The following is a 72,089-nucleotide window of genomic DNA, read 5'->3' on the forward strand; positions in this document are numbered from 1 at the left end:
GGGCTGTTACTGCATCAATGCCCTCTACAATAGGGACTGTTACTGCATCAATGCCCCTACAATAGGGACTGTTACTGCATCAACGCCCCCTACAATATGTGCTGTTACTGCATCAACGCCCCTACAATAGGGGCTGTTACTGCATCAATGCCCTCTACAATAGGGACTGTTACTGCATCAACGCCCCTACAATAGGGGCTGTTACTGCATCAACGCCCTCTACAATAGGGACTGTTACTGCATCAACGCCCCTACAATAGGGACTGTTACTGCATCAACGCCCTCTACAATAGGGGCTGTTACTGCATCAACGCCCTCTACAATAGGGACTGTTACTGCATCAACGCCCCCTACAATAGGGGCTGTTACTGCATCAACGCCCCCTACAATAGGGGCTGTTACTGCATCAACGCCCTCTACAATAGGGACTGTTACTGCATCAACGCCCCCTACAATAGGGACTGTTACTGCATCAACGCCCCTACAATAGGGACTGTTACTGCATCAACGCCCCTACAATAGGGGCTGTTACTGCATCAATGCCCCCTACAATAGGGGCTGTTACTGCATCAATGCCCTCTACAATAGGGACTGTTACTGCATCAACGCCCCCTACAATAGGGGCTGTTACTGCATCAACGCCCTCTACAATAGGGACTGTTACTGCATCAATGCCCCCTACAATAGGGACTGTTACTGCATCAATGCCCCTACAATAGGGGCTGTTACTGCATCAATGCCCCCTACAATAAGGGCTGTTACTGCATCAGTGCCCTCTACAATAGGGACTGTTACTGCATCAATGCCCCCTACAATAGGGGCTGTTACTGCATCAATGCCCCCTACAATAGGGGCTGTTACTGCATCAATGCCCTCTACAATAGGGACTGTTACTGCATCAATGCCCTCTACAATAGGGACTGTTACTGCATCAATGCCCTCTACAATAGGGGCTGTTACTGCATCAATGCCCCTACAATAGGGGCTGTTACTGCATCAATGCCCTCTACAATAGGGACTGTTACTGCATCAATGCCCCTACAATAGGGACTGTTACTGCATCAACGCCCCCTACAATATGTGCTGTTACTGCATCAACGCCCCCTACAATAGGGGCTGTTACTGCATCAATGCCCTCTACAATAGGGACTGTTACTGCATCAACGCCCCCTACAATAGGGGCTGTTACTGCATCAACGCCCTCTACAATAGGGACTGTTACTGCATCAACGCCCCTACAATAGGGACTGTTACTGCATCAACGCCCTCTACAATAGGGGCTGTTACTGCATCAACGCCCTCTACAATAGGGACTGTTACTGCATCAACGCCCCTACAATAGGGGCTGTTACTGCATCAACGCCCCCTACAATAGGGGCTGTTACTGCATCAACGCCCTCTACAATAGGGACTGTTACTGCATCAACGCCCCCTACAATAGGGACTGTTACTGCATCAACGCCCCTACAATAGGGACTGTTACTGCATCAACGCCCCTACAATAGGGGCTGTTACTGCATCAATGCCCCCTACAATAGGGGCTGTTACTGCATCAATGCCCTCTACAATAGGGACTGTTACTGCATCAACGCCCCCTACAATAGGGGCTGTTACTGCATCAACGCCCTCTACAATAGGGACTGTTACTGCATCAACGCCCCCTACAATAGGGACTGTTACTGCATCAACGCCCTCTACAATAGGGGCTGTTACTGCATCAACGCCCTCTACAATAGGGACTGTTACTGCATCAACGCCCCTACAATAGGGGCTGTTACTGCATCAACGCCCCCTACAATAGGGGCTGTTACTGCATCAACGCCCTCTACAATAGGGGCTGTTACTGCATCAACGCCCTCTACAATAGGGACTGTTACTGCATCAATGCCCCTACAATAGGGGCTGTTACTGCATCAATGCCCCTACAATAGGGACTGTTACTGCATCAACGCCCCTACAATAGGGGCTGTTACTGCATCAACGCCCCTACAATAGGGGCTGTTACTGCATCAATGCCCCCTACAATAGGGGCTGTTACTGCATCAATGCCCCCTACAATAGGGGCTGTTACTGCATCAATGCCCCCTACAATAGGGGCTGTTACTGCATCAACGCCCCCTACAATAGGGACTGTTACTGCATCAATGCCCCCTACAATAGGGGCTGTTACTGCATCAATGCCCCCTACAATAGGGGCTGTTACTGCATCAACGCCCCCTACAATAGGGACTGTTACTGCATCAATGCCCCTACAATAGGGGCTGTTACTGCATCAATGCCCCTACAATAGGGACTGTTACTGCATCAATGCCCCCTACAATAGGGGCTGTTACTGCATCAATGCCCCCTACAATAGGGACTGTTACTGCATCAATGCCCCCTACAATAGGGGCTGTTACTGCATCAATGCCCCTACAATAGAGACTGTTACTGCATCAACGCCCCTACAATAGGGACTGTTACTGCATCAACGCCCCCTACAATAGGGACTGTTACTGCATCAATGCCCACTACAATAGGGACTGTTACTGCATCAACGCCCCTACAATAGGGACTGTTACTGCATCAATGCCCACTACAATAGGGACTGTTACTGCATCAACGCCCCCTACAATAGGGCGCCCTGGAGATTTTGTAACATTCTTGTGTAATTTCGGCAAAATATAGAAAGTGGCAATTTCAGGGTGTTGAACGGCCCAAAAGTGGTGTTATTTTTTGGTGATTTGACCAGAACTTAAATACCCATCTTGGACAGTAAAGATAGTATTCTGAAATTGGGAAGTGGGGTCACTCTGAGTTTCTTGTAAAAGGTGTTGTCAAGCAGCTGTCTATGACCCTCATTTACATAAACTGTCCTATCCATGAGTACAACTGACCCACCCTTATCAGCAGGGAGGGTAAGGACTGTCCTGTCCATGAGTACAACTGACCCACCCTTATCAGCAGGGAGGGTAAGGACTGTCCTGTCCATGAGTACAACTGACCCACCCTTATCAGCAGGGAGGGTAAGGACTGTCCTGTCCATGAGTACAACTGACCCACCCTTATCAGCAGGGAGGGTAAGGACTGTCCTGTCCATGAGTACAACTGACCCACCCTTATCATTGTGTTTTCAGGGAGGGTAAGGACTGTCCTGTCCATGAGTACAACTGACCCACCCTTATCAGCAGGGAGGGTAAGGACTGTCCTGTCCATGAGTACAACTGACCCACCCTTATCAGCAGGGAGGGTAAGGACCGACTATCGGATTGTTTAATCAAGCAAAGCTTGTTTATCATCCTGAGGTAAATGATGGTAAGAGATGTTCTCCTGTTTGTTCTCCTGTAGATTAACACCAAAGAGATTGTGATTGGCTGGTGGTACTAAATACCTCTTACTTCTAAAAGGGGTCTGAGTATGTGCAGGTGTAACAGATGTATATGTGCTCTCCATGCGTTGTGTTTTCTCAAAATAGATCACTTCGGCCAGTGGTCCCAGTTGAGCATTTATTTCTGCTGTTGGTAAATGGGAAAACAGCACGTTAGTTGTGCAGGGCTGAACGGTATTGATGGCTGTCGACGGCATTAATCTGTAGCATGAAGACAACTGTGTTAACAGTGGGCTAATGTGACCATTACATCGGTGTATGCTAGCTAACACACTTATTTACAGTAATCATATACCAAAGCACATCCCAGAGAGCCCCTCAATCCCTAACAGGTACCATATACCCACACATGTATAAATCAGTAACGTACAGCAAACTTGTACACATTATAAAATAGAAAACAGTATTCAGAGGGTGACCTACTCATTGCATCACATTTTCATACTGGGGAGACCTGACGCTCGCGATCTGCCCCTATCTGCAAGCGGGGCCAATCACAACACACCTATTGTCATCAGAGTTGAACTAACCAATAAGAATGCTTGAACATTAAATACACATTTCTTTCGAGGCAAGTGGAAACATAACCAACCCTGTTACACAGGTGAGAAACCAACATGTTCAGCTGAAATATCAGGATTTGGGGATTTAAATATTCCCTTAAACGGATGTTTCTAAATAAATAAAAACCGTAACTTAGACATGTCAATCTTGTGGGATTCTGTATTTTACATTATAGCCATTACCATATATATATGATTAAATATTATCTGATGTTGGCTGTGTGAAGTATCTTAGACATGTCAATCTTCACATCGAAATCGTTGCACTGAGTTGTAGACACAAAATATAAGCCATTACAGGCTGTTGCTGAGTGATGGTGTGTGTGAGATTTAGTTATTGGCTCCCGGCCTGTAAAATAACACGTGGTTAAACACCACTCCCTAATGCACTGGGTGTTGACCAATCATATCGAGTGGTTCCCATGACGAATTTGACGCCGTGCAACATTCTTCAGCAGAGTCGGGTCGGATATATATATATACAAGGATACAGGGAGAGGACAAGACAGGGGGAGGAGGCTATAAGACAGTGTGTTTGCTGCAAGCCATTACAGGCGGTGTGTGTGAGAGCACTAGTTATTGGCTCCTGGCCTGTAAAATAGCACATGGGTAAACACCACTCCCTAATGCAGTACCGACCGCTGGGTGTTGACCAATCATATCGAGTGGTTCCCATGACGAGTTATGCGAAATTCTTCAGCAGAGAGGGAAGTGCTGATCGACTGCATTATACCAAGGATACAGACAGAAGAGGAGACTATAAGACAGTGTGTTTGCTGCAGCTCAGCGGTCTCAGGTCAATGTATCCTGTCACGCTGATAGATTGACATGATCCTATAGTTCTACATGACTTCTGTCTTTAACCGGACAATATGAGGATTTATTCGGTCTGCATGTTATGTTCACTAATTATATCATCAACAGCAAGTGACACAGGCGGTAAGTACGTTTTCTAGCTGGTGATAATGTGGGTTTTGCAGTTGTAACGTTACTTTGTAAAACACAGGATCTGTAGAGTGGAACCGGGTTGGGTCAAACAACGAATACCAAGTCGTATAGCGGCAGAGTAAGATACCAGGTAGAGAGTGAGACATTTACTTACGTTTTTCTCTCACCACGTTTATTCCGGAAAATGTCTGTCCTCACTCTGGTAGTTATGGACAAACATGAATAAACTACGTGGTGAGTTGATGCCTATTCGTCAACTAGTTGAATTGATCGTGATACTTGTTTGAATGTTAAATGACGAGACAGAGGCATTGATGCGAGTAACCAGTCTTGTTAAGTACATCACAATCTGGGCATCTCAAACACACCAGGAAAAAACATGACTTTAGTTATAAATTAACATTTACCAATAGATGGCATCACTGTGTTTGTTGGTAACCTTGTTATTTACGAAGTTTTAGTAAACAGATTCCTGTTGGAATGTTCCACAAATTATATCCACAATCTGGCCGTGTACCAGGGATGCAAACTAGTCACCTTCAGGCGAAATTCACCGCGTTGAATCCAAAATACGTGATTCGTGTAGATCCAATGATAAAAGTTGAGGGGAGGGCTACACTTTTCAAATGTCCTTTTTTCACCCATCCAAGTGTGTTTTTACAGGCGATTTGAACACTTGTTATGGTCATTTTACACACTTTCATTACACCTGTCCAGCCTATTGGGAAGGAATGGCGTTTTTGTCGTTTTTATTTGGTAGCTAACATCACTTTTTAAAACAATGTTTTAAGCATTTATGTTTTGACAAAAAAAAGCACAAAGGCTTCATAATTCATCGAGGTAATTTTGATTAGGTATCCATCATTTTTCTTTGAAGTATTTTTCATTTTAGTTAACATTTATTTAACCAGGTAGGCTAGTTGAGAACACATTTATTTAACCAGGTAGGCTAGTTGAGAACACCTTTATTTAACCAGGTAGGCTAGTTGAGAACACCTTTATTTAACCAGGTAGGCTAGTTGAGAACACCTTTATTTAACCAGGTAGGCTAGTTGAGAACACCTTTATTTAACCAGGTAGGCCAGTTGAGAACACCTTTATTTAACCAGGTAGGCCAGTTGAGAACACCTTTATTTAACCAGGTAGGCTAGTTGAGAACACCTTTATTTAACCAGGTAGGCTAGTTGAGAACACCTTTATTTAACCAGGTAGGCTAGTTGAGAACACCTTTATTTAACCAGGTAGGCTAGTTGAGAACACCTTTATTTAACCAGGTCGGCTAGTTGAGAACACCTTTATTTAACCAGGTAGGCTAGTTGAGAACACCTTTATTTAACCAGGTAGGCTAGTTGAGAACACCTTTATTTAACCAGGTAGGCTAGTATTTATTTAACCAGGTAGGCTAGTTGAGAACACCTTTATTTAACCAGGTAGGCTAGTTGAGAACACCTTTATTTAACCAGGTAGGCCAGTAGAGAACACCTTTATTTAACCAGGTAGGCTAGTTGAGAACACCTTTATTTAACCTGGTAGGCTAGTTGAGAACACCTTTATTTAACCAGGTAGGCTAGTTGAGAACACCTTTATTTAACCAGGTAGGCTAGTTGAGAACACCTTTATTTAACCAGGTAGGCTAGTTGAGAACACCTTTATTTAACCAGGTAGGCTAGTTGAGAACACCTTTATTTAACCAGGTAGGCTAGTTGAGAACACCTTTATTTAACCAGGTAGGCTAGTTGAGAACACCTTTATTTAACCAGGTAGGCTAGTTGAGAACACCTTTATTTAACCAGGTAGGCTAGTTGAGAACACCTTTATTTAACCAGGTAGGCTAGTAGAGAACACCTTTATTTAACCAGGTAGGCTAGTTGAGAACACCTTTATTTAACCAGGTAGGCCAGTAGAGAACACCTTTATTTAACCAGGTAGGCTAGTTGAGAACACCTTTATTTAACCAGGTAGGCTAGTAGAGAACACCTTTATTTAACCAGGTAGGCTAGTTGAGAACACCTTTATTTAACCAGGTAGGCTAGTTGAGAACACCTTTATTTAACCAGGTAGGCTAGTTGAGAACACCTTTATTTAACCAGGTAGGCTAGTTGAGAACACCTTTATTTAACCAGGTAGGCTAGTTGAGAACACCTTTATTTAACCAGGTAGGCTAGTTGAGAACACCTTTATTTAACCAGGTAGGCTAGTTGAGAACACCTTTATTTAACCAGGTAGGCTAGTTGAGAACACCTTTATTTAACCAGGTAGGCTAGTTGAGAACACCTTTATTTAACCAGGTAGGCTAGTAGAGAACACCTTTATTTAACCAGGTAGGCTAGTTGAGAACACCTTTATTTAACCAGGTTTTGATTTAAACCAGGTAGGCTAGTTGAGAACACCTTTATTTAACCAGGTAGGCTAGTTGAGAACACATTTATTTAACCAGGTAGGCTAGTTGAGAACACATTTATTTAACCAGGTAGGCTAGTTGAGAACACATTTATTTAACCAGGTAGGCTAGTTGAGAACACATTTATTTAACCAGGTAGGCTAGTTGAGAACACATTTATTTAACCAGGTAGGCTAGTTGAGAACACGTTCTCATTTACAACTGCGACCTGGCCAAGATAAAGCACAGCAGTTCGACACATTCAACAACAGAGTTACACATGGAATAAAGTAACAAACATACAGTAAGGAACAAGTCTATATACAGTGAGAGCAAATGAGGATAAGGGAGGTAAGGCAGTAAATAGGCCATGGTGGCGAGTAATTACAATATGGCAATTAAACACTGGAATGGTAGGTGTGCAGAAGATGAATGGGCAAGTACAGATACTGGGGTGCAAAGGAGCAAGCTAAGTATCATACATATACATATATATATATATATATATACTGCTCAAAAAAATAAAGGGAACACTTAAAAATGAATAAAGGGTACACTTACACAACACAATGTAACTCCAAGTCAACCAAGTCAATCACACTTCTGTGAAATCAAACTGTCCACTTAGGAAGCAACACTGATTGACAAATTTCACATGCTGTTGTGCAAATGGAACAAACCACAGGTGGAATTTATAGGCAATTAGCAAGACACCCCCAATAAAGGTGTGGTTCTGCAGGTGGTGACCACAGACCACTTCTCAGTTCCTATGCTTCCTGGCTGACGTTTTGGTCACTTTGAATGCTGGCGGTGCTTTCACTCTAGTGGTGGCATGAGACGGAGTCTACAACCCACACAAGTGGCTCAGGTAGTGCAGCTCATCCAGGATGGTACATCAATGCGAGCTGTGGCAAGAAGGTTTGCTGTGTCTGTCAGCGTAGTGTCCAGAGCATGGAGGCGCTACCAGGAGACAGGCCAGTACATCAGGAGATGTGGAGGAGGCCATAGGAGGGCAACAACCCAGCAGCAGGACCGCTACCTCCGCCTTTGTGCAAGGAGGAGCAGGAGGAGCACTGCCAGAGCCCTGCAAAATGACAAATGTGCATGTGTCTGCTCAAATGGTCAGAAACAGACTCCATGAGGGTGGTATGAGGGCCCGACGTGCAGAGGTGGGGGTTGGGCTTACAGCCCAACACCGTGCAGGACGTTTGAAATTTGCCAGAGAACACCAAGATTGGCAAATCGCCACTGGCGCCCTGTGCTCTTCACAGATGAAAGCAGGTTCACACTGAGCACATGTGACAGAGTCTGGAGATGCCGTGGAGAACGTTCTGCTGCCTGCAACATCCTCCAGCATGACCGGTTTGGCGGTGGGTCAGTCATGGTGTGGGGTGGCATTTCTTTGCGGGGCCGCACAGCCCTCCATGTGCTCGCCAGAGGTAGCCTGACTGCCATTAGGTACCGAGATGAGATCACATGGAGTGAAAACAGTCAGTCAGAATAACGTACTTAATATTTACCCAGAAATGATTTGATTTTCAGATTGGACCTTTTAAAAGTGTCTCCTGAGGTCGCCTAGCATCATGTGAAAGCTCTCACTAAAGAGAGATCAGCTGTCTGTGGAAATGCAGCCTTTTTCATATCTGATTGATTCAAACACGGCAGGGGCGGCAGGGTAGCCTAGTGGTTAGAGCGTTGGACTAGTAACCGGAAGGTTGCGAGTTCAAACCCCTGAGCTGACAAGGTACAAATCTGTCGTTCTGCCCCTGAACAGGCAGTTAACCCACTGTTCCCAGGCCGTCATTGAAAATAAGAATTTGTTCTTAACTGACTTGCCTAGTTAAATAAATAAAGGTAAAATAAAAATAAATAAAAACAGCTCCGATCAACTCATCAAGATTGTTCTAACTGATCCCTACTATTTAGTGAGACGCTTTATTGAATTGTGTATGTGAGTAAAGTTCACATTTGTAGGACTGATGTTAGTCAATGTTCATAGAGAGACCATTTCATGTTTCAAATGACCTTAGCTGTTGTGGGAGTCACTATCCACCTGCTCAACATTCAGTAGGCATATGTCTTGCTTTGTCTCAAAGTATATGAATCTGTAATCTGTTTTTCTCACGGACAGTTCAACCCATTGTGGCCTTAGTTGGTGATGACGTCATCCTGCCTTGCACCCTGAGACACACCGTCAGTGCTGTGTATCAGTCAATAGAGTGGCAGAGACCGGACCTAAAACCAAAAGAGGTCCATCTTTACAGAGATGAGAAGGACGATCTTGTGCTCCAGAATCCAGTCTTCAGGGGAAGGACGTCACTGTTTAAAGAAGAACTAGAGAACGGCAACACTAGTTTAAAGTTGACCAGAGTGAAACTCTCTGATGCTGGTAACTACACCTGTTACATTCCACTGCTGAACCACCAGAAAACCATCATTCAACTCCTTGTTGGTGAGTCAACACACCTGCTGACCACCCAAACCCCCTTAAGAGACAGATCGCATGAAATCAAGGGTGAGTTCAATGTGAAGTCCATTGCATGATGAGTATTAGTTCCATACTGTAGATTGGTTAGACTACATACTTACCTTTACCCAAGTCCATGTACAATGCTGTGATCAATTGTTAGGTCCTCTTTTAATTTAAAGGTCCAAGAATATCAACAAACCCTTGTGTTATATTTAAGCAATAAGGCCCGGGGGTGTGGTATATGGCCGATATATCACGGCTATGGCCTGTCCTTATGCACGATACAGCCATTATCCGGGGTATATTGGCCATATACTACTAACCCTGAGTTGCCTTATTGCTATTGTAAACTGGTTACCAAGGTAACAGAACAGTTCAAAAGTACTGTTTTGTCATACCTGTGGTATACGGTCTGATATCACAAACATTATAAACTAGGTGGTTTGAGCCCTGAATGCTGATTGGCTGAAAGCTGTGGTATACAGTCTAATGTCACAAACATTATAAACTAGGTGGTTTGAGCCCTGAATGCTGATTGGCTGAAAGCCGTGGTATATCTGTATAGGTGCTGTGTCCAGACCAGTTATCATCATTGAGGGAATGGAAGGCGATGAGGTGGTCCTGCGGTGTGAGGCTGAAGGCTGCTACCCAGAGCCTGTCATGGAGTGGTGTGACGCTCAGGGACGTGTCCTCCCTGCTGCTGGACCTACAGAGACGTCCAGAGACCGTGAAGGCTGCTACACTGTGACAAGCCATGTCATCGTCCCGAAGTCTGACAACAACACCTTCACCTGTCGCGTTCAACAGTTGGAGATCAAACACATGAAGGAGAGACGGGTTCATGTTCCAGGTGAGAGTTTTGGATATTTGAATGAAGGCACTATCTGTAAAGTAAATCCTGTTTGAAAGTCATTTCATGTGTAATAAGCATTAGGTATTGTAATAATTCTACTTCCTGTGTTTCAGATCAAATGTTTCCTAAGACCTGCTGGCTGACAGTTCTTTGAGCAGTTCTTGTCACAGTTCTTGTTGAAGCTGTAGCTGGAGGTCTCTACCTGTTGATGAAAAAATGGATATTGACCTTCAGAAAGGTAAGTCACACTTCCTGGTGTGGTAGTGTTATGGGGTGGAGTTACTTCCTGGTGTGGTAGTGTTATGGGGTGGAGTTACTTCCTGGTGTGGTAGTGTTATGGGGTGGAGTTACTTCCTGGTGTGGTAGTGTTATGGGGTGGAGTTACTTCCTGGTGTGGTAGTGTTACTTCCTGGTGTGGTAGTGTTATGGGGTGGAGTTACTTCCTGGTGTGGTAGTGTTATGTGGGTGGAGCTACTACTTTAACGCCTGAAGGTACCATGTTCATCTGTACAAACAATAGTACACACACAATATAAACACCATTGGACCATGCAGCCGTCATACCGCTCACGAAGGAGACGCGTTCTGTCTCCTAGAGATGAACGTACTTTGGTGCGAAAAGTGCAAATTTGGCTGCAACCACCACTGTAAAAGTACAACCACCAAATCATGAGTACAACCACCACTGTAGCTGTAATGAATGAGTACAACCGCCACTGTAGCTGTACCCACCAATGTAGCTGTAATGAGTACAACCACCACTGTAGCTGTAATGAATGAGTACAACCGCCACTCTAGCTGTAATGAATGAGTACAACCGCCACTGTAGCTGTAATGAGTACAACCGCCACTGTAGCTGTAATGACTGTAGCTGTAATGTACAACCGCCACTGTAGCTGTAATGAGTACAACCGCCACTGTAGCTGTAATGAGTACAACCGCCACTGTAGCTGTAATGAGTACAACCGCCACTGTAGCTGTAATGAGTACAACCGCCACTGTAGCTGTAATGAGTACAACCGCCACTGTAGCTGTAATGAATGAGTACAACCGCCACTGTAGCTGTAATGAATGAGTACAACCGCCACTGTAGCTGTAATGAATGAGTACAACCGCCACTGTAGCTGTAATGAATGAGTACAACCGCCACTGTAGCTGTAATGAGTACAACCGCCACTGTAGCTGTAATGAGTACAACCGCCACTGTAGCTGTAATGAGTACAACTGCCACTGTAGCTGTAATGAGTACAACTGCCACTGTAGCTGTAATGAGTACAACCGCCACTGTAGCTGTAATGAGTACAACCGCCACTGTAGCTGTAATGAGTACAACCGCCACTGTAGCTGTAATGAATGAATGAGTACAACCGCCACTGTAGCTGTAATGAATGAATGAGTACAACCGCCACTGTAGCTGTAATGAATGAATGAGTACAACCACCACTGTAGCTGTAATGAATGAATGAGTACAACCACCACTGTAGCTGTAATGAATGAATGAGTACAACCACCACTGTAGCTGTAATGAATGAATGAGTACAACCACCACTGTAGCTGTAAGGAATGAATGAATGAGTACAACCACCACTGTAGCTGTAAGGAATGAATGAATGAGTACAACCACCACTGTAGCTGTAAGGAATGAATGAGTACAACCACCACTGTAGCTGTAATGAATGAATGAATGAATGAATGAGTACAACCACCACTGTAGCTGTAATGAATTAATGAGTACAACCACCACTGTAGCTGTAATGAATGAATGAATGAATGAGTACAACCACCACTGTAGCAGTAATGAATGAATGAATGAGTACAACCACCACTGTAGCAGTAATGAATGACTGAATGAGTACAACCACCACTGTAGCTGTAATGAATGAATGAATGAGTACAACCACCACTGTAGCTGTAATGAATGAATGAATGAGTACAACCACCACTGTAGCTGTAATGAATGAATGAATGAGTACAACCACCACTGTAGCTGTAATGAATGAATGAATTAATGAGTACAACCGCCACTAGCTGTAATGAGTACAACCGCCACTGTAGCTGTAATGAGTACAACCGCCACTGTAGCTGTAATGAGTACAACCACCACTGTAGCTGTAATGAGTACAACCACCACTGTAGCTGTAATGAGTACAACCACCACTGTAGCTGTAATGAGTACAACCACCACTGTAGCTGTAATGAGTACAACCACCACTGTAGCTGTAATGAGTACAACCACCACTGTAGCTGTAATGAGTACAACCACCACTGTAGCTGTAATGAGTACAACCACCACTGTAGCTGTAATGAGTACAACCACCACTGTAGCTGTAATGAATGAGTACAACCACTACTGTAGCTGTAATGAGTACAACCACCACTGTAGCTGTAATGAGTACAACCACCACTGTAGCTGTAATGAATGAGTACAACCACCACTGTAGCTGTAATGAATGAATGAATGAGTACAACCTCCACTGTAGCTGGAATGAATGAATGAATGAGTACAACCACCACTGTAGCTGTAATGAATGAATGAATGAGTACAACCACCACTGTAGCTGTAATGAATGAATGAATGAATGAGTACAACCACCACTGTAGCAGTAATGAATGAATGAGTACAACCACCACTGTAGCAGTAATGAATGAATGAGTACAACCACCACTGTAGCTGTAATGAATGAATGAATGAGTACAACCACCACTGTAGCTGTAATGAATGAATGAATGAGTACAACCACCACTGTAGCTGTAATGAATGAATGAATGAGTACAACCACCACTGTAGCTGTAATGAATGAATGAATGAGTACAACCACCACTGTAGCTGTAATGAATGAATGAATGAGTACAACCACCACTGTAGCTGTAATGAATGAATGAATGAGTACAACCACCACTGTAGCTGTAATGAATGAATGAATGAGTACAACCACCACTGTAGCTGTAATGAATGAATGAATGAATGAGTACAACCACCACTGTAGCAGTAATGAATGAATGAGTACAACCACCACTGTAGCTGTAATGAATGAATGAATGAGTACAACCACCACTGTAGCTGTAATGAATGAATGAATGAGTACAACCACCACTGTAGCTGTAATGAATGAATGAATGAGTACAACCACCACTGTAGCTGTAATGAATTAATGAATGAGTTCAACCTCCACTGTAGCTGTAATGAATGAGTACAACCACCACTGTAGCTGTAATGAATGAATGAATGAGTACAACCACCACTGTAGCTGTAATGAATGAATGAGTACAACCACCACTGTAGCTGTAATGAATGAGTACAACCACCACTGTAGCTGTAATGAATGAATACAACCACCACTGTAGCTGTAATGAATGAATGAGTACAACCACCACTGTAGCTGTAATGAATGAATACAACCACCACTGTAGCTGGAATGAATGAGTACAACCACCACTGTAGCTGTAATGAATGAATGAGTACAACCACCACTGTAGCTGTAATGAATGAATGAGTACAACCACCACTGAGCTGTAATGAATGAATGAGTACAACCACCACTGTAGCTGTAATGAATGAATGAGTACAACCACCACTGTAGCTGTAATGAATGAATGAGTACAACCACCACTGTAGCTGTAATGAATGAATGAGTACAACCACCACTGTAGCTGTAATGAATGAATGAGTACAACCACCACTGTAGCTGTAATGAATGAATGAGTACAACCACCACTGTAGCTGTAATGAATGAATGAGTACAACCACCACTGTAGCTGTAATGAATGAATGAGTACAACCACCACTGTAGCTGTAATGAATGAATGAGTACAACCACCACTGTAGCTGTAATGAATGAATGAGTACAACCACCACTGTAGCTGTAATGAATGAATGAGTACAACCACCACTGTAGCTGTAATGAATGAATGAGTACAACCACCACTGTAGCTGTAATGAATGAATGAGTACAACCACCACTGTAGCTGTAATGAATGAATGAGTACAACCACCACTGTAGCTGTAATGAATGAATGAGTACAACCACCACTGTAGCTGTAATGAATGAATGAGTACAACCACCACTGTAGCTGTAAGGAATGAATGAATGAGTACAACCACCACTGTAGCTGTAAGGAATGAATGAATGAGTACAACCACCACTGTAGCTGTAAGGAATGAATGAATGAGTACAACCACCACTGTAGCTGTAAGGAATGAATGAATGAGTACAACCACCACTGTAGCTGTAAGGAATGAATGAATGAGTACAACCACCACTGTAGCTGTAAGGAATGAATGAATGAGTACAACCACCACTGTAGCTGTAAGGAATGAATGAATGAGTACAACCACCACTGTAGCTGTAAGGAATGAATGAAGTACAACCACCACTGTAGCTGTAAGGAATGAATGAATGAGTACAACCACCACTGTAGCTGTAAGGAATGAATGAATGAGTACAACCACCACTGTAGCTGTAAGGAATGAATGAATGAGTACAACCACCACTGTAGCTGTAATGAATGAATGAATGAGTACAACCACCACTGTAGCTGTAATGAATGAATGAATGAGTACAACCACCACTGTAGCTGTAATGAATGAATGAATGAGTACAACCACCACTGTAGCTGTAATGAATGAATGAATGAGTACAACCACCACTGTAGCTGTAATGAATGAATGAATGAGTACAACCACCACTGTAGCTGGAATGAATGAATGAATGAGTACAACCACCACTGTAGCTGTAATGAATGAATGAATGAGTACAACCACCACTGTAGCTGTAATGAATGAATGAATGAGTACAACCACCACTGTAGCTGTAATGAATGAATGAGTACAACCACCACTGTAGCTGTAATGAATGAATGAATGAGTACAACCACCACTGTAGCTGTAATGAATGAATGAGTACAACCACCACTGTAGCTGTAATGAATGAATGAATGAGTACAACCACCACTGTAGCTGTAATGAATGAGTACAACCACCACTGTAGCTGTAATGAATGAATGAGTACAACCACCACTGTAGCTGTAATGAATGAGTACAACCACCACTGTAGCTGTAATGAATGAGTACAACCACCACTGTAGCTGTAATGAATGAATACAACCACCACTGTAGCTGTAATGAATGAATACAACCACCACTGTAGCTGTAATGAATGAGGACAGGTGACTGTTAGTTGACTGATCATGTGAGGTTCTATTAGACAGTTCTGTTCTAATCCGGTCTCCCATCCCGTTTAAACAGGAACCGTGGACGTCATTAATGAAGAACAAGGAGACAACGAAGAATGAGGAAGATGAGGCCTGTGAATCCCAGTCTGTCATTGGTTTAGATGATGTGAAATGATCTATGATTATAGTATTATGTGCCATTTAACAGACATGTTTGGATGGTCCCAGGAATCAAACCCACTATCCTGGAGTTACAAGGACCTTAACTATGACTACATAGGAATATGCATATATTTTTGAGTAAATTTAGGAGACTCTCTTATCCAGAGCAACTTACAGGAACAATTAGGGTTAAGTGCCTTGCTCAAGGGTACATTGGCAGACTTTTCATCTTGTCATCTCAGGGATTTGAACCAGCGACATTGGTTACTGGCCCCACGCTCTTAACCACTAGTCTCCATATATGGCACTGTGTCAGAAGCATTAGTTATTTATATGAGACATCTTTGGTGTAGTTTATGTAGTCTGTAATAGGTGCTGATTTATTTGACAGGGACAGTGCATATAGTGAAAGGACCAGCTATTGCATACAGAAGCAATCATTGCCTGGCTGAGTTGGTGAGAGACTTCTGTATTGTCGGGGTCGCGGCAGAGGTCACACGTAGGGAGTTGCAGAAGGGACAGTCTTATCAGGCTCTTCTCAGGTACTAAGATTTGTCTCTGGGGTCATAATGACCTTTAACTGTGCCAGTAATCTGGAGGCTGAGTTGGTGAGAGACTTCTGTGATGCCGGGGTCGCGGCAGAGGTCACACGTAGGGAGTTGCAGGAGGGACAGTTGGTGAGGGTGTTTCTCAATCTTGCTCCTGGAGACCTAAAGGTTCGTTTTGTTTTGGGAATCAATGGAATGGTATCATACACACATGGAAACCACATGTTTGACTCCGTTCCAGTGATTCCGTTCCAGCCATTACAATGAGCCTGTCCTCCTATATCTCCTCCCACCAGCGCCCACTGACTGGGTTAGAGAGTAATGATTGTTAACCTCTCGGAGGGGACCATCACAGGAGACGTGAGGGCGACGGGTCTGTAGCGTTTTGAGTTCCCATGAAAAGATGGTGGAAACACTCTCTAGAGTTTTCCTCGTCACTGCAACGGATTTCCGAAGATGTCGTTTTGAAAATCAACAGGTGGGGGGACTCTGATAGAGGTGCTGGTTTAGATTCAGTGTCTTCGGAAGGTATTCACACCCCTTCCCCTTTTCCACATTCTGTTACTTTACACTCATTCTAAAAATGGATGAAATAAAATCGTCATCAATCTAGACACAATACCCAATAATGACATCACAATACCCCATAATGACATCACAATACCCCATAATGACATCACAATACCCCATAATGACATCACAATACCCCATAATGACATCACATTACCGCATAATGACATCACATTACCCCATAATGACATCACAATACCCCATAATGACATCACAATACCCCATAATGACATCACATTACCCCATAATGACATCACAATACCCCATAATGACATCACAATACCCCATAATGACAAAAACAGGTATTTAGAATCTTTAGCAAATGTATTTAAAATAAAACCTGAAATAACTTATTTACAGAGCCAGGTAAAGGGTACCAAAGAATGCAAAAAAACCACACGATTTAATCCATTTTAGAATAAGGTTGTAAATTTAAAAAAATGTGGGAAAAGTCAAGGGGTCTAAATATTTTCTGAATGCAGCTGGGGGATTCGATCCAGCAACCTTTCGTTTACTGGCCCAAAGCTTTTCTCTAGGCTACCTGCCGCCCCAAGGCTCTATGTAGTAAGGTGTTCGCAATGGGCTTATATGATAAACTTAGCACACAATATATACAGCTAGCAAAAGGTAATAACTTAGCACGCTAGGCTAGCAGGCTGAATATATAGCAATAATAAAACCAGCACCATTAGTGGTAGCGAGTTAGCATGCTGTGTGGCTAACAATGCTAATATGTAAACAGACAGCCATCTTGGTAGAGGTTCGTATGAGGAAGTGACCGGGTGTGACGACTTCACCGATCGGCCATACTGGTTGTGTAAGAATGATCGCCTGGTAGCCATCTTAGACACAACCACCAATGGAAGGCCTGAATACTGTTCTGTACCCAGAACTATGCCAAGAGGATAGATAAACAGGATAAGCAGTATGGATAGTACCCATACATTAATTACTGGCATATAAACACTGGATGTATTAGCGCCTAGTTTTGTGGGGTTTCTGTACTATTTATGTTTATATTACTATTTATATTTGACAACTTTTACTTTTACTCCACTACATTCCTAATGAAAATGTACTTTTTACTCCATATTCCGTGACACCCAAGTCACATTCTCGTTACATTCTTATTTTTTACTTTTGATACTTAAAAGTATTTAAAACCAAATACTTTTAGACTTTTACTCAAGTAAGTATTTTATTGAGTAATTTTCTATTAAAATGCATCTTTAATTTTACTCAAGTATGACACTGTTTTAGATATTTCATTTGGGGTCTAGAGATTTAGGTAAATCAGCCTTTGGTTTCTTTACGTTTTGGAATATTCAACAATGCACTAAGATTTGAGGAATTGGTGCCTCTAGGGCATTTTATTGTTTTTTAAATTGTAACTTTTATTTAACTAGTCAAGCCCGCTAAGAACAAATTCTATTGGACTCCCAAGCACAGCCGGATGTGATACAGCCTGGATTCGAACCAGGTACTGTAGTGACACCTCTTGTTCTGAGATGCAGTGCCTGAGACAACTGAGCCACTCTGAAGCCTGTCTGTTTTATATGATCGTATTTTGCTTTTCGTGTATTGTATTGTAGTGTATAATTATATTTATTTGAAGGTGTCATGTGTTTATTGTATTGTGGTGCTGTACAGGGCTCACCTGGAAAAGAGACCTTCGTCTCAGCATGACTCAAAATAAAGGTGAAATAAAATGTGATTGAAAGGTTCCTTTTGGTTCAATGATTTGTATGAATTATTATTTTTTAATTCTCTGATGGTATTTCCTCCGTGCAAGAACAGTTTAGAGAGGAGAGAAGAGCGCCACATTCTGGTCCACAGATTTTCTTTGTGTGTGTAAATGTCTCAATGCACATCATATAGTGAAAGGACCAGCTATTTCAGTCCATGTTCCTCAGGGCAGGAACTACATAGAGAGGACGGCGCATCATTCTGGTCCAGTCCATGTTCCTCAGGGCAGGAACTATATAGAGAGGACGGCGCATCATTCTGGTCCAGTCCATGTTCCTCAGGGCAGGAACTATATAGAGAGGACGGCGCATCATTTTGGTCCAGTCCATGTTCCTCAGGGCAGGAACTATATAGAGAGGATGGCGCATCATTCTGGTCCAGTCCATGTTCCTCAGGGCAGGAACTATATAGAGAGGACGGCGCATCATTCTGGCCCAGTCCATGTTCCTCAGGGCAGGAACTATATAGAGAGGACGGCGCATCATTCTGGTCCAGTCCATGTCCCTCAGGGCAGGAACTATATAGAGAGGACGGCGTATCATTCTGGTCCAGTCCATGTTCCTCAGGGCAGGAACTATATAGAGAGGACGGCGTTCTAGTCCAGTCCATGTTCCTCAGGGCAGGAACTATATAGGGAGGACGGCGTTCTGGTCCAGTCCATGTTCCTCAGGGCAGGAACTATATAGAGAGGACGGCGCATCATTCTGGTCCAGTCCATGTTCCTCAGGGCAGGAACTATATAGAGAGGATGGCGTTCTAGTCCAGTCCATGTTCCTCAGGGCAGGAACTATTTAGAGAGGACAGCGTTCTGGTCCAGTCCATGTTCCTCAGGGCAGGAACTATATAGAGAGGACGGCGTTCTGGTCCAGTCCATGTTCCTCAGGGCAGGAACTATATAGAGAGGACGGCGCATCATTCTGGTCCAGTCCATGTTCCTCAGGGCAGGAACTATATAGAGAGGACGGCGCATCATTCTGGTCCAGTCCATGTTCCTCAGGGCAGGAACTATATAGAGAGGATGGCGTTCCGGTCCAGTCCATGTTCCTCAGGGCAGGAACTATATAGAGAGGACGGCGCATCATTCTGGTCCAGTCCATGTTCTTCAGGGCAGGAACTATATAGAGAGGACGGCGCATCATTCTGGTCCAGTCCATGTTCCTCAGGGCAGGAACTATATAGAGAGGACGGCGCATCATTCTGGTCCAGTCCATGTTCCTCAGGGCAGGAACTATATAGAGAGGACGGTGCATCATTCTGGTCCAGTCTCATTTGTTCAGTCCATGTTTTTTGTTGCAGGCCATCGAAAAATTTGGTAAAAATGTATTATTTCAACTCACATTTCACCATCTGACATAATGGTAGTCAACGCTTTAGAATTTGTATGGACTATTTTGTCATGTTTTTTCCATTTCTAAGCCATACTGAACGAACAGCCGTTTGGGAGCCGAGTGAACGTCTCTTTTTAGGTGAACCGAGACAAATGATCCGGCTCACAGAAGACTGAATGTGTCACGCCCTGACCTTAGAGCCTTTTAATGTCACTATTTGGTTTGGTCAGGGTGTGATTTGGGGTGGGAAGTCTGTTTTGTTTTTCTATGATTTTGTATTTCTATGTTTTGGCCGTGTATGGTTCTCAATCAGGGACAGCTGTCTATCGTTGTCTCTGATTGGGAACCATACTTAGGTAGCCCTTTTTCCCTCCTTTCTTTGTGGGAAGTTGACTTGTTTATGGCACATAGTCTTTAGCGTCACTGTTTGTTTGGTAGTGTTTATTGTTTTGTTCGTCGTCTTTTCTAATAAAGAGAATATGTTCACCATTTGGTTCTGTTCATTCAACAGCCGTGACAGAATGCCCATCACTACACAACAGAGAGAACGGGAAAATTACCATATTTTATAATATAAATTTAAAAAACATCTCATTTTAGAGTGAATAACTAGTCATTATTTATAATGTGTTAATACCAATCAGGAAGTGAGACCAACCCCAGGCCTCTGGACCTTTTAATAATATAATACCAATCAGGAAGTGAGACCAACCCCAGGCTTCTGGACCTTTTAATAATATAATACCAATCAGGAAGTGAGACCAACCCCAGGCTTCTGGACCTTTTAATAATATAATACCAATCAGGAAGTGAGACCAACCCCAGGCTTCAGGACCTTTGAATAATATAATACCAATCAGGAAGTGAGTCCAACCCCAGGCTTCTGGACCTTTTAATAATATAATACCAATCAGGAAGTGAGACCAACCCCAGGCTTATGTACCTTTTCTAGCCACTATGCTGCATCAGTTGCTCTACAGATTATCATGGTTATTGTTCATAGAACATCTGATAGTCGACTATAGATTGGCTGTATGGTCCACTATGTTACACTATAGATGGGCTGTATGGTCCACTATGTTACACTATAGATGGGCTGTATGGTCCACTATGTTACACTATAGATGGGCTGTATGGTCCACTATGTTACAATAATACACTATAGATGGGCTGTATGGTCCACTATGTTACACTATAGATGGGCTGTATGGTCCATTATGTTACAATAATACACTATAGATGGGCTGTATGGTCCACTATGTTACACTATAGATGGGCTGTATGGTCCACTATGTTACACTATAGATGGGCTGTATGGTCCACTATGTTACACTATAGATGGGCTGTATGGTCCACTATGTTACACTATAGATGGACTGTATGGTCCACTGTGTTACACTATAGCTGGGCTGTATGGTCCACTATGTTACAATAGTACACTATAGATGGGCTGTATTGTCTACTATGTTACACTATAGATGGGCTGTATGGTCCACTATGTTACAATAATACACTATAGATGGGCTTTATGGTCCACTATGTTACACTATAGATGGGCTGTATGGTCCACTATGTTACACTATAGATGGGCTTTATGGTCCACTATGTTACACTATAGATGGGCTGTATGGTCCACTATGTTACACTATATATGGGCTGTATGGTCCACTATGTTAGAGTAATACACTATAGATGGGCTGTATGGTCCACTGTGTTACACTATAGATGGGCTGTATGGTCCACTATGTTACACTATAGATGGGCTGTATGGTCCACTGTGTTACAATATAGATGGGCTGTATGGTCAACTATGTTACAATAATACACTATAGATGGGTGGCCAAACTGGCATAGATTTTCAAAAGGGTTTTTATTGCATTTAATGGGGTTCCAGGGCTTCATTACCGGGTAGGGAGCACCCCACTACCGGACCAAGTCCCTGGAGGGTGACCCTTGTGAAGTTCTGAAAAATGAGTCCCAACTTCTCTGTCATTGCACTCTGTTTGGCTGTGCGCCTGGTGATTGAATTGGTCACCAGGTCTATATTATTTTGAGATACACACTGAGCTGTAGTCTAAACGAGATACACACTGAGCTGTTGTCTAAACGAGATACACACTGAGCTGTTGTCTAAACGAGATACACACTGAGCTGTTGTCTAAATGAGATACACACTGAGCTGTAGTCTAAACGAGATACACACTGAGCTGTTGTCTAAACGAGATACACACTGAGCTGTAGTCTAAACGAGATACACACTGAGCTGTAGTCTAAACGAGATACACACTGAGCTGTAGTCTAAACGAGATACACACTGAGCTGTAGTCTAAACGAGATACACACTGAGCTGTAGTCTAAACGAGATACACACTGAGCATCAATGCCCCCTACAATAGGGGCTGTTACTGCATCAATGCCCCTACAATAGGGGCTGTTACTGCATCAATGCCCCCTACAATAGGGACTGTTACTGCATCAATGCCCCCTACAATAGGGCGCCCTGGAGATTTTGTAACATTCTTGTGTAATTTCGGCAAAGTATAGAAAGTGGCAATTTAAGGGTGTTGAACAGCCCAAAAGTGGTGTAATTTTTTAGTTATCTGACCAGAACTTAAATACCCATCTTGGACAGTAAATATAGTATTCTGAAATTGGGAAGTGGGGTCACTTCTGAGTTTCTTGTAAAAGGTGTTGTCAAGCAGCTGTCTATGACCCTCATTTACATAAACTGTCCTATCCATGAGTACAACTGACCCACCCTTATCAGCAGGGAGGGTAAGGACCGACTATCGGATTGTTTAATCAAGCAAAGCTTGTTTATCATCCAGAGGTAAATGATGGTAAGAGATGTTCTCCTGTTTGTTCTCCTGTAGATTAACACCAAAGAGATTGTGATTGGCTGGTGGTACTAAATACCTCTTACTTCTAAAAGGGGTCTGAGTATGTGCAGGTGTAACAGATGTATATGTGCTCTCCATGCGTTGTGTTTTCTCAAAATAAATCACTTCGGCCAGTGGTCCCAGTTGAGCATTTATTTCTGCTGTTGGTAAATGGGAAAACAGCACGTTAGTTGTGCAGGACTGAACGGTATTGATGGCTGTCGACGGCATTAATCTGTAGCATGAAGACAACTGTGTTAACAGTGGGCTAATGTGACCATTACATCGGTGTATGCTAGCTAACACACTTATTTACAGTAATCATATACCAAAGCACATCCCAGAGAGCCCCTCAATCCCTAACAGGTACCATATACCCACACATGTATAAATCAGTAACGTACAGCAAACTTGTACACATTATAAAATAGAAAACAGTATTCAGAGGGTGACCTACTCATTGCATCACATTTTCATACTGGGGAGACCTGACGCTCGCGATCTGCCCCTATCTGCAAGCGGGGCCAATCACAACACACCTATTGTCATCAGAGTTGAACTAACCAATAAGAATGCTTGAACATTAAATACACATTTCTTTCGAGGCAAGTGGAAACATAACCAACCCTGTTACACAGGTGAGAAACCAACATGTTCAGCTGAAATATCAGGATTTGGGGATTTAAATATTCCCTTAAACGGATGTTTCTAAATAAATAAAAACCGTAACTTAGACATGTCAATCTTGTGGGATTCTGTATTTTACATTATAGCCATTACCATATATATATGATTAAATATTATCTGATGTTGGCTGTGTGAAGTATCTTAGACATGTCAATCTTCACATCGAAATCGTTGCACTGAGTTGTAGACACAAAATATAAGCCATTACAGGCTGTTGCTGAGTGATGGTGTGTGTGAGATTTAGTTATTGGCTCCCGGCCTGTAAAATAACACGTGGTTAAACACCACTCCCTAATGCACTGGGTGTTGACCAATCATATCGAGTGGTTCCCATGACGAATTTGACGCCGTGCAACATTCTTCAGCAGAGTCGGGTCGGATATATATATATACAAGGATACAGGGAGAGGACAAGACAGGGGAGGAGGCTATAAGACAGTGTGTTTGCTGCAAGCCATTACAGGCGGTGTGTGTGAGAGCACTAGTTATTGGCTCCCGGCCTGTAAAATAGCACATGGGTAAACACCACTCCCTAATGCAGTACCGACCGCTGGGTGTTGACCAATCATATCGAGTGGTTCCCATGACGAGTTATGCGAAATTCTTCAGCAGAGAGGGAAGTGCTGATCGACTGCATTATACCAAGGATACAGACAGGAGAGGAGACTATAAGACAGTGTGTTTGCTGCAGCTCAGCGGTCTCAGGTCAATGTATCCTGTCACGCTGATAGATTGACATGATCCTATAGTTCTACATGACTTCTGTCTTTAACCGGACAATATGAGGATTTATTCGGTCTGCATGTTATGTTCACTAATTATATCATCAACCGCAAGTGACACAGGCGGTAAGTACGTTTTCTAGCTGGTGATAATGTGGGTTTTGCAGTTGTAACGTTACTTTGTAAAACACAGGATCTGTAGAGTGGAACCGGGTTGGGTCAAACAACGAATACCAAGTCGTATAGCGGCAGAGTAAGATACCAGGTAGAGAGTGAGACATTTACTTACGTTTTTCTCTCACCACGTTTATTCCGGAAAATGTCTGTCCTCACTCTGGTAGTTATGGACAAACATGAATAAACTACGTGGTGAGTTGATGCCTATTCGTCAACTAGTTGAATTGATCGTGATACTTGTTTGAATGTTAAATGACGAGACAGAGGCATTGATGCGAGTAACCAGTCTTGTTAAGTACATCACAATCTGGGCATCTCAAACACACCAGGAAAAAACATGACTTTAGTTATAAATTAACATTTACCAATAGATGGCATCACTGTGTTTGTTGGTAACCTTGTTATTTACGAAGTTTTAGTAAACAGATTCCTGTTGGAATGTTCCACAAATTATATCCACAATCTGGCCGTGTACCAGGGATGCAAACTAGTCACCTTCAGGCGAAATTCACCGTTTTGAATCCAAGATGGGTGACCAACGTGATTCCTGTAGATCCGATGAGAAAAGTTGAGGGGGGGGGGGCTGCTTTGGATCACTACTGTCTGTACCCAAGACTGGTGAACAGTACTGTCTGTACCCAAGACTGGTGAACAGTACTGTCTGTACCCAAGACTGGTGAACAGTACTGTCTGTACCCAAGACTGGTGAACAGTACTGTCTGTACCCAAGACTGGTGAACAGTACTGTCTGTACCCAAGACTGGTGAACAGTACTGTCTGTACCCAAGACTGGTGAACAGTACTGTCTGTACCCAAGACTGGTGAACAGTACTGTCTGTACCCAAGACTGGTGAGCAGAACTGTCTGTACCCAAGACTGGTGAACAGTACTGTCTGTACCCAAGACTGGTGAACAGTACTGTCTGTACCCAAGACTGGTGAACAGTACTGTCTGTACCCAAGGCTCAGCCAATCGGTCACATAACAAGAATGCAGCAAGCGACTGAAGAGAGAAGAGACAACCGATTGGCTATTTACAGAATAAGTGTTGGCTCAGGAAAGACAGTTCACCATTTACAGCGTCCCTGAACGATAACGAAGAGGGAGGTGAGAAGCCTGACCACATATGGAAGGCCAAGAGGTTCAAATTGTCTTCCCCAGAACATGTCTTAATTACAAGTGTTATCATTTTCACTTCATTTTTTCAAGTGTCAAATGTCATTTTTTTGTACAGTGATTTTTTTTCCCCCACGTGTCCAGTGTGTTTTTACAGGAGATTTGAACACGTGTTATGGGCATTTTACACACGTTCATTACACCTGTCCAGCCTATTGGGGAAGGAATGGCGTTTTTGTCGTTGTTTTTATTTGGTAGCTAACATCACCTTTTTAAAACAATGTTTTAAGCATTTATGTATTGAAAAAAAAAGCGCACAGCCTTCATAATTCATTGAGGTAATTTTTGTATCCATCATTTTTATTTAACCAGGTAGGCTAGTAGAGAACACCTTTATTTAACCAGGTAGGCTAGTTGAGAACACCTTTATTTAACCAGGTAGGCTAGTTGAGAACACCTTTATTTAACCAGGTAGGCTAGTTGAGAACACCTTTATTTAACCAGGTAGGCTAGTTGAGAACACCTTTATTTAACCAGGTAGGCTAGTTGAGAACACCTTTATTTAACCAGGTAGGCTAGTTGAGAACACCTTTATTTAACCAGGTAGGCTAGTTGAGAACACCTTTATTTAACCAGGTAGGCTAGTAGAGAACACCTTTATTTAACCAGGTAGGCTAGCAGAGAACACCTTTATTTAACCAGGTAGGCTAGCAGAGAACACCTTTATTTAACCAGGTAGGCTAGTAGAGAACACCTTTATTTAACCAGGTAGGCTAGTTGAGAACACCTTTATTTAACCAGGTAGGCTAGTAGAGAACACCTTTATTTAACCAGGTAGGCTAGTGGAGAACACCTTTATTTAACCAGGTAGGCTAGTGGAGAACACCTTTATTTAACCAGGTAGGCTAGTTGAGAACACCTTTATTTAACCAGGTAGGCTAGTTGAGAACACCTTTCTTTAACCAGGTAGGCTAGTAGAGAACACCTTTATTTCACCAGGTAGGCTAGTTGAGAACACCTTTATTTCACCAGGTAGGCTAGTTGAGAACACCTTTATTTCACCAGGTAGGCTAGTTGAGAACACCTTTATTTCACCAGGTAGGCTAGTTGAGAACACCTTTATTTCACCAGGTAGGCTAGTTGAGAACACCTTTATTTCACCAGGTAGGCTAGTTGAGAACACCTTTATTTCACCAGGTAGGCTAGTTGAGAACGCCTTTATTTCACCAGGTAGGCTAGTTGAGAACGCCTTTATTTCACCAGGTAGGCTAGTAGAGAACGCCTTTATTTCACCAGGTAGGCTAGTAGAGAACGCCTTTATTTCACCAGGTAGGCTAGTAGAGAACGCCTTTATTTCACCAGGTAGGCTAGTTGAGAACGCCTTTATTTCACCAGGTAGGCTAGTTGAGAACGCCTTTATTTCACCAGGTAGGCTAGTTGAGAACGCCTTTATTTCACCAGGTAGGCTAGTTGAGAACGCCTTTATTTCACCAGGTAGGCTAGTTGAGAACGCCTTTATTTCACCAGGTAGGCTAGTTGAGAACGCCTTTATTTCACCAGGTAGGCTAGTTGAGAACGCCTTTATTTCACCAGGTAGGCTAGTTGAGAACGCCTTTATTTCACCAGGTAGGCTAGTTGAGAACGCCTTTATTTCACCAGGTAGGCTAGTTGAGAACGCCTTTATTTCACCAGGTAGGCTAGTTGAGAACGCCTTTATTTCACCAGGTAGGCTAGTTGAGAACGCCTTTATTTCACCAGGTAGGCTAGTTGAGAACGCCTTTATTTCACCAGGTAGGCTAGTTGAGAACGCCTTTATTTCACCAGGTAGGCTAGTTGAGAACGCCTTTATTTAACCAGGTAGGCTAGTTGAGAACGCCTTTATTTAACCAGGTAGGCTAGTAGAGAACGCCTTTATTAAACCAGGTAGGCTAGTAGAGAACGCCTTTATTAAACCAGGTAGGCTAGTAGAGAACGCCTTTATTTCACCAGGTAGGCTAGTAGAGAACGCCTTTATTTCACCAGGTAGGCTAGTTGAGAACGCCTTTATTTCACCAGGTAGGCTAGTTGAGAACGCCTTTATTTCACCAGGTAGGCTAGTTGAGAACGCCTTTATTTCACCAGGTAGGCTAGTTGAGAACGCCTTTATTTCACCAGGTAGGCTAGTTGAGAACGCCTTTATTTCACCAGGTAGGCTAGTTGAGAACGCCTTTATTTCACCAGGTAGGCTAGTTGAGAACGCCTTTATTTCACCAGGTAGGCTAGTTGAGAACGCCTTTATTTCACCAGGTAGGCTAGTTGAGAACGCCTTTATTTCACCAGGTAGGCTAGTTGAGAACGCCTTTATTTAACCAGGTAGGCTAGTTGAGAACGCCTTTATTTAACCAGGTAGGCTAGTAGAGAACGCCTTTATTAAACCAGGTAGGCTAGTAGAGAACGCCTTTATTAAACCAGGTAGGCTAGTTGAGAACGCCTTTATTTAACCAGGTAGGCTAGTTGAGAACGCCTTTATTTAACCAGGTAGGCTAGTTGAGAACGCCTTTATTTAACCAGGTAGGCTAGTTGAGAACGCCTTTATTTAACCAGGTAGGCTAGTTGAGAACGCCTTTATTTAACCAGGTAGGCTAGTAGAGAACGCCTTTATTTAACCAGGTAGGCTAGTTGAGAACGCTAGTTGAGAACTTTATTTAACCAGGTAGGCTAGTTGAGAACGCCTTTATTTAACCAGGTAGGCTAGTTGAGAACGCCTTTATTTAACCAGGTAGGCTAGTTGAGAACGCCTTTATTTCACCAGGTAGGCTAGTTGAGAACGCCTTTATTTCACCAGGTAGGCTAGTTGAGAACGCCTTTATTTCACCAGGTAGGCTAGTTGGTAGGCTAGAAACGCCTTTATTTCACCAGGTAGGCTAGTTGAGAACGCCTTTATTTCACCAGGTAGGCTAGTTGAGAACGCCTTTATTTCACCAGGTAGGCTAGTTGAGAACGCCTTTATTTCACCAGGTAGGCTAGGCTAGTAGGCTAGTTGAGAACGCCTTTATTTCACCAGGTAGGCTAGTTGAGAACGCTTTATTTCACCAGGTAGGCTAGTTGAGAACGCCTTTATTTCACCAGGTAGGCTAGTTGAGAACGCCTTTATTTCACCAGGTAGGCTAGTTGAGAACGCCTTTATTTCACCAGGTAGGCTAGTTGAGAACGCCTTTATTTCACCAGGTAGGCTAGTTGAGAACGCCTTTATTTCACCAGGTAGGCTAGTTGAGAACGCCTTTATTTCACCAGGTAGGCTAGTTGAGAACGCCTTTATTTCACCAGGTAGGCTAGTTGAGAACGCCTTTATTTCACCAGGTAGGCTAGTTGAGAACGCCTTTATTTCACCAGGTAGGCTAGTTGAGAACGCCTTTATTTCACCAGGTAGGCTAGTTGAGAACGCCTTTATTTCACCAGGTAGGCTAGTTGAGAACGCCTTTATTTCACCAGGTAGGCTAGTAGAGAACGCCTTTATTTCACCAGGTAGGCTAGTAGAGAACGCCTTTATTTAACCAGGTAGGCCAGTTGAGAACGCCTTTATTTAACCAGGTAGGCCAGTTGAGAACGCCTTTATTTAACCAGGTAGGCCAGTTGAGAACGCCTTTATTTAACCAGGTAGGCCAGCTGAGAACGCCTTTATTTAACCAGGTAGGCTAGTTGAGAACGCCTTTATTTAACCAGGTAGGCTAGTTGAGAACGCCTTTATTTAACCAGGTAGGCTAGTTGAGAACGCCTTTATTTAACCAGGTAGGCTAGTTGAGAACGCCTTTATTTAACCAGGTTGGCCAGTAGAGAACGCCTTTATTTAACCAGGTAGGCTAGTAGAGAACGCCTTTATTTAACCAGGTAGGCTAGTTGAGAACGCCTTTATTTAACCAGGTAGGCTAGTTGAGAACGCCTTTATTTAACCAGGTAGGCTAGTTGAGAACGCCTTTATTTAACCAGGTAGGCTAGTTGAGAACACCTTTATTTAACCAGGTAGGCTAGTTGAGAACACCTTTATTTAACCAGGTAGGCCAGCTGAGAACACCTTTATTTAACCAGGTAGGCTAGTTGAGAACACCTTTATTTAACCAGGTAGGCTAGTTGAGAACACCTTTATTTAACCAGGTAGGCTAGTTGAGAACACCTTTATTTAACCAGGTTGGCCAGTAGAGAACACCTTTATTTAACCAGGTAGGCTAGTAGAGAACACCTTTATTTAACCAGGTAGGCTAGTTGAGAACACCTTTATTTAACCAGGTAGGCTAGTTGAGAACGCCTTTATTTAACCAGGTAGGCTAGTTGAGAACACCTTTATTTAACCAGGTAGGCTAGTTGAGAACACCTTTATTTAACCAGGTAGGCTAGTTGAGAACAAGTTCTCATTTACAACTGCGACCTGGCCAAGATAAAGCACAGCAGTTCGACACATTCAACAACAGAGTTACACATGGAGTAAAGTAACAAACATACAATAAGGAACAAGTCTATATACAGTGAGAGCAAATGAGGATAAGGGAGGTAAGGCAGTAAATAGGCCATGGTGGCGAGTAATTACAATATGGCAATTAAACACTGGAATGGTAGATGTGCAGACGATGAATGGGCAAGTACAGATACTGGGGTGCAAAGGAGCAAGCTAAGTATCATATATATATATATATATATATATATACTGCTCAAAAAAATAAAGGGAGCACTTAAACAACACAATGTAACTCCAAGTCAAGCACACTTCTGTGAAATCAAACTATCCACTTAGGAAGCAACACTGATTGACAATACATTTCACATGCTGTTGTGCAAATGGAATAGACAACAGGTGGAAATTATAGGCAATTAGCAAGACACCCCCAATAAAGGAGTGGTTCTGCAGGTGGGGACCACAGACCACTTCTCAGTTCCTATGCTTCCTGGCTGATGTTTTGGTCACTTTTGAATGCTGGCGGTGCTTTCACTCTAGTGGTAGCATGAGACGGAGTCTACAACCCACACAAGTGGCTCAGGTAGTGCAGCTCATCCAGGATGGCACATCAATGAAAGCTGTGGCAAGAAGGTTTGCTGTGTCTGTCAGCGTAGTGTCCAGAGCATGGAGGCGCTACCAGGAGACAGGCCAGTACATCAGGAGATGTGGAGGAGGCCGTAGGAGGGCAACAACCCAGCAGCAGGACCACTACCTCCGCCTTTGTGCAAGGAGGAGCAGGAGGAGCACTGCCAGAGCCCTGCAAAATGACAAATGTGCATGTGTCTGTTTCTGACCATTTGAGCAGACTCCATGAGGGTGGTATGAGGGCCCGCCTTACAGCCCAACACCGTGCAGGACGTTTGAAATTTGCCAGAGAACACCAAGATTGGCAAATCACCACTGGCGCCCTGTGCTCTTCACAGATGAAAGCAGGTTCACACTGAGCACATGTGACAGAGTCTGGAGATGCCGTGGAGAACGTTCTGCTGCCTGCAACATCCTCCAGCATGACCGGTTTGGCGGTGGGTCAGTCATGGTGTGGGGTGGCATTTCTTTGGGGGGGCCGCACAGCCCTCCATGTGCTCGCCAGAGGTAGCCTGACTGACATTAGGTACCGAGATGAGATCACATGGAGTGAGAACAGTCAGAATAACGTACTTAATATTTACCCAGAAATGATTTGATCTTCAGATTGGACCTTTTAAAAGTGTCTCCTGAGGTCGCCTCTAGCATCATGTGAAAGCTCTCACTAAAGAGAGATCAGCTGTCTGTGGAAACGCAGCCTTTTTCATATCTGTGATTGATTCAAACACCTCCGATCAACTCATCAATAAACCGATTGTTCTAACTGATCCCTGCTATTTAGTGAGAGGCTTTATTGAATTGTGTATGAGAGTAAAGTTCACATTTGTAGGACTGATGTTATTCAATGTTCATAGACCATTTCATGTTTCAAATGACCTTAGCTGTTGTGGGAGTCACTATCCACCTGCTCAACATTCAGTAGGCATATGTCTTGCTTTGTCTCAAAGTATATGAATCTGTAATCTGTTTTTTCTCACGGACAGTTCAACCCATTGTGGCCTTAGTTGGTGATGACGTCATCCTGCCTTGCACCCTGAGACACACCGTCAGTGCTGTGTATCAGTCAATAGAGTGGCAGAGACCGGACCTAAAACCAAAAGAGGTCCATCTTTACAGAGATGAGAAGGACGATCTTGTGCTCCAGAATCCAGTCTTCAGGGGAAGGACGTCACTGTTTAAAGAAGAACTAGAGAACGGCAACACTAGTTTAAAGTTGACCAGAGTGAAACTCTCTGATGCTGGTAACTACACCTGTTACATTCCACTGCTGAACCACCAGAAAACCATCATTCAACTCCTTGTTGGTGAGTCAACACACCTGCTGACCACCCAAACCCCTTAAGAGACAGATCTCATGAAATCAGGGGTGAGTTCAATGTGAAGTCCATTGCATGATGAGTATTAGTTCCATACTGTAGATTGGTTAGACTACATACTTACCTTTACCCAAGTCCATGTACAATGCTGTGATCTATTGTTAGTTCCTCTTTTAATTTAAAGGTCCAAGAATATCAACAGACCCTTGTGTTATATTTAAGCAATAAGGCCCGGGGGGGTGTGGTATATGGCCGATATATCACAGCTATGGGCTGTCCTTATGCACGATACAGCCATTAGCCGTGGTATATTGGCCATATACTACTAACCCGGTGTTGCCTTATTGCTATTGTAAACTGGTTACCAAGGTAACAGAACAGGTTACCAAGGTAACAGAACAGGTTACCAAGGTAACAGAACAGTAAAAATTATTGTTTTGTCATACCTGTGGTATACGGTCTGATATCACAAATTATAAACTAGGTGGTTTGAGCCCTGAATGCTGATTGGCTGAAAGCTGTGGTATACGGTCTGATATCACAAACATTATAAACTAGGTGGTTTGAGCCCTGAATGCTGATTGGCTGAAAGCTGTGGTATACGGTCTGATATCACAAACATTATAAACTAGGTGGTTTGAGCCCTGAATGCTGATTGGCTGAAAGCTGTGGTATACAGTCTAATGTCACAAACATTATAAACTAGGTGGTTTGAGCCCTGAATGCTGATTGGCTGAAAGCTGTGGTATACGGTCTGATATCACAAACATTATAAACTAGGTGGTTTGAGCCCTGAATGCTGATTGGCTGAAAGCTGTGGTATACGGTCTGATATCACAAACATTATAAACTAGGTGGTTTGAGCCCTGAATGCTGATTGGCTGAAAGCTGTGGTATACGGTCTGATATCACAAACATTATAAACTAGGTGGTTTGAGCCCTGAATGCTGATTGGCTGAAAGCTGTGGTATACAGTCTAATGTCACAAACATTATAAACTAGGTGGTTTGAGCCCTGAATGCTGATTGGCTGAAAGCTGTGGTATACGGTCTGATATCACAAACATTATAAACTAGGTGGTTTGAGCCCTGAATGCTGATTGGCTGAAAGCTGTGGTATACAGTCTAATGTCACAAACATTATAAACTAGGTGGTTTGAGCCCTGAATGCTGATTGGCTGAAAGCTGTGGTATACGGTCTGATATCACAAACATTATAAACTAGGTGGTTTGAGCCCTGAATGCTGATTGGCTGAAAGCTGTGGTATACGGTCTGATATCACAAACATTATAAACTAGGTGGTTTGAGCCCTGAATGCTGATTGGCTGAAAGCTGTGGTATACAGTCTAATGTCACAAACATTATAAACTAGGTGGTTTGAGCCCTGAATGCTGATTGGCTGAAAGCCGTGGTATATCTGTGTACCTGTATAGGTGCTGTGTCCAGACCAGTTATCATCATTGAGGGAATGGAAGGCGATGAGGTGGTCCTGCGGTGTGAGGCTGAAGGCTGCTACCCAGAGCCTGTCATGGAGTGGTGTGACGCTCAGGGACGTGTCCTCCCTGCTGCTGGACCTACAGAGACGTCCAGAGACCGTGAAGGCTGCTACACTGTGACAAGCCATGTCATCGTCCCGAAGTCTGACAACAACACCTTCACCTGTCGCGTTCAACAGTTGGAGATCAAACACATGAAGGAGAGACGGGTTCATGTTCCAGGTGAGAGTTTTGGATATTTGAATGAAGGCACTATCTGTAAAGTAAATCCTGTTTGAAAGTCATTTCATGTGTAATAAGCATTAGGTATTGTAATAATTCTACTTCCTGTGTTTCAGATCAAATGTTTCCTAAGACCTGCTGGCTGACAGTTCTTGTCACAGTTCTTGTCACAGTTCTTGTTGAAGCTGTAGCTGTAGGTCTCTACCTGTTGATGAAAAAATGGATATTGACCTTCAGAAAGGTAAGTCACACTTCCTGGTGTGGTAGTGTTATGGGTGGAGTTACTTCCTGGTGTGGTAGTGTTATGGGATGGAGCTCCTAGAGATGAACGTACTTTGGTGCGAAAAGTGCAAATCATGAGTACAACCACCACTGTAGCTGTAATGAATACAACCACCACTGTAGCTGTAATGAATACAACCACCACTGTAGCTGTAATGAATGAATACAACCACCACTGTAGCTGGAATGAATGAATACAACCACCACTGTAGCTGGAATGAATGAGTACAACCGCCACTGTAGCTGTAATGAATGAGTACAACCGCCACTGTAGCTGGAATGAATGAGTACAACCACCACTGTAGCTGGAATGAATGAATGAGTACAACCACCACTGTAGCTGGAATGAATGAATGAGTACAACCACCACTGTAGCTGGAATGAATGAATGAGTACAACCACCACTGTAGCTGGAATGAATGAATGAGTACAACCACCACTGTAGCTGGAATGAATGAATGAGTACAACCACCACTGTAGCTGGAATGAATGAATGAGTACAACCACCACTGTAGCTGGAATGAATGAATGAGTACAACCACCACTGTAGCTGGAATGAATGAATGAGTACAACCACCACTGTAGCTGGAATGAATGAATGAGTACAACCACCACTGTAGCTGTAATGAATGAATGAGTACAACCACCACTGTAGCTGTAATGAATGAATGAGTACAACCACCACTGTAGCTGTAATGAATGAATGAGTACAACCACCACTGTAGCTGTAATGAATGAATGAGTACAACCACCACTGTAGCTGTAATGAATGAATGAGTACAACCACCACTGTAGCTGTAATGAATGAATGAGTACAACCACCACTGTAGCTGTAATGAATGAATGAGTACAACCACCACTGTAGCTGTAATGAATGAATGAGTACAACCACCACTGTAGCTGTAATGAATGAATGAGTACAACCACCACTGTGTAGCTGTAATGAATGAATGAGTACAACCACCACTGTAGCTGTAATGAATGAATGAGTACAACCACCACTGTAGCTGTAATGAATGAATGAATGAGTACAACCACCACTGTAGCTGTAAGGAATGAATGAATGAGTACAACCACCACTGTAGCTGTAAGGAATGAATGAATGAGTACAACCACCACTGTAGCTGTAATGAATGAATGAATGAGTACAACCACCACTGTAGCTGTAATGAATGAATGAATGAGTACAACCACCACTGTAGCTGTAATGAATGAATGAATGAGTACAACCACCACTGTAGCTGTAATGAATGAATGAATGAGTACAACCACCACTAGCTGTAAGGAATGAATGAATGAGTACAACCACCACTGTAGCTGTAAGGAATGAATGAATGAGTACAACCACCACTGTAGCTGTAATGAATGAATGAATGAGTACAACCACCACTGTAGCTGTAATGAATGAATGAATGAGTACAACCACCACTGTAGCTGTAATGAATGAATGAATGAGTACAACCACCACTGTAGCTGTAATGAATGAATGAATGAGTACAACCGCCACTGTAGCTGTAATGAATGAATGAGTACAACCGACTGTAGCTGTAATGAATGAATGAGTACAACCGCCACTGTAGCTGTAATGAATGAATGAGTACAACCGCCACTGTAGCTGTAATGAATGAATGAATGAATACAACCACCACTGTAGCTGTAATGAATGAGTACAACCACCACTGTAGCTGTAATGAATGAGTACAACCACCACTGTAGCTGTAATGAATGAATGAGTACAACCACCACTGTAGCTGGAATGAATGAGTACAACCACCACTGTAGCTGTAATGAATGAATACAACCACCCCTGTAGCTGTAATGAATGAGTACAACCACCCCTGTAGCTGTAATGAATGAGTACAACCACCACTGTAGCTGTAATGAATGAGTACAGGTGACTGTTAGTTGACTGATCATGTGAGGTTCTATTAGACAGTTCTGTTCTAATCCGGTCTCTCATCCCGTTTAAACAGGAGGCGTGGACGTCATTAATGAAGAACAAGGAGACGACGAAGAATGAGGAAGATGAGGCCAGTGTTCTCAGTCTGTCATCGGTTTAAATGTGAAATGATCTATAATAATAGTATGATGTGCCATTTAACAGACATGTTTGGATGGTCCCAGGAATCAAACCCACTATCCTGGAGTTACAAGGACCTTAACTATGACTACATTTCGTTGTATCCAATTGTTAGTATTTACTATCTTGTCTCATCGCTACATCTCCCGTACGGGCTCGGGAGAGACAAAGGTCGAAAGCCATGCATCCTCCGAAACACAACCCAACCAAGCCGCACTGCTTCTTAATACAGCGCGCCTCCAACCCGGAAGCCAGCTGCACCAATGTGTCGGAGGAAACACCGTGCACCTGGCGACCTGGACAGCGCGCACTGCGCCCGGCCCACCACAGAGTCGCCAGTGCGCGATGAGACGATGAGGATATCCCTACCGGCCAAACCCTCCCTAACCTGGACGACGCTGGGCCAATTGTGCGTCGCCCCATGGCGGCCGGCTTTGACAGAGCCTGGGCGGAACCCAGGGTCTCTGGTGGCACAGCTAGCACTGCGATGCCTTAGACTACTGCGCCACCCTGGAGGCCCCCTATATGCCATTTAACAGACATGTTTGGATGGTCCCAGGAATCAAACCCACTATCCTGGAGTTACAAGGACCTTAACTATGACTATATAGGAATATGCATATATTTACATTTTAGTCATTTAGCAGACGCTCTTATCCAGAGCAACTTACAGGAACAATTAGGGTTAAGTGCCTTGCTCAAGGGTACATTGGCAGACTTTTCATCTTGTTGGTTCAGGGATTTGAACTAGTGACATTGGTTACTGGCCCCACGCTCTTAACCATTAGTCTACCTGCCACTCCATATATAGCACTAGTCTACCTGCCACTCCATATATGGCACTAGTCTACCTGCCACTCCATATATGGCACTAGTCTACCTGCCACTCCATATATGGCACTAGTCTACCTGCCACTCCATATATGGCACTATGTCAGAAGCATTAGTTCTTTATATCAGACATCTTTGGTGCAGTTTATGTAGTCTGTAATAGGTGCTGATTTATTTGACAGGGACAATGCATATAGTGAAAGGACCAGCTATTGCATACAGAAGCAATCAATGCCTGGCTGAGTTGGTGAGAGACTTCTGTATTGTCGGGGTCACGACAGAGGTCACACGTAGGGAGTTGCAGAAGGGACAGTCTTATCAGGCTCTTCTCAGGTACTAAGATTTGTCTCTGGGGTCGTAATGACCTTTATCTGTGCCAAAGAGGGGCATTGTAACTTCACTGCCAAAATCACCAGGTGCTCTTCTCTATTACCTTAAAGGTAGACTAGAGAAGAATGGGAGAAACTCCCCAAATACAGGTGTGCCAAGCTTGTAGCGTCATACCCAGGAAGACTCAAGTCTGTAAACGCTGCCAAAGGTGCTTCAACGAAGTACTGAGTAAAGGGTCTGAATACTTTTGGAAATGTGATTTCTATTTTTTTTTTGCAAAAATGTCTAAAACCTGTTTTTGCTTTGTCATTATGGGGAATTGTGTGTAGATTGAAGAAAAAAAAACGATTTAATCCATTTTAGAATAAGGTTATAAATGTCAAAAATGTGGGAAAAGTCAAGGGGTCTAAATACTTTCTGAATGCAGCTGGGGGATTCGATCCAGCAACCTTTCGTTTACTGGCCCAACGCTTTTCTCGAGGCGACCTGCCGCCTCATGGCTCTATGTAGTAAGGTGTTCGCAATGGGCTTATATGATAAACTTAGCACACAATATATACAGCTAGCAAAGGTAATAACTTAGCATGCTAGGCTAGCAGGCTGAATATATAGCAATAATAAAACCAGCACCATTAGTGGTAGTGAGTTAGCATGCTGTGTGGCTAACAATGCTAATATGTAAACAGACAGCCATCTTGGTAGAAGTTCGTATGAGGAAGTGACTGGGTGTGATGACTTCACCGATCGGCCATACTGGTTGTGTAAGAATGATCGCCTGGTAGCCATCTTAGACACAACCACCAATGGAAGGCCTGAATACTGTTCTGTACCCAGAACTATGCCAAGAGGATAGATAAACAGGATAAGCAGTATGGATAGTAACCATACATGAATTACTGGCATATAAACACTGGTTAAGGCATGTATTACAGAAGCACGTCTGTTGTAGATATCTTCTCTGTAACGCTTTATGCACTGCACTGACATGCATGATTGTTGATCATGTTCAGAAGAAGGCAATTAAATAGTCTACTGTACACAGCGCACCACAGCAGCCTCAACTCTGACAGCTGTGTAGCTGCTGGTCAAGTCAGAAAATGGAGAGAAATGTATTCTGACGAAAAGCACAACAATTCATAACGCAATTGAAGGAGAGCAGTTTTTACGGATCTAGAAGGTTGTAACCTCATATAAATATCTTGGAATTTTAATTGATGACAGCCTCTCTTAAATTGCATATTCAACAACTTACAAAAAGATTTAAATTGGGATTTTATTTTAGGAATAAGGCCTGTTTTTCTTTTGAAGCCAGAAGGAGGCTAGTATCAGCTACATTTATGTCTTTACTAGACTATGGGGATATTTTATATATGAATGCTTCCACTCTGTGTTTGAGATCAATTGACACTCTTTACCATGGCACTTTGAGATGTATTTTAAACTGCAAAACCCTTACGCACCCCTGCACTTTGTATACCAGGGTTGGCTGGTCTTCTCTAGTCACTCGTAGGCTCAGTCACTGGTATACTTTTATTTACAAAGCTATTTTGGGATTACTACCTTTTTTATTTGGGCAATTTTATTGTTCAGAAATGAAGTTGGTCGCCAAATGTCCGAACTGAATTTGGTAAAAGGGCTTTTATGTACTCTGCCCCATCGGCTTGGAAGAACTTGTCCTGACTGGTGTTTTTAAATCACTGATGAAGGGTTGAGGCTGATTCCCTGACCTGTCAATGTTTTTAAATCACTGATGAAGGGTTGAGGCTGATTCCCTGACCTGTCAATGTTTCTAAATCACTGATGAAGGGTTGAGGCTGATTCCCTGACCTGTCAATGTTTTTAAATCACTGATGAAGGGTTGAGGCTGATTCCCTGACCTGTCAATGTTTCTAAATCACTGATGAAGGGTTGAGGCTGATTCCCTGACCTGTCAATGTTTCTAAATCACTGATGAAGGGTTGAGGCTGATTCCCTGACCTGTCAATGTTTTTAAATCACTGATGAAGGATGTTGAGGCTGATTCCCTGACCTGTCAATGTTTTTATTTAGCTGTTTTATACTCTTGTGAATTCTATGGTTTTACTAGATTATACTTGTAGTTTTTCATCTTGTCTGTCTGTAATTTTTTTTGTAATGACTTGGTGCTGCCTATCTTGGCCAGGAATTTTAATCTCAATGAGCCCTTCCTGGTTAAATAAATAAAATGTGTAGTGTATTGTGGTGATGTACAGGGCTCACCTGGAAAAGAGACCTGTCAGCATTAACTTCCTGTCAAAATACAAAAATGTGAAATAAATTTTAATTTGTAAACTGTAACTGTTGCTTGTTGAGCTCCAGACATGGATTATCAATAAATTATCAATTCTCTGAAGATGTAATTCCTCAGGGCAGGAACTATATAGAGAGGACGGTGCATCATTCTGGTCCTGTCCATGTTCCTCAGGGCAGGAACTATATAGAGAGGACGGCGCATCATTCTGGTCCAGTCCATGTTCCTCAGGGCAGGAACTATATAGAGAGGACGGCGCATCATTCTGGTCCAGTCCATGTTCCTCAGGGCAGGAACTATATAGAGAGGACGGTGCATCATTCTGGTCCAGTCCATGTTCCTCAGGGCAGGAACTATATAGAGAGGACGGTGCATCATTCTGGTCCAGTCCATGTTCCTCAGGGCAGGAACTATATAGAGAGGACGCGCATCATTCTGGTCCAGTCCATGTTCCTCAGGGCAGGAACTATATAGAGAGGACGGTGCATCATTCTGGTCCAGTCCATGTTCCTCAGGGCAGGAACTATATAGGGAGGACGGTGCATCATTCTGGTCCAGTCCATGTTCCTCAGGGCAGGAACTATATAGAGAGGACGGTGCATCATTCTGGTCCAGTCCATGTTCCTCAGGGCAGGAACTATATAGAGAGGACGGCGCATCATTCTGGTCCATTCCATGTTCCTCAGGGAAGGAACTATATAGGGAGGACGGTGCATCATTCTGGTCCAGTCCATGTTCCTCAGGGCAGGAACTATATAGAGAGGACAGCGCATCATTCTGGTCCAGTCCATGTTCCTCAGGGCAGGAACTATATAGAGAGGACGGTGCATCAAAGGACCAGCTATTTCAGTCCATGTTTGTTGTTGCAGGCCATCTAATAATTTGGTAAAAATGTATTTCAACTCACATTTCACCACTTGACATAATGGTAGTCAACGTTTTAGAGTTTGTATGGACTATTTTGTCATGGTTGTTCCATTTCTAAGCCATACTGTACGAACAGCCGTTTGGGAGCCGAATGAACGTCTCTTTTTAGGTGGACCCGAGACAAATGATCCGGCTCACAGAAGACAATGACCATCACTACACAACAGAGAGAACGGGAAAATGACCAGATTTTATCATATAAATGAAAACATCTCATTTTAGAGTGAATAATAACTAGTCATTATTTATGTATTAATAATACCAATCAGGAAGTGGCCAGTGGGGTAAATGCAGATGGACCAACCCCAGGCTTCAGTACCTTTTAATAATATAATACCAATCAGGAAGTGAGACCAACCCCAGGCTTCTGGACCTTTTAATAATATAATACCAATCAGGAAGTGAGACCAACCCCAGGCTTCTGGACCTTTTAATAATATAATACCAATCAGGAAGTGGCCAGTGGGGTAAATGCAGATGGACCAATCCCAGGCTTCTGTACCTTTTCTAGCCACTATGCTACATCAATTGTTCTACAGATTATCATGGTTATTGTTCATAGAACATCTGATAGTCGACTATAGATGGGCTTTATGATTCACTATCAGATGTCCTATTAACAATAACTATAGATGGGCTGTATGGTCCACTATGTTACAATAATACACTATAGATGGGCTGTATGGTCCACTATGTTACACTATAGATGGGCTGTATGGTCCACTATGTTACACCATAGATGGGCTGTATGGTCCACTATGTTACAATAATACACTATAGATGGGCTGTATGGTCCACTATGTTACACTGTAGATGGGCTGTATGGTCCACTATGTTACACTATAGATGGGATGTATGGTCCACTATGTTACACTATAGATGGGCTGTATGGTCCACTATGTTACACTATAGATGGGCTGTATGGTCCACTATGTTACACTATAGATGGGCTGTATGGTCCACTATGTTACACTATAGATGGGCTGTATGGTCCACTATGTTACAATAATACACTATAGATGGGCTGTATGGTCCACTATGTTACACTATAGATGGGCTGTATGGTCCACTATGTTACACCATAGATGGGCTGTATGGTCCACTATGTTACAATAATACACTATAGATGGGCTGTATGGTCCACTATGTTACACTGTAGATGGGCTGTATGGTCCACTATGTTACACTATAGATGGGATGTATGGTCCACTATGTTACACTATAGATGGGCTGTATGGTCCACTATGTTACACTATAGATGGGCTGTATGGTCCACTATGTTACAATAATACACTATAGATGGGCTGTATGGTCCACTATGTTACACTATAGATGGGCTGTATGGTCCACTATGTTACACTATAGATGGGCTGTATGGTCCACTATGTTACAATAATACACTATAGATGGGCTGTATGGTCCACTATGTTACACTGTAGATGGGCTGTATGGTCCACTATGTTACACTATAGATGGGCTGTATGGTCCACTATGTTACACCATAGATGGGCTGTATGGTCCACTATGTTACAATAATACACTATAGATGGGCTGTATGGTCCACTATGTTACACTGTAGATGGGCTGTATGGTCCACTATGTTACACTATAGATGGGATGTATGGTCCACTATGTTACACTATAGATGGGCTGTATGGTCCACTATGTTACACTATAGATGGGCTGTATGGTCCACTATGTTACACTATAGATGGGCTGTATGGTCCACTATGTTACACTATAGATGGGCTGTATGGTCCACTATGTTACACTATAGATGGGCTGTATGGTCCACTATGTTACACTATAGATGGGCTGTATGGTCCACTATGTTACAATAATACACTATAGATGGGCTGTATGGTCCACTATGTTATACTATAGATGGGCTGTATGGTCCACTATGTTACAATAATACACTATAGATGGGCTGTATGGTCCACTATGTTACACTATAGATGGGCTGTATGGTCCACTGTGTTACACTATAGATGGGCTGTATGGTCCACTATGTTACACTATAGATGGGCTGTATGGTCCACTATATTACACTATAGATGGGCTGTATGGTCCACTATGTTACAATAATACACTATAGATGGGCTGTATGGTCCACTGTGTTACACTATAGATGGGCTGTATGGTCCACTATGTTACACTATAGATGGGCTGTATGGTCCACTATATTACACTATAGATGGGCTGTATGGTCCACTATGTTACAATAATACACTATAGATGGGCTGTATGGTCCACTGTGTTACACTATAGATGGGCTGTATGGTCCACTATGTTACACTATAGATGGGCTGTATGGTCCACTATGTTACACTATAGATGGGCTGTATGGTCCACTATGTTACACTATAGATGGGCTGTATGGTCCACTATGTTACATTATAGATGGGCTGTATGGTCCACTATGTTACACTATAGATGGGCTGTATGGTCCACTATGTTACACTATAGATGGGCTGTATGGTCCACTATGTTACAATAATACACTATAGATCGGTGGCCAAACTGGCATAGATTTTCAAAAGTGTTTTTATTGCATTTATTGGGGTTCCAGGGCTTCATTACCGGGTAGGGAACACCCCACTACCGGACCAAGTCCCTGGAGGGTGACCCTTGTGAAGTTCTGAAAAATGAGTCCCAACTTCTCTGTCATTGCACTCCGTTTGGCTGTGCGCCTGGTGATTGAATTGATCACCAGGTCTATATTATTTTGAGATACACACTGAGCTGTAGTCTAAACGAGATACACACTGAGCTGTCGTCTAAACGAGATACACACTGAGCTGTCGTCTAAACGAGATACACACTGAGCTGTCGTCTAAACACACTGAGCTGTCGAAACGAGATACACACTGAGCTGTCGTCTAAACGAGATACACACTGAGCTGTCGTCTAAACGAGATACACACTGAGCTGTCGTCTAAACGAGATACACACTGAGCTGTCGTCTAAACGAGATACACACTGAGCTGTCGTCACACTGAAAACGAGATACACACTGAGCTGTCAGTCTAAACGAGATACACACTGAAAACGAGATACACACTGAGCTGTCGTCTAAACGAGATACACACTGAGCTGTCGTCTAAACGAGATACACACTGAGCTGTCGTCTAAACGAGATACACACTGAGCTGTCGTCTAAACGAGATGAGCTGTCGTCTACACACACTGAGCTGTCGTCTAAACGAGATACACACTGAGCTGTCGTCTAAACGAGATACACACTGAGCTGTCGTCTAAACGAGATACACACTGAGCTGTCGTCTAAACGAGATACACACTGAGCTGTCGTCTAAACGAGATACACACTGAGCTGTCGTCTAAACGAGATACACACTGAGCTGTCGTCTAAACGAGATACACACTGAGCTGTCGTCTAAACGAGATACACACTGAGCTGTCGTCTAAACGAGATACACACTGAGCTGTCGTCTAAACGAGATACACACTGAGCTGTCGTCTAAACGAGATACACACTGAGCTGTCGTCTAAACGAGATACACACTGAGCTGTCGTCTAAACGAGATACACACTGAGCTGTCGTCTAAACGAGATACACACTGTGTCCAAACTGAGAATAAGAATTTGTTCTTAACTGACTTGCCAAGTTAAATAAAGATGAAAATAAAAATAAGACAATTAGGAAGCTTGTGAAGAACTCTGATTTTCATCAAGTTACTGGCAGGAATCCAATTCATGATATCAAGACCTGGGGCCTGTTGCACAAAACTAGGAAAAGGGATTAAGCCAGGATATCTTGGTGATCCTGGCTCAATTGATCCGTAATCCGGTTGCACTAAAGATGGATAGGGGGCAGGAGGATATGTTATGGTATAAATTACCATGGAGATTTATTCTGTGGAGCTAGCCTGCTCCAGACCAGGCTAAATTCCAGGATCTATTTAATCTCATCCCGAATGTCAGTCAGCAGTCACCACAAATGGAAACCAATAGTTATTTCACTGCTCACTATACATTGTTATCACATAACTAGACCCACTGTTATTATTTAAACGTTTGTGATCATTAATTTCAATGATTTTGGATAAAAAAAGATTTTTAGATGATGTTGCTATCATTAGATAATTTACAGTTTCCCATAGACTATAAGGCTATATATAAAATGATAGAATATTAGGGCCACAGAGGGGAAAAAAACACAAGTCATAATATTGTAACCAGTTGTTTTAAAGGAGGACAGTTGTTAAAATGACAGATGTGGGGCATTTCGTGAAATTGTACTTCAGTATGGTTTCATAAACAAAGACATGCTGATGTGCCAGAATATTAAGTATCACATTGTCATAAGTATCAAAACTGTAAAAACAATATGTAGCTTTTCTGCAGAAAGAACCAGCCTCATAAATTTATGACTTTATCCTTTTTCTTCAGTGTGGCCCTAGTACTCTGTCATATAAACAAATACACATTCCATATGAATATAAAAACACAATGTGTAACATTATGTTCCTTTATTGAATAAGGACAAAACAAAGCAGGTAAACCATCAGCTCCTTTCGAAACTGAAGTCACAGTGACTCTACAAGATGGAAAGCACAGAATCCAAGCATATTATACAAAATGATACATACACATTCAAAGGTCTGTATATAACACACCCTGCATGTCTGCACACTAAAATAAATGCAGGACAAATCCATACACATCAACTGAACAGACAAATGAATGGATGCAGTAGCCTCCCTGCAGCCTTGTATTACACACAGTATACCGCACAAACATCATAAGAGGCCAAATTCGTCAAAAAACGAACCCAAAAAAACCCAAATTCCTCTGCCACCGCAGGACATATTTAACCAAAATTGAAAGCACACATACTAACTAAAATAATTCAACACATATTGGTCCCTCAGCAGCCGACCACTGTCGTCATCAGGGAAGATTGCCGGATTGTCCCAGTCCATGGCTGGTGGCACTCTGGGGGCCCTCTCCTTCCTCAGGCAGGCCACATTGTGGAGGACAGCACAAGCCACAGTAATATCACATGCCCTAACAGGGCTGACCCTTAATTTGTGAAGGCAGTGAAAGCGTGCCTTCAGGAGGCCAAAGGTCATTTCAACTCTGGCCCTGGTCCTGGCATGGGCATGGTTGTAGGCCTGCTGTGCTTCCTGGGGGTCTGTGAAAGGTGTCAGGAGAAAAGGCTGGCAGCCATACCCCTGTCTCCCAGCAACACACCAGAGAATTCACCTGTCAACACAAAATCTCATCATTACTACCTCATAAACACAGTGATATTCTTGACACAGCCATGATGGTTATAAATAGGGGTTGTGTGGCTTACCTTGTGATAGGCACTGATAGATTTCAGAGGCCCGAAAGATTCTGGAGTCATGGACTGAGCCAGGCCATTTTGCCACAACATTGCTGATCACACAGTCAGCATTGCAGACCATCTGAAATCATAAGATGAGGAATATTACACCAATCAATGCACATCACTGGCAATGCAGAGTGTTCGTCAATGGACAATATCAAAAAGTTATGTTCACCTGAACATTAATGCTGTGAAAGGATTTCCTATTCACAAAATCGGCCTCATGGGCACCTGAGGGGCTTTTATCCTTATGTGTGTGCAGTCCACTGCACCAATGACATTGGGGAAACCTGTCACACAAAGTAATGAGTATCCTACTATGTGTTAACAGTTGTCCTGTAATTTGTAGATCCTCTTACCTGCAATCCTATAGAACTCCTCTTTGATGTCACAGAGTCTTCTGTGGCCAGGGAAGGAGATGAAGACATCTGCTAATGCTTTGATAGCCAGACACACACTCCTTATTGTGCGGCAAATTGTGGCCTTGTTCAGCTGTTCTGCATCCCCCACTGAGTACAGGAAGGCTCCACTAGCAAAAAGCGCAAGGCCACACAAACCATTTGCTCCACACTCAGTGCATGGCTCCGTGCAGTGCGGTGCTTAATCCTGGGACCCAGTAGTCTGCATAGATACCTGATGCCATCTGCAGAAAACCTGTATCTTTCATATAGATGGTCATCAGGGAAGGCCAGTGGGTCCAACCGGTCCCTGAAGACCCTTTCTCGCCTGAAGGCTCTCCTCAGCACAAGTGCTTCTTCATCCACCACATCTCGCACGAATGGGCATGCCATTGTCAGAGCAGAAAGGAACACACAATTTTGGGCCTTCATATAGGCTAGTGGCCACACCTGGTGCTGGGGGGTGGGCAAAAGAGGGCGATGCCTTATAACGATGACTTGGTTGTACTGATTGCTGGGAAAATAAAAAAAACCTTAGAAAGATGCCACCGTCCTGTGTGCTCACAATAAGAGCTCATATGTCATGGCTCACTTGACTTTACGAGAATATACCTAATTTTTATTTTGAGCTGTGTCATCTTCTTGGAGCTGGGGGAGGAAAGAAAAATAATGATTAATACATTTGTGTTACAGTTAGCATACAGTGTACATTGAAGGCATATCTCACCTCCCTCTCAAGTTTTTTTATTTCAAGGTCCAGTTTCCTAATTGTCCTCTTTTTTATTTCGAACTCCAGTGCAAGATTTTCCATCTTTTTCTTCTTGTACTGAATGTCTATGTCTGCCAGTTCTATTTGGCGCCGGAGGTGGTTGCCATACAACTTTCTGATAGCTTGTGAGCTCTGTGAACACAATACAATTAGCGCAGCTGGAATTTGGCAGGATGTGGTGTCCTTTTATTAATACGCACTATGTTGCCAGGCTGGTTTTCCCACTGTATAGCATCTGGGTCCTGTAAAAGAAATTAGATTTTTTGATTTTGATGAGGACTCCTCACCATTGTAGAGTAAATAGTACTTTCACAGTCTTAACATGATACCTCATGCCTTCTGGAATCCAGAGAGATGGTCTCCTCCTCATCATCGTCTCCATCATGTGCTGTTGCTGCTGCACTGGGGCCTTCACCCTATCACATTTAATCGGATTCATATTGAAGCTAGTAGACAAGACATGCCAGGCCTACAGTATGCCTTTGATGGAGTACTCACTGGATCAGCATCGTCTGGTGCTTGTGCTGGTGGCTCTAACAGGAACACAGTGCTGCCAGACACTGCAAGGCAATAGGTAAACCAAAGTCAGACAGTCCAAATTGATTCAATATGAATGTGGTTGTATCCCATGTAGAGATGGAAGGACATACCTTGAATGAAGCGGGTGGCATCTTGGGAGGAACCTATGCTCGTCTCTTTCCCCCAGGGATCCCCTCTAAGACGGGCCTGCCTTTATTTAGCTCCAAGGCCATGTCCTCTGCTGGGGTAAGGTCAGCCTTTGGTGACCCACCACCCGTGCCTTGTCTGTGGGTATTCTTTTTCACTGCTAAAACAGTACAGACAATGTGTGAGCAGGCACCTTCTGGGTACAATATATGCTTGTGCTTTGTTAAATATTAGTCAGGGACCATACCATTCTGCAGAATGTTCTTGTATTTGATTTTGACCTGCTGCCATGTCCGTTTTGGCCCGTTCATGTTTAATCTACACACACACACACACACACACACACACACACACACACACACACACACACACACACACACACACACACACACACACACATTTAATGGAGTCACACTGCAAAAAATTACTTGGTATTTTTGTCTTGTTTTCAGTAAAAATATCAAAAAATGTATCATAGCTTTATACAGTGTGATGGAGTTACTTTACACAATTTCACTCATATCTGCAGTGCATTTCAATAAAAAAATTTAACCGTTTCATAATTACAGTACAACTGCATTTTTGGAGATGTGAATTAAATATTTGAATTGTAATTGTGATGTTTCAGCGGAGCGGTGAGTGTGTAATTGTGCACTACTTACGCATTCAGGCGGTCTGCAATACTTTGCCACGCTTTTTCTCTTTGCTTTATCACTGTGGCGGTGTTGCCTTTCTTCTTAATTATATCTTTTACCTCCTCGTATGCCTCCATGAGGATTTGTGCTTCCGACGGGGAAAAGTACGCGGCTCTAGTTGCCATGGTAAATCAGTTAATCTGTGATCTGTGGCGGGGTCTATTTGAGTGAGCCGTGAGCGCGCACCTATCCAGGATTGGTTTCACCTGGCTTAATGAATCCGTGTCTGCTCATCCTGGCTTGGTCTTTGTGCAACCAATTAAGCCTGGACGCACATGTTTTGGATTCATTGAGCTCAGCTGAGTCATTTATCCCGGATGTCTTAATTCTACTTTTGTGCAACAGGCCCTTTAAAGACAAACCTTCAAATGATTAGATAAGGCCAAAACGCTGCTAAACATAGCCTATGTTTTCTGTACTAATGAAATCTCTCTTTTGGGAGTCCTCTGTATTTTATCTAACAATAACCTGGGTTAATCTTAAACCAGTCTCATCAATAATTGAATATATATTGCCTAGTATGGGATCCATTACCTACAGTACTATATTATCCCTAAGAACTGCAACATATTTATTTTCATAATTAAATTTAATGCTTATAAAATCACTATTTTTCTACCTTCATCTTTTTTCTGCCCTGCTGGCTTAAAATATATCCTAAATACTGAACATAAGTCTTCCTGCATGGCTCTCAACATTACCCTGGTGTCTCCTAGATTGGAGTCCCGTCTTGTAGCAGGGCCATTGCCATGGGGTACCAGGGCTGTGCATAGAAGGCCACTTTGCCACAATACACACTTACATCCTCTGGCCCCCTTTCTTTTTCTGGGATGGCCTTTAATTAGAACCCAATGTCGTATTACTACGAGGTCTGCCTGCCTTGACGGCGCTGAAAATAATTCACTCCTGTTGCCATATCTTCACCTTGAGGTTTGTATAAATGCCCTATTTAGTTATAAACTCTATAGTACTTTCTTATTTCTCAGGGATTTTTTTCTCATACAACGCCCATAGTGACACTTACGCACTATGTTAGCTTTACTTTCCCAAGGAAATAATACAATTTCAAAGTAGTTATACACTTTGAATAGAGACTGGTGTTCCTTAATCATTTTATAATTAATTTCCACCTGTTCCAACAATTTCTAGTGAAGTTGATCAGTCTTCACGGAAAATTCTTAGGATTCAGGGTTATTTGCCTAATCCTGTTATTGGAGGGGCCGTCATATTGCACTTCCCAACAGCTATCCCACCGGCATCACATCTAATCTTTGTACTGTTTTCGGGAATCAAGCTGCGCTCTATTAGGTTATTACCACTCATTTTAAGAGCGTTGAGTCTATTTTTCCTTTCCAGTGGGGCCATTCCTGAATTTTCTAGGGTTATTCCTATTACATCCCTCCAGTATTTTTTTAGGACATGCGTTGCACACCCCATTCTAAGGTTAAAGTTTCCTCTACTTTCTCCCTCAAGTGGCATCACTTTCACTATGGTCCAATCTCCTGCTTGGCCTATCATTAGATCGCTGGAGGCGATAGCTCTTTTTTCAAAGTGTTTATCGTCCCAGAGGTCTGTCTGCCTTTCCACCCGATCATCTCTTTAACTGCTTGCTACCGCGAACCTACAATCTGGTAGATTTACCTGTAGCCTAAACTCCCTGTTCTGCTCCAGACTTCCGGTCTGGGCAGCTATTTGTTCTAGCGCTGCCTCTCCTAGGTCGAGTGCTGCTGCCATATATGTTATTATTTTATTATATTTTATATATATATCTATTATTTTAGGTCGTATAGGTCTTGTTCCTTAATCGCTTTCTAACTCTTCTATCGGTGCCCCACGTTGGGCGCCAAGTGTCACGGTGCTGACTTTTGCCCGTGGCCTGCAACAAAAGCCTCTATCCCGTCCCCTGGCTAGGCTGAGTACTTTAGGATTTTAGTCACTTCGGTGTAACAGGGGCCTTGCCGTGCGGCCCCACCAACTCTTTTATGTATTCGTAATGGCCCTTCGCGTGAGTTGGGTTTGTTCCTTCGTCCACGTTGTCACTCCCTTATTTGCTGGTCGGGTGTGGGGCCTTGGATAGATGAGTACTTTATTACTTTATGTTTATAGACTCTTCCTATACTCCCTAACCTTGGGTCCTCTTCTCTTTATATATCAATACCTAATAACTAATCTTCTGTTAGTTATTATGCTCGTCAGCTAGTAGTCACTTGGAAACTAGTATTGTTATATGTATTTGACTTTTCCAAAGATATATTATTGTCCACACAATGAAACATTCTTTAGTGCAATCACTTTAACCTATAACCAGGGTCACTTTCTGTTCCGTGAGAGTGTCAGAGGCGTTTGCTCTCCAGATCGTTAATCTGGCCTAGTTGTCAAAGTTTCAAGCTTTTATTAAGTCACTCTGTTTTTGGTCTTTATACACGTTATTACAATTCAATGGTTCTACAGTTTCCCAATACATCAATAATGCTCAATCAATCCTTAATGCGCTATGCTATGTGCTATGCTATGTGCTATGCTATGTGCTATGCTATGTGCTATGCTATGTGCTATGCTATGTGCTATACTATGTACTATACTATGTGCTATACTATGTGCTATACTATGTGCTATGCTATGTGCTATGCTATGTGCTATGCTATGTGCTATACTATGTGCTATACTATGTACTATACTATGTGCTATACTATGTGCTATACTATGTGCTATGCTATGTGCTATGCTATGTGCTATACTATGTGCTATACTATGTACTATACTATGTGCTATACTATGTGCTATACTATGTGCTATGCTATGTGCTATGCTATGTGCTATGCTATGTGCTATGCTATGCTATGTACTATACTATGTGCTATACTATGTACTATGCTATGTGCTATGCTATGTGCTATGCTATGTGCTATGCTATGTACTATGCTATGTGCTATGCTATGTGCTATGCTATGTACTATACTATGTGCTATGCTATGTACTATACTATGTGCTATACTATGTGCTATGCTATGTGCTATGCTATGTGCTATGCTATGTGCTATGCTATGTACTATACTATGTGCTATACTATGTCCTATGCTATGTGCTATGCTATGTCCTATGCTATGTGCTATGCTATGTCCTATACTATGTGCTTTGCTATGTGCTATGCTATGTGCTATGCTATGTACTATACTATGTGCTATACTATGTGCTATGCTATACTATGCCACGTAATATTTTTAAAAGTTCAACACACTTCTTTATGACTCTTTAAGCAAAGCAAACACCCATATATTTACCTTGAAGCTCTATTCCCTTGGTCCTTCCCGAAACTGGTCTCTATAAGAGTACTAATATTTTAGCAGCCCTCTGCTGTTTATACTACTATAATCTTCTTATTTAGTCCGAATTTCCTATGGTTTTTACTGCCTACTGTTTAGATATTGATTCCTTCTTATCGACCTTTTGGCTACTACGAGGCTTTAACTATTCCTGGGCTTTTTCACTCTTGCCGAACTGTCCATTACTGACGCACCAAAGATGGAACATTGTTGCTTTCAAGAGTTCTGCACACCTCGCATTGTTGAGGGGCGAAGTTCTCTCGTGCACAATCTTGTTCACTTATTCTTTTTATCGAGATGCGTAGTAGAACACAATTCTTTAAGAAATACCAGTCTATAGTATGCTCGCGCCTTGAGATCAAAGTAGTCAATACAAACAGAGTATAGTAAAAGTAATTTACCTGGTCTGATGATTCTCTATGATGTCCAAATCACATGGGTAGAGGATCATGCCTAGGCACTGATCTCTCCTCCTTTTATACCTCTTCTAGACACTCAGTTTGGGGAAAGATGTTCGGGAGTGCAATCTATCTCAACACAGAGTGCCATTGCATACGTATGGTAGCACTTAGTCCAAAGTTAGGTCCTCTAGCACTGATGCCCATAGGTATTCTTCCGTTGGGGCGTCGTCTTGGTAACACGCCTCTTCAGTCTTCCTATAGGTTGGTTCTTGTTTAATTCTCAGTACTTGTATTTCACATGCCTTTGGCTCCCTCTGCTGGTCACCTGCTGTTGTGGCAATTTCTTCTTTTATCCCCCAGTCAACAGATGGCCTTAGAGTCCATGAATGTGGCCCTGGAACTGGACCGGTCATTGAGGGAGGGGTCCGATATTTTTGCCATTAAACCCTTATAACCCTTATAACCATTAAACCATTATAACCCTTATAACCATTAAACCATTATAACCCTTATAATCATTAAACCATTATAACCCTTATAACCATTAAACCATTATAACCCTTATAGCCATTAAACCCTTATAACCCTTATAACTTAGGGAATGTGTACTTAATAGTTGTGGGAATTACCACTGGACAAAACTCATCACTTTTCATCACAGTCACAATCACATCCATCCTCGTCATCACAATCCTTTAACTCCTCTGATGCTCTCGCCATCTTTATGTTCCCCTCTCCGTTCCCCTCTCCACTCCCTTCCCTGACCCTCTTTTTCCCCAGCTCAACCTCTTCTACAGCCTCTAAGTTCCTCCCTCTCTCGTCCTCTAATACATTAACGTTTCTTGGACAATCATCGTGAAACACCTTGACTCCGTCATTGTAGATTTTGTTCAACTCCTTTTCGAGTGCTCCCAAGGTCTCCGGTTTCAATGTTTTCCCCTTGTCCTCCTGTTGGTTCTCACCCCAGTGTGCTTGGGCCACCCACTGTCCCAGGTTGCTGTTGTAACAGCAGTAGGCTGTCCACATGAGATCTGGGATGTTCACTCTGTTGTTCAGTGTGTTGCTGCTGCTGGGCACTGCTCCAGTCACCACATAGGCTTTTATATTGTTGTTGTTGTAATCCTTACAGTTAAGCTCAAGAGCTTTTCTGACTCTGCACTCCATTGTCTTCCAGCTGCCTCGGTTGAAGGAACTTGCCTGGGGAACGGCGTTCGTCAGGGTGAAAGTGGACCTCTTGGTATCATCATTAGGTGCGTACGAACACGGGAACAGGTGACCTCTGTCCAGACCCAGGTTGTTATTTTTGTAGTCTGTATCCACAGCCTGGTTTTTGACAGCTTTATTATCCACCTTCATGTCACTTTGGTACTTTATATTTTCAAGCTGCAGAAACATCAGTCAGACATTACAACTCTGTAACAAGTTCAGACATTACAACTCTGTAACAAGTTCAGACATTACAACTCTGTAACAAGTTCAGACATCACAACTCTGTAACAAGTTCAGACATTACAACTCTGTAACAAGTTCAGACATTACAACTCTGTAACAAGTTCAGACATTACAACTCTGTAACAAGTTTAGACATTACAACTCTGTAACAAGTTTAGACATTACAACTCTGTAACAAGTTCAGACATTACAACTCTGTAACAAGTTTAGACATTACAACTCTGTAACAAGTTTAGACATTACAACTCTGTAACAAGTTCAGACATCACAACTCTGTAACAAGTTCAGACATTACAACTCTGTAACAAGTTTAGACATTACAACTCTTTTAACAAGTTCAGACATTACAATTCTCTACTGGCCAACCTGGTTAAATAAAGGTGTTCTCTACTGGCCAACCTGGTTAAATAAAGGTGTTCTCTACTGGCCTACCTGGTTAAATAAAGGTGTTCTCTACTGGCCAACCTGGTTAAATAAAGGTGTTCTCAACTGGCCAACCTGGTTAAATAAAGGTGTTCTCAACTGGCCTACCTGGTTAAATAAAGGTGTTCTCTACTGGCCTACCTGGTTAAATAAAGGTGTTCTCTACTGGCCTACCTGGTTAAATAAAGGTGTTCTCTACTGGCCTACCTGGTTAAATAAAGGTGTTCTCTACTAGCCTACCTGGTTAAATAAAGGTGTTCTCTACTGGCCAACCTGGTTAAATAAAGGTGTTCTCAACTGGCCTACCTGGTTAAATAAAGGTGTTCTCTACTGGCCTACCTGGTTAAATAAAGGTGTTCTCTACTGGCCAACCTGGTTAAATAAAGGTGTTCTCTACTGGCCAACCTGGTTAAATAAAGGTGTTCTCAACTGGCCTACCTGGTTAAATAAAGGTGTTCTCAACTGGCCTACCTGGTTAAATAAAGGTGTTCTCTACTGGCCAACCTGGTTAAATAAAGGTGTTCTCTACTGGCCTACCTGGTTAAATAAAGGTGTTCTCTACTGGCCAACCTGGTTAAATAAAGGTGTTCTCTACTGGCCTACCTGGTTAAATAAAGGTGTTCTCTACTGGCCAACCTGGTTAAATAAAGGTGTTCTCTACTGGCCAACCTGGTTAAATAAAGGTGTTCTCTACTGGCCTACCTGGTTAAATAAAGGTGTTCTCTACTGGCCAACCTGGTTAAATAAAGGTGTTCTCAACTAGCCTACCTGGTTAAATAAAGGTGTTCTCTACTGGCTAACCTGGTTAAATAAAGGCGGGATTTTTTAAATATATTTTTTTTAAAGTCACAATTTCACAATCCAGACGTAAGCTGAAAGTGGTTGGACCAAAGATGCATTACTGTCTCAAAGATACTGTATGTCTATACCTGTAAACAAATACACATGTTGAATGAATAGAGATTAGAACTACCTGGGGCTCGATCATCCAGGACTGACTTGGTCTACCAACTGCCTTACCACTGAAGGTGTAGGCTGAGAACACAGGGATCCTGTTGATCATGTCGTAGAGAGTTGCAAACCTGTAGGTTTTCTTGTACTTCTGGCAAATCGGCTTGTAGCGGTTCTGGTTCTGGACTGTCCCACCAACCAAAATACCTGGGAGATTTGGAGTTGTCTTCTTCAGGAAGAACGTCTCACAGTCTGTAACATCACTGAAACTCTCTACTACATGAGAGAGAGCAGGAGGAAGGAGAGAGAGGAGGAGGAGGAGAGTAGAGAGATGACTCAATACCCCCATCATCACCTGAAGACTGTACACCACAGAGACAAAGATGAAGTTACAGAGACCAGTTGGTAGACTGGAGACTGCTGAGCTGAGTCAGGACAGACTGATTTAAATAGTTATTACAGAGACCAGTTGGTAGACTGGAGACTGCTGAGCTGAGTCAGGACAGACTGATTTAAATAGGTTTCAGAGACTCCTCCTTCATGTGTCAAGACAGAAAGGGTTGATTTGCATAAACTCCTCTGTTTGTTTCCATGGAAACTGCTGTAACAAATAACATGTGACTCACCTACTGTAGTTTCTAACACGTATGGACCCAGAACTTAATCTCACAAGATTATAGTTCTGGGTTAATGAGATTATAGTTCTGGGTTAATGAGATTATAGTTCTGGGTTAATGGGATTATAGTTCTGGGTTAATGAGATTATAGTTCTGGGTTAATGAGATTATAGTTCTGGGTTAATGAGATTATAGTTCTGTGTTAATGAGATTATAGTTCTGGGATAATGAGATTATAGTTCTGGGTTAATGAGATTATAGTTCTGGGTTAATGAGATTATAGTTCTGTGTTAATGAGATTATAGTTCTGGGTTAATGAGATTATAGTTCTGGGTTAATGAGATTATAGTTCTGGGTTAATGAGATTATAGTTCTGGGTTAATGAGATTATAGTTCTGTGTTAATGAGATTATAGTTCTGGGTTAATGAGATTATAGTTCTGTGTTAATGAGATTATAGTTCTGGGATAATGAGATTATAGTTCTGGGTTAATGAGATTATAGTTCTGGGTTAATGAGATTATAGTTCTGTGTTAATGAGATTATAGTTCTGGGTTAATGGTCCGACCAAGCTGACTCCACACTCCAAGACTGCTTCCATCACGTGGACTGGGAGATGTTTCGTATTGCGTCAGACAACAACATTGACGAATACGCTGATACGGTGTGCGAGTTCATTAGAACGTGCGTTGAAGATGTCGTTCCCATAGCAACGATTAAAACATTCCCTAACCAGAAACCGTGGATTGATGGCAGCATTCGTGTGAAACTGAAGGCACGAACCACTGCTTTTAATCAGGGCAAGGTGTCTGGTAACATGACTGAATACAAACAGTGCAGCTATTCCCTCCGCAAGGCTATCAAACAAGCTAAGCGCCAGTACAGAGACAAAGTAGAATCTCAATTCAACGGCTCAGACACAAGAGGTATGTGGCAGGGTCTACAATCAATCACGGACTACAGGAAGAAACCCAGCCCAGTCACGGACCAGGATGTCTTGCTCCCAGGCAGACTAAATAACTTTTTTGCCCGCTTTGAGGACAATACAGTGCCACTGACACGGCCTGCAACGGAATCATGCGGTCTCTCCTTCACTGCAGCCGAAGTGAGTAAGACATTTAAACGTGTTAACCCTCGCAAGGCTGCAGGCCCAGACGGCATCCCCAGCCGCGCCCTCAGAGCATGCGCAGACCAGCTGGCCGGTGTGTTTACGGACATATTCAACCAATCCCTATACCAGTCTGCTGTTCCCACATGCTTCAAGAGGGCCACCATTGTTCCTGTTCCCAAGAAAGCTAAGGTAACTGAGCTAAACGACTACCGCCCGTAGCACTCACATCCGTCATCATGAAGTGCTTTGAGAGACTAGTCAAGGACCATATCACCTCCACCCTACCTGACACCCTTGACCCACTCCAATTTGCTTACCGCCCAAATAGGTCCACAGACGATGCAATCTCAACCACACTGCACACTGCCCTAACCCATCTGGACAAGAGGAATACCTATGTGAGAATGCTGTTCATCGACTACAGCTCGGCATTCAACACCATAGTACCCTCCAAGCTCGTCATCAAGCTCGAGACCCTGGGTCTCGACCCCGCCCTGTGCAACTGGGTACTGGACTTCCTGACGGGCCGCCCCCAGGTGGTGAGGGTAGGCAACAACATCTCCTCCCCGCTGATCCTCAACACTGGGGCCCCACAAGGGTGCGTTCTGAGCCCCCTCCTGTACTCCCTGTTCACCCACGACTGCGTGGCCATGCACGCCTCCAACTCAATCATCAAGTTTGCGGACGACACAACAGTGGTAGGCTTGATTACCAACAACGACGAGACGGCCTACAGGGAGGAGGTGAGGGCCCTCGGAGTGTGGTGTCAGGAAAATAACCTCACACTCAACGTCAACAAAACTAAGGAGATGATTGTGGACTTCAGGAAACAGCAGAGGGAACACCCCCATCCACATCGATGGAACAGTAGTGGAGAGGGTAGCAAGTTTTAAGTTCCTCGGCATACACATCACAGACAAACTGAATTGGTCCACTCACACAGACAGCATCGTGAGGAAGGCGCAGCAGCGCCTCTTCAACCTCAGGAGGCTGAAGTAATTCGGCTTGTCACCAAAAGCACTCACAAACTTCTACAGATGCACAATCGAGAGCATCCTGGCGGGCTGTATCACCGCCTGGTATGGCAACTGCACCGCCCTCAACCGTAAGGCTCTCCAGAGGGTAGTGAGGTCTGCACAACGCATCACCGGGGCAAACTACCTGCCCTCCAGGACACCTACACCACCCGATGCTACAGGAAGGCCATAAAGATCATCAAGGACATCAACCACCCGAGCCACTGCCTGTTCACCCCGCTGTCATCCAGAAGGCGAGGTCAGTACAGGTGCATCAAAGCTGGGACCGAGAGACTGAAAAACAGCTTCTATCTCAAGGCCATCAGACTGTTAAACAGCCACCACTAACATTGAGTGGCTACTGCCAACACACTGTCAATGACACTGACTCTACTCCAGCCACTTTAATCATGGGAATTGATGGGAAATTATGTAAATATATCACTAGCCACTTTAAACAATGCTACCTTATATAATGTTACTTACCCTACATTGTTCATCTCATATGCATACGTTGATACTGTACTCTATATCATCGACTGCATCCTTATGTAATACATGTATCACTAGCCACTTTAACTATGCCACTTGGTTTACATACTTATCTCATATGTATATACTGTACTCGATATCATCTACTGTATCTTGCCTATGCTGCTCTGTACCATCACTCATTCATATATCCTTATGTACATATTCTTTATCCCCTTACACTGTGTATAAGACAGTAGTTTTTTTTTTGGAATTGTTAGTTAGATTACTTGCTCGTTATTACTGCATTGTCGGAACTAGAAGCACAAGCATTTCGCTACACTCGCATTAACATCTGCTAACCATGTGTATGTGACAAATAAAATTTGATTTGATTTGATTTGATTTGATTTAATGAGATTATAGTTCTGGGTTAATGAGATTATAGTTCTGGGTTAATGAGATTATAGTTCTGTGTTAATGAGATTATAGTTCTGGGTTAATGAGATTATAGTTCTGGGTTAATGAGATTATAGTTCTGTGTTAATGAGATTATAGTTCTGTGTTAATGAGATTATAGTTCTGGGATAATGAGATTATAGTTCTGGGTTAATGAGATTATAGTTCTGGGTTAATGAGATTATAGTTCTGTGTTAATGAGATTATAGTTCTGGGTTAATGAGATTAGACTGCTCTAAATAGTGACTGCATCCACACTTTGGTTCTGGTAGAAAAACATTTTAGGATAAAAACATGACTTTACTCAGCATAGAGTCTGTCAGAAGATACACATCACACTATTACAACAGTGGGACTGTTCTGGAATTACGGTTGCATTCAGTAATATAACTATATATTATATCTATTGTATATCTATTGTTATAACTATCTACTGACGGAACGCAAGAGGTGGCTAACAACAGACCTCCATCCTATGCTAGCTTGCTACCGATGGCCCCGCTAGCTGTCTAAATCGCCGTGACCCCCAACCAACCCCTCCACTCACTGGACCCTTTTGATCACTCGACTAAGCATGCCTCTCCTTAATGTCAATATGCCTTGTCCATTGCTGTTCTGGGTAGTGTTTATTGGCTTATTTCACTGTAGAGCCTCTAGTCCTGCTCACTATACCTTATCCAACCTATTAGTTCCACCACCCACACATGCAATGACATCTCCTGGTTTCAATGATGTTTCTAGAGACAATATCTCTCTCAGAGAGAGAGTAGAACAGGATGAGACAGGGAGGAACAGAGAGAGAGAGTAGAACAGGATGAGACAGGGAGGAACAGAGAGAGAGAGTAGAACAGGATGAGACAGGGAGGAACAGAGAGAGAGTAGAACAGGATGAGACAGGGAGGAACAGAGAGAGAGAGTAGAACAGGATGAGACAGGGAGGAACAGAGAGAGAGAGTAGAACAGGATGAGACAGGGAGGAACAGAGAGAGAGTAGAACAGGATGAGACAGGGAGGAACAGAGAGAGAGAGTAGAACAGGATGAGACAGGGAGGAACAGAGAGAGAGTAGAACAGGATGAGACAGAGAGGAACAGAGAGAGTAGAACAGGATGAGACAGGGAGGAACAGAGAGAGAGTAGAACAGGATGAGACAGAGAGGAACAGAGAGAGTAGAACAGGATGAGACAGGGAGGAACAGAGAGAGAGTAGAACAGGATGAGACAGGGAGGAACAGAGAGAGAGAGAGTAGAACAGGATGAGACAGGGAGGAACAGTGAGAGAGTAGAACAGGATGAGACAGGGAGGAACAGAGAGAGAGTAGAACAGGATGAGACAGGGAGGAACAGAGAGAGAGAGTAGAACAGGATGATGCAGGGAGGAATAGAGAGAGAGTAGAACAGGATGAGACAGGGAGGAACAGAGAGAGAGTAGAACAGGATGAGACAGGGAGGAACAGAGAGAGAGAGTAGAACAGGATGAGACAGGGAGGAACAGAGAGAGAGAGTAGAACAGGATGAGACAGGGAGGAACAGAGAGAGAATAGAACAGGATGAGACAGGGAGGAACAGAGAGAGTAGAACAGGATGAGACAGGGAGGAACAGAGAGAGAGTAGAACAGGATGAGACAGGGAGGAACAGAGAGAGAGAGTAGAAAAGGATGAGACAGGGAGGAACAGAGAGAGAGTAGAACAGGATGAGACAGGGAGGAACAGAGAGAGAGAGAAAAAGGATGAGACAGGGAGGAACAGAGAGAGAGTATAACAGGATGAGACAGGGAGGAACAGAGAGAGAGAGTAGAACAGGATGAGACAGGGAGGAACAGAGAGAGAGAGAGTAGAACAGGATGGGACAGGGAGGAACAGAGAGAGAGTAGAACAGGATGAGACAGGGAGGAACAGAGAGAGAGAGTAGAAAAGGATGAGACAGGGAGGAACAGAGAGAGAGTAGAACAGGATGAGACAGGGAGGAACAGACAGAGTAGAACAGGATGAGACAGGGAGGAACAGAGAGAGAGTAGAACAGGATGAGACAGGAAGGAACAGAGAGAGAGAGTAGAAAAGGATGAGACAGGGAGGAACAGAGAGAGAGAGTAGAACAGGATGAGACAGGAAGGAACAGAGAGAGAGTAGAACAGGATGAGACAGGGAGGAACAGAGAGAGAGTAGAACAGGATGAGACAGGAAGGAACAGAGAGAGAGAGTAGAAAAGGATGAGACAGGGAGGAACAGAGAGAGAGAGAGAACAGGATGAGACAGGAAGGAACAGAGAGAGAGTAGAACAGGATGACACAGGGAGGAACAGAGAGAGTAGAACAGGATGAGACAGGGAGGAACAGAGAGAGAGTAGAACAGGATGAGACAGGGAGGAACAGAGAGAGAGAGAGTAGAACAGGATGAGACAGGGAGGAACAGTGAGAGAGTAGAACAGGATGAGACAGGGAGGAACAGAGAGAGAGAGTAGAACAGGATGAGACAGGGAGGAACAGAGAGAGAGAGTAGAACAGGATGAGACAGGGAGGAACAGAGAGAGAATAGAACAGGATGAGACAGGGAGGAACAGAGAGAGTAGAACAGGATGAGACAGGGAGGAACAGAGAGAGAGTAGAACAGGATGAGACAGGGAGGAACAGAGAGAGAGAGTAGAAAAGGATGAGACAGGGAGGAACAGAGAGAGAGTAGAACAGGATGAGACAGGGAGGAACAGACAGAGTAGAACAGGATGAGACAGGGAGGAACAGAGAGAGAGTAGAACAGGATGAGACAGGAAGGAACAGAGAGAGAGAGTAGAAAAGGATGAGACAGGGAGGAACAGAGAGAGAGAGTAGAACAGGATGAGACAGGAAGGAACAGAGAGAGAGAGTAGAACAGGATGAGACAGGGAGGAACAGAGAGAGAGAGAGTAGAACAGGATGAGACAGGGAGGAACAGAGAGAGAGTAGAACAGGATGAGACAGGGAGGAACAGAGAGAGAGAGTAGAAAAGGATGAGACAGGGAGGAACAGAGAGAGAGAGTAGAACAGGATGAGACAGGGAGGAACAGACAGAGTAGAACAGGATGAGACAGGGAGGAACAGAGAGAGAGTAGAACAGGATGAGACAGGGAGGAACAGAGAGAGAGAGTAGAAAAGGATGAGACAGGGAGGAACAGAGAGAGTAGAACAGGATGAGACAGGGAGGAACAGACAGAGTAGAACAGGATGAGACAGGGAGGAACAGAGAGAGAGTAGAACAGGATGAGACAGGAAGGAACAGAGAGAGAGAGTAGAAAAGGATGAGACAGGGAGGAACAGAGAGAGAGAGTAGAACAGGATGAGACAGGAAGGAACAGAGAGAGAGTAGAACAGGATGAGACAGGGAGGAACAGAGAGAGAGAGTAGAACAGGATGAGACAGGGAGGAACAGAGAGAGAGAGTAGAAAAGGATGAGACAGGGAGGAACAGAGAGAGAGAGTAGAACAGGATGAGACAGGGAGGAACAGAGAGAGTAGAACAGGATGAGACAGGGAGGAACAGAGAGAGAGTAGAACAGGATGAGACAGGGAGGAACAGAGAGAGTAGAACAGGATGAGACAGGGAGGAACAGAGAGAGTAGAACAGGATGAGACAGGGAGGAACAGAGAGAGAGAGAGAGTAGAACAGGATGAGACAGGGAGGAACAGAGAGAGTAGAACAGGATGAGACAGGGAGGAACAGAGAGAGAGTAGAACAGGATGAGACAGGGAGGAACAGAGAGAGAGAGTAGAACAGGATGAGACAGGGAGGAACAGAGAGAGAGAGTAGAACAGGATGAGACAGGGAGGAACAGAGAGAGAGAGTAGAACAGGATGAGACAGGGAGGAACAGAGAGAGTAGAACAGGATGAGACAGGGAGGAACAGAGAGAGAGTAGAACAGGATGAGACAGGGAGGAACAGAGAGAGTATAACAGGATGAGACAGGGAGGAACAGAGAGAGAGTAGAACAGGATGAGACAGGGAGGAACAGAGAGAGAAGAACAGGATGAGACAGGGAGGAACAGAGAGAGAAACAGGATGAGACAGGGAGGAACAGAGAGAGTAGAACAGGATGAGACAGGGAGGAACAGAGAGAGAGTAGAACAGGATGAGACAGGGAGGAACAGAGAGAGAGTAGAACAGGATGAGACAGGGAGGAACAGAGAGAGTAGAACAGGATGAGACAGGGAGGAACAGAGAGAGAGAGAGAGTAGAACAGGATGAGACAGGGAGGAACAGAGAGAGTAGAACAGGATGAGACAGGGAGGAACAGAGAGAGTAGAACAGGATGAGACAGGGAGGAACAGAGAGAGAGAGTAGAACAGGATGAGACAGGGAGGAACAGAGAGAGAGAGAGTAGAACAGGATGAGACAGGGAGGAACAGAGAGAGAGAGTAGAACAGGATGAGACAGGGAGGAACAGAGATAGAGTAGAACAGGATGAGACAGGGAGGAACAGAGAGAGAGAGAGTAGAACAGGATGAGACAGGGAGGAACAGAGAGAGAGAGTAGAACAGGATGAGACAGGGAGGAACAGAGAGAGAGAGAACAGGATGAGACAGGGAGGAACAGAGAGAGAGTAGAACAGGATGAGACAGGGAGGAACAGAGAGAGAGAGAGTAGAACAGGATGAGACAGGGAGGAACAGAGAGAGAGTAGAACAGGATGAGACAGGGAGGAACAGAGAGAGAGAGTAGAACAGGATGAGACAGGGAGGAACAGAGAGAGAGAGAGTGTAGAACAGGATGAGACAGGGAGGAACAGAGAGAGTAGAACAGGATGAGACAGGGAGGAACAGAGAGAGTAGAACAGGATGAGACAGGGAGGAAAAGAGAGAGAGAGAACAGGATGAGACAGAGAGGAACAGAGAGAGAGAGAAGAACAGGATGAGACAGGGAGGAACAGAGAGAGAGAGAAGAACAGGATGAGACAGGGAGGAACAGAGAGAGAGAGTAGAACAGGATGAGACAGGGAGGAACAGAGAGAGAGTAGAACAGGATGAGACAGGGAGGAACAGAGAGAGAGTAGAACAGGATGGGACAGGGAGGAACAGAGAGAGAGAGAAGAACAGGATGAGACAGGGAGGAACAGAGAGAGTAGAACAGGATGAGACAGGGAGGAACAGAGAGAGTAGAACAGGATGAGACAGGGAGGAACAGAGAGAGAGAGTAGAACAGGATGAGACAGGGAGGAACAGAGAGAGAGAGTAGAACAGGATGAGACAGGGAGGAACAGAGAGAGAGAGTAGAACAGGATGAGACAGGGAGGAACAGAGAGAGAGAGAAGAACAGGATGAGACAGGGAGGAACAGAGAGAGAGTAGAACAGGATGAGACAGGGAGGAACAGAGAGAGTAGAACAGGATGAGACAGGGAGGAACAGAGAGAGAGAGTAGAACAGGATGAGACAGGGAGGAACAGAGAGAGAGAGAAGAACAGGATGAGACAGGGAGGAACAGAGAGAGTAGAACAGGATGAGACAGGGAGGAACAGAGAGAGTAGAACAGGATGAGACAGGGAGGAACAGAGAGAGTAGAACAGGATGAGACAGGGAGGAACAGAGAGAGAGAGAGAGTAGAACAGGATGAGACAGGGAGGAACAGAGAGAGAGTAGAACAGGATGAGACAGGGAGGAACAGAGAGAGAGTAGAACAGGATGAGACAGGGAGGAACAGAGAGAGAGTAGAACAGGATGAGACAGGGAGGAACAGAGAGAGAATAGAACAGGATGAGACAGGGAGGAACAGACAGAGAGTAGAACAGGATGAGACAGGGAGGAACAGAGAGAGAGAGTAGAACAGGATGAGACAGGGAGGAACAGAGAGAGAGTAGAACAGGATGAGACAGGGAGGAACAGAGAGAGTAGAACAGGATGAGACAGGGAGGAACAGAGAGAGAGTATAACAGGATGAGACAGGGAGGAACAGAGAGAGAGAGAGAGAGTAGAACAGGATGAGACAGGGAGGAACAGAGAGAGAGAGTAGAACAGGATGAGACAGGGAGGAACAGAGAGAGAGTAGAACAGGATGAGACAGGGAGGAACAGAGAGAGAGAGTAGAACAGGATGAGACAGGGAGGAACAGAGAGAGAGTAGAACAGGATGAGACAGGGAGGAACAGAGAGAGAGTAGAACAGGATGAGACAGGGAGGAACAGACAGAGTAGAACAGGATGAGACAGGGAGGAACAGAGAGAGTAGAACAGGATTAGACAGGGAGGAACAGAGAGAGAGAGTAGAACAGGATGAGACAGGGAGGAACAGACAGAGTAGAACAGGATGAGACAGGGAGGAACAGAGAGAGTAGAACAGGATGAGACAGGGAGGAACAGAGAGAGAGAGTAGAACAGGATGAGACAGGGAGGAACAGAGAGAGTAGAACAGGATGAGACAGGGAGGAACAGAGAGAGTAGAACAGGATGAGACAGGGAGGAACAGAGAGAGTAGAACAGGATGAGACAGGTAGGAACAGAGAGAGAGAGAGAGAGTAGAACAGGATGAGACAGGGAGGAACAGAGAGAGAGAGAGTAGAACAGGATGAGACAGGGAGGAACAGAGAGAGAGTAGAACAGGATGAGACAGGGAGGAACAGAGAGAGAGAGAGAGAGAGTAGAACAGGATGAGACAGGGAGGAACAGAGAGAGAGAGAGTAGAACAGGATGAGACAGGGAGGAACAGAGAGAGAGTAGAACAGGATGAGACAGGGAGGAACAGAGAGAGAGTAGAACATGATGAGACAGGGAGGAACAGAGAGAGAGAGAGTAGAACAGGATGAGACAGGGAGGAACAGAGAGAGTAGAACAGGATGAGACAGGGAGGAACAGAGAGAGAGAGTAGAACAGGATGAGACAGGGAGGAACAGAGAGAGAGAGTAGAACAGGATGAGACAGGGAGGAACAGAGAGAGAGAGTAGAACAGGATGAGACAGGGAGGAACAGAGAGAGAGAGAAGAACAGGATGAGACAGGGAGGAACAGAGAGAGAGTAGAACAGGATGAGACAGGGAGGAACAGAGAGAGAGTAGAACAGGATGAGACAGGGAGGAACAGAGAGAGAGAGAAGAACAGGATGAGACAGGGAGGAACAGAGAGAGTAGAACAGGATGAGACAGGGAGGAACAGAGAGAGAGAGTAGAACAGGATGAGACAGGGAGGAACACAGAGAGAGAGTAGAACAGGATGAGACAGGGAGGAACAGAGAGAGTAGAACAGGATGAGACAGGGAGGAACAGAGAGAGTAGAACAGGATGAGACAAGGAGGAACAGAGAGAGTAGAACAGGATGAGACAGGGAGGAACAGAGAGAGTAGAACAGGATGAGACAGGGAGGAACAGAGAGAGTAGAACAGGATGAGACAGGGAGGAACAGAGAGAGAGAGAGAGTAGAACATGATGAGACAGGGAGGAACAGAGAGAGTAGAACAGGATGAGACAGGGAGGAACAGAGAGAGAGTAGAACAGGATGAGACAGGGAGGAACAGAGAGAGTAGAACATGATGAGACAGGGAGGAACAGAGAGAGAGTAGAACAGGATGAGACAGGGAGGAACAGAGAGAGTATAACAGGATGAGACAGGGAGGAACAGAGAGAGAGAGAACAGGATGAGACAGGGAGGAACAGAGAGAGAGAGTAGAACAGGATGAGACAGGGAGGAACAGAGAGAGAGAGAGTAGAACAGGATGAGACAGGGAGGAACAGAGAGAGTATAACAGGATGAGACAGGGAGGAACAGAGAGAGAGAACAGGATGAGACAGGGAGGAACAGAGAGAGAGAGTAGAACAGGATGAGACAGGGAGGAACAGAGAGAGAGAGAGTAGAACAGGATGAGACAGGGAGGAACAGAGAGAGTATAACAGGATGAGACAGGGAGGAACAGAGAGAGAGTAGAACAGGATGAGACAGGGAGGAACAGAGAGAGAGAGTAGAACAGGATGAGACAGGGAGGAACAGAGAGAGAGTATAACAGGATGAGACAGGGAGGAACAGAGAGAGTAGAACAGGATGAGACAGGGAGGAACAGAGAGAGTAGAACAGGATGAGACAGGGAGGAAAAGAGAGAGAGTAGAACAGGATGAGACAGAGAGGAACAGAGAGAGAGAGAAGAACAGGATGAGACAGGGAGGAACAGAGAGAGAGAAGAACAGGATGAGACAGGGAGGAACAGAGAGAGAGAGTAGAACAGGATGAGACAGGGAGGAACAGAGAGAGAGTAGAACAGGATGAGACAGGGAGGAACAGAGAGAGAGTAGAACAGGATGGGACAGGGAGGAACAGAGAGAGAGAGAAGAACAGGATGAGACAGGGAGGAACAGAGAGAGTAGAACAGGATGAGACAGGGAGGAACAGAGAGAGTAGAACAGGATGAGACAGGGAGGAACAGAGAGAGAGAGAGAACAGGATGAGACAGGGAGGAACAGAGAGAGAGAGTAGAACAGGATGAGACAGGGAGGAACAGAGAGAGAGAGTAGAACAGGATGAGACAGGGAGGAACAGAGAGAGAGAGAAGAACAGGATGAGACAGGGAGGAACAGAGAGAGAGTAGAACAGGATGAGACAGGGAGGAACAGAGAGAGTAGAACAGGATGAGACAGGGAGGAACAGAGAGAGAGAGTAGAACAGGATGAGACAGGGAGGAACAGAGAGAGAGAGAAGAACAGGATGAGACATGGAGGAACAGAGAGAGTAGAACAGGATGAGACAGGGAGGAACAGAGAGAGTAGAACAGGATGAGACAGGGAGGAACAGAGAGAGTAGAACAGGATGAGACAGGGAGGAACAGAGAGAGAGAGAGAGTAGAACAGGATGAGACAGGGAGGAACAGAGAGAGAGTAGAACAGGATGAGACAGGGAGGAACAGAGAGAGAGTAGAACAGGATGAGACAGGGAGGAACAGAGAGAGAGTAGAACAGGATGAGACAGGGAGGAACAGAGAGAGTAGAACAGGATGAGACAGGGAGGAACAGAGAGAGAGTATAACAGGATGAGACAGGGAGGAACAGAGAGAGAGAGAGAGAGTAGAACAGGATGAGACAGGGAGGAACAGAGAGAGAGAGTAGAACAGGATGAGACAGGGAGGAACAGAGAGAGAGTAGAACAGGATGAGACAGGGAGGAACAGAGAGAGAGAGTAGAACAGGATGAGACAGGGAGGAACAGAGAGAGAGTAGAACAGGATGAGACAGGGAGGAACAGAGAGAGAGTAGAACAGGATGAGACAGGGAGGAACAGACAGAGTAGAACAGGATGAGACAGGGAGGAACAGAGAGAGTAGAACAGGATTAGACAGGGAGGAACAGAGAGAGAGAGTAGAACAGGATGAGACAGGGAGGAACAGACAGAGTAGAACAGGATGAGACAGGGAGGAACAGAGAGAGTAGAACAGGATGAGACAGGGAGGAACAGAGAGAGAGAGTAGAACAGGATGAGACAGGGAGGAACAGAGAGAGTAGAACAGGATGAGACAGGGAGGAACAGAGAGAGTAGAACAGGATGAGACAGGGAGGAACAGAGAGAGTAGAACAGGATGAGACAGGTAGGAACAGAGAGAGAGAGAGAGAGTAGAACAGGATGAGACAGGGAGGAACAGAGAGAGAGAGAGTAGAACAGGATGAGACAGGGAGGAACAGAGAGAGAGTAGAACAGGATGAGACAGGGAGGAACAGAGAGAGAGAGAGAGAGTAGAACAGGATGAGACAGGGAGGAACAGAGAGAGAGAGAGTAGAACAGGATGAGACAGGGAGGAACAGAGAGAGAGTAGAACAGGATGAGACAGGGAGGAACAGAGAGAGAGTAGAACATGATGAGACAGGGAGGAACAGAGAGAGAGAGAGAGAGAGAACAGGATGAGACAGGGAGGAACAGAGAGAGTAGAACAGGATGAGACAGGGAGGAACAGAGAGAGTAGAACAGGATGAGACAGGGAGGAACAGAGAGAGTAGAACAGGATGAGACAGGGAGGAACAGAGAGAATAGAACAGGATGAGACAGGTAGGAACAGAGAGAGAGAGTAGAACAGGATGAGACAGGGAGGAACAGAGAGAGAGTAGAACAGGATGAGACAGGGAGGAACAGAGAGAGAGTAGAACAGGATGAGACAGGGAGGAACAGAGAGAGTAGAACATGATGAGACAGGGAGGAACAGAGAGAGTAGAACAGGATGAGACAGGGAGGAACAGAGAGAGAGTAGAACAGGATGAGACAGGGAGGAACAGAGAGAGTATAACAGGATGAGACAGGGAGGAACAGAGAGAGAGTAGAACAGGATGAGACAGGGAGGAACAGAGAGAGAGAGTAGAACAGGATGAGACAGGGAGGAACAGAGAGAGAGAGAGTAGAACAGGATGAGACAGGGAGGAACAGAGAGAGTATAACAGGATGAGACAGGGAGGAACAGAGAGAGAGTAGAACAGGATGAGACAGGGAGGAACAGAGAGAGAGAGTAGAACAGGATGAGACAGGGAGGAACAGAGAGAGAGAGAGTAGAACAGGATGAGACAGGGAGGAACAGAGAGAGTATAACAGGATGAGACAGGGAGGAACAGAGAGAGAGTAGAACAGGATGAGACAGGGAGGAACAGAGAGAGAGAGTAGAACAGGATGAGACAGGGAGGAACAGAGAGAGAGTATAACAGGATGAGACAGGAGGAACAGAGAGAGTAGAACAGGATGAGACAGGGAGGAACAGAGAGAGTAGAACAGGATGAGACAGTGAGGAACAGAGAGAGAGAGTAGAACAGGATGAGACAGGGAGGAACAGAGAGAGAGAGTAGAACAGGATGAGACAGGGAGGAACAGAGAGAGAGTAGCTATACGACTACCGCCCCGTAGCACTCACTTCTGTCATCATGAAGTGCTTTGAGAGACTAGTCAAGGACCATATCACCTCCACCCTACCTGACACCCTTGACCCACTCCAATTTGCTTACCGCCCAAATAGGTCCACAGACGATGCAATCTCAACCACACTGCACACTGCCCTAACCGATCTGGACAAGAGGAACACCTATGTGAGAATGCTGTTCATCGACTACAGCTCGGCATTCAACACCATAGTACCCTCCAAGCTCGTCATCAAGCTCGAGACCCTGGGTCTCGACCCCGCCCTGTGCAACTGGGTACTGGACTTCCTGACGGGCCGCCCCCAGGTGGTGAGGGTAGGCAACAACATCTCCACCCCGCTGATCCTCAACACTGGGGCCCCACAAGGGTGTGTTCTGAGCCCTCTCCTGTACTCCCTGTTCACCAACGACTGCGTGGCCATGCACGCCTCCATCTCAATCATCAAGTTTGCGGACGACACAACAGTGGTAGGCTTGATTACCAACAACGACGAGACGGCCTACAGGGAGTAGGTGAGGGCCCTCGGAGTGTGGTGTCAGGAAAATAACCTCACACTCAACGTCAACAAAACTAAGGAGATGATTGTGGACTTCAGGAAACAGCAGAGGGAACACCCCCCTATCCACATCGATGGAACAGTAGTGGAGAGGGTAGCAAGTTTTAAGTTCCTCGGCATACACATCACAGACAAACTGAATTGGTCCACTCACACAGACAGCATCGTGAGGAAGGCGCAGCAGCGCCTCTTCAACCTCAGGAGGCTGAAGAAATTTGGCTTGTCACCAAAAGCACTCACAAACTTCTACAGATGCACAATCGAGAGCATCCTGGCGGGCTGTATCACCGCCTGGTATGGCAACTGCTCCGCCCTCAACCGTAAGGCTCTCCAGAGGGTAGTGAGGTCTGCACAACGCATCACCGGGGGCAAACTACCTGCCCTCCAGGACACCTACACCACCCGATGTTACAGGAAGGCCATAAAGATCATCAAGGACATCAACCACCCGAGCCACTGCCTGTTCACCCCGCTATCATCCAGAAGGCGAGGTCAGTACAGGTGCATCAAAGCTGGGACCGAGAGACTGAAAAACAGCTTCTATCTCAAGGCCATCAGACTGTTAAACAGCCACCACTAACATTGAGTGGCTGCTGCCAACACACTGACATTGACACTGACTCAACTCCAGCCACTTTAATAATGGGAATTGATGGGAAATGATGTAAATATATCACTAGCCACTTTAAACAATGCTACCTTATATAATGTTACTTACCCTACATTGTTCATCTCATATGCATATGTTGATACTGTACTCTATATCATCGACTGCATCCTTATGTAATACATGTACCACTAGCCACTTTAACTATGCCACTTGGTTTACATACTCATCTCATATGTATATACTGTACTCGATACCATCTACTGTATCTTGCCTATGCTGCTCTGTACCATCACTCATTCATATATTCTTATGTACATATTCTTTATCCCCTTACACTGTGTATAAGACAGTAGTTTTGGAATTGTTAGTTAGATTACTTGTTGGTTATTACTGCATTGTCGGAACTAGAAGCACAAGCATTTCGCTACACTCGCATTAACATCTGCTAACCATGTGTATGTGACAAATAAAATTTGATTTGATTTGATTTGATCAGTGAAACGCTGAATTTAATATGTAAACGCTGGTAATTAGGAAGTGTATGGATGTTGATACCAATCTCAGATTTTCATTTGATTTTGACCTTGTTTTTGTCTGTTCCCATTGTAACTGATCAATAGTTCTAATTCTGATTGGGACAGGTGGAGAGACAGAACCCCTGAACTGTGAAGACATGGGACAGGTGGGGAGACAGAGCCCCTGAACTGTGAAGACATGGGACAGGTGGGGAGACAGAGCCCCTGAACTGTGAAGACATGGGACAGGTGGGGAGACAGAGCCCCTGAACTGTGAAGACATGGGACAGGTGGGGAGACAGAGCCCCTGAACTGTGAAGACATGGGACAGGTGGGGAGACAGAGCCCCTGAACTGTGAAGACATGGGACAGGTGGGGAGACAGAGCCCCTGAACTGTGAAGACATGGGACAGGTGGGGAGACAGAACCCCTGAACTGTGAAGACATGGGACAGGTGGTGGAGACAGAGCCCCTGAACTGTGAAGACATGGGACAGGTGGGGAGACAGAGCCCCTGAACTGTGAAGACATGGGACAGGTGGAGAGACAGAGCCCCTGGACTGTGAAGACATGGGACAGGTGGGGAGACAGAGCCCCTGGACTGTGAAGACATGGGACAGGTGGGGAGACAGAGCCCCTGGACTGTGAAGACATGGGACAGGTAAGGAGACAGAGCCCCTGAACTGTGAAGACATGGGACAGGTGAGGAGACAGAGCCCCTGAACTGTGAAGACTTGGGACAGGTGGAGAGACAGAACCCCTGAACTGTGAAGACATGGGACAGGTGGGGAGACAGAACCCCTGAACTGTGAAGACATGGGACAGGTGAGGAGACAGAGCCCCTGAACTGTGAAGACATGGGACAGGTGGAGAGACAGAACCCCTGAACTGTGAAGACATGGGACAGGTGGAGAGACAGAACCCCTGAACTGTGAAGACATGGGACAGGTGAGGAGACAGAGCCCCTGAACTGTTAAGACTTGGGACAG

At 44.1% G+C, this 72,089-nt stretch overlaps 3 protein-coding genes and 1 long non-coding RNA gene across 4 annotated transcripts; 2 read left to right on the forward strand and 2 right to left on the reverse strand.

Annotated features, from left to right (window-relative positions):
- Positions 1-5,096: 5,096 nt before the first annotated feature.
- On the forward strand, positions 5,097-16,774 carry LOC121847564 (butyrophilin subfamily 1 member A1-like). The gene is made up of 5 exons (XM_042329312.1): positions 5,097-5,112; positions 9,390-9,710; positions 10,294-10,578; positions 10,695-10,819; positions 15,827-16,774. The coding sequence occupies exons 1-4, from the start codon at positions 5,097-5,099 to the stop codon at positions 10,733-10,735; spliced, it is 663 nt and encodes a 220-aa protein (XP_042185246.1). The 3' UTR covers positions 10,736-10,819; positions 15,827-16,774.
- A 4,035-nt stretch (positions 16,775-20,809) lies between these two features.
- On the reverse strand, positions 20,810-40,945 carry LOC121847402. The gene is made up of 2 exons (XR_006084256.1): positions 40,813-40,945; positions 20,810-20,888 (listed from the first exon to the last, which is right to left on the reverse strand). It is a non-coding gene; the product is annotated as an uncharacterized LOC121847402 (long non-coding RNA).
- Positions 24,155-37,528, forward strand: LOC112241156 (butyrophilin subfamily 1 member A1-like). The gene is made up of 5 exons (XM_042328069.1): positions 24,155-24,521; positions 31,724-32,044; positions 33,490-33,774; positions 33,891-34,015; positions 36,030-37,528. The coding sequence occupies exons 1-5, from the start codon at positions 24,455-24,457 to the stop codon at positions 36,114-36,116; spliced, it is 885 nt and encodes a 294-aa protein (XP_042184003.1). The 5' UTR covers positions 24,155-24,454; the 3' UTR covers positions 36,117-37,528.
- A 10,868-nt stretch (positions 40,946-51,813) lies between the features above and the next one.
- On the reverse strand, positions 51,814-55,467 carry LOC121847398 (endonuclease domain-containing 1 protein-like). The gene is made up of 2 exons (XM_042328062.1): positions 54,950-55,467; positions 51,814-53,484 (listed from the first exon to the last, which is right to left on the reverse strand). Exons 1-2 carry the CDS (start codon positions 55,277-55,279, stop codon positions 52,747-52,749), a joined length of 1,068 nt encoding a protein of 355 aa, XP_042183996.1. The 5' UTR covers positions 55,280-55,467; the 3' UTR covers positions 51,814-52,746.
- Between the last annotated feature and the right edge of the window lie 16,622 nt (positions 55,468-72,089).

The sequence above is a fragment of the Oncorhynchus tshawytscha genome, linkage group LG10 (assembly GCF_018296145.1).
Source record: "Oncorhynchus tshawytscha isolate Ot180627B linkage group LG10, Otsh_v2.0, whole genome shotgun sequence".
In the NCBI taxonomy this organism is placed as follows: domain Eukaryota; kingdom Metazoa; phylum Chordata; class Actinopteri; order Salmoniformes; family Salmonidae; genus Oncorhynchus; species Oncorhynchus tshawytscha.

What these genes read in the sequence shown, in the direction of transcription:
- LOC121847564 (XM_042329312.1), top strand. An exon ending in CATCATTCAACTCCTTGTTG is followed by an intron (nt 9,711 to 10,293) that starts GTGAGTCAACAC and finishes ATATCTGTATAG; the next exon opens with GTGCTGTGTCCAGACCAGTT. An exon ending in GAGACGGGTTCATGTTCCAG is followed by an intron (nt 10,579 to 10,694) that starts GTGAGAGTTTTG and finishes CCTGTGTTTCAG; the next exon opens with ATCAAATGTTTCCTAAGACC.
- LOC112241156 (XM_042328069.1), top strand. Translation starts at nt 24,455, where the DNA reads ATGAGGATTTATTCGGTCTGCATGTTATGTTCACTAATTATATCATCA. An exon ending in GAGACGGGTTCATGTTCCAG is followed by an intron (nt 33,775 to 33,890) that starts GTGAGAGTTTTG and finishes CCTGTGTTTCAG; the next exon opens with ATCAAATGTTTCCTAAGACC. An exon ending in GGATATTGACCTTCAGAAAG is followed by an intron (nt 34,016 to 36,029) that starts GTAAGTCACACT and finishes CCGTTTAAACAG; the next exon opens with GAGGCGTGGACGTCATTAAT.
- LOC121847398 (XM_042328062.1), bottom strand. Translation starts at nt 55,279, where the DNA reads ATGATGGGGGTATTGAGTCATCTCTCTACTCTCCTCCTCCTCCTCTCT. An exon ending in CCTGGATGATCGAGCCCCAG is followed by an intron (nt 53,485 to 54,949) that starts GTAGTTCTAATC and finishes ATGTTTCTGCAG; the next exon opens with CTTGAAAATATAAAGTACCA.